Source organism: Drosophila persimilis, unplaced genomic scaffold (assembly GCF_003286085.1).
Source record: "Drosophila persimilis strain 14011-0111.01,24,50 unplaced genomic scaffold, DperRS2 tig00000174-arrow-arrow-pilon, whole genome shotgun sequence".
Taxonomy (NCBI): Eukaryota; Metazoa; Arthropoda; class Insecta; order Diptera; family Drosophilidae; genus Drosophila; species Drosophila persimilis.
This window is the reverse complement of record NW_020825296.1, coordinates 1-59,639: the sequence shown is the minus strand read 5'-3', so window position 1 is coordinate 59,639 and position 59,639 is coordinate 1. Positions and strand designations below refer to the sequence as shown.

At 38.9% G+C, this 59,639-nt stretch overlaps 2 protein-coding genes across 2 annotated transcripts; both read right to left on the bottom strand.

The window, feature by feature from the left end:
• Positions 1-16,600: 16,600 nt before the first annotated feature.
• On the bottom strand, positions 16,601-49,481 carry LOC6603325 (Down syndrome cell adhesion molecule-like protein Dscam2). The gene is made up of 15 exons (XM_026988077.1): positions 49,446-49,481; positions 45,507-45,666; positions 45,335-45,445; positions 45,063-45,221; positions 39,229-39,681; positions 36,115-36,483; positions 25,833-25,952; positions 25,583-25,774; positions 25,045-25,512; positions 19,467-19,687; positions 18,161-19,292; positions 17,820-18,098; positions 17,591-17,769; positions 17,273-17,531; positions 16,601-17,211 (listed from the first exon to the last, which is right to left on the bottom strand). The coding sequence occupies exons 4-15, from the start codon at positions 45,184-45,186 to the stop codon at positions 16,601-16,603; spliced, it is 4,407 nt and encodes a 1,468-aa protein (XP_026843878.1). The 5' UTR covers positions 45,187-45,221; positions 45,335-45,445; positions 45,507-45,666; positions 49,446-49,481.
• Positions 49,447-51,601, bottom strand: LOC113565616 (Down syndrome cell adhesion molecule-like protein Dscam2). The gene is made up of 5 exons (XM_026988076.1): positions 51,574-51,601; positions 51,295-51,412; positions 49,919-50,168; positions 49,649-49,853; positions 49,447-49,583 (listed from the first exon to the last, which is right to left on the bottom strand). The coding sequence occupies exons 1-5, from the start codon at positions 51,599-51,601 to the stop codon at positions 49,447-49,449; spliced, it is 738 nt and encodes a 245-aa protein (XP_026843877.1).
• Between the last annotated feature and the right edge of the window lie 8,038 nt (positions 51,602-59,639).

Here is a 59,639-nt window from a genome sequence, read left to right as displayed (position 1 = left end):
CTCCCTTATGCCTTGCTGGCAACCATAAGCGCTTACGCCGCGCATAAGAAACAGCCCTCTTAAGAACAAGGCACAAAAGGGATGCGAGGCTGGTCGCTTTCTACTTGCGGTTGCTTTCGCTAATGCACTTGAATAACTGACCTGCCATAACGATCGCTGCGCACAGTTTTTACATTCCCTTTTGCATATTATTTATTATTATTATCTATTTGCCTAACATAAAAGCTAGAGATATGTACCTTCCCTTCCTTCAATTTGTAAGTTAAATTTCAATCTAAATGTATTATTAAGAGTTAAGCATTTATTAGTTTACGAGTTGCGATGCATGTGCTATTGCTCAATATGAAATATAGGATTTAACATGAATCGGGGCTAGAGTTCTATATGCGGGGACCATGCTGGGCAAATGAGGGTAATGGGGTTGGATAGGAGGCTGTAAGAGCCTTCTTTATGGGATCACCGGATGAACCGGGAGCGGTGATCATAGGAGGGTGGGCATGAGGGTCACAACAACACCGTGGCACGACTTGTATGTGTGTATGTGTCCGTGTGCGTAGTTAGGTGTATTTTCTCTGGTACATATTTGTGTCGATACTTTTCGCTTGCACGTGAAATTTTTAATGAACGTTACTGTGTCAGTATTATGATTGTTGGAGTAGAGCTGTGTCCCGTCCGTTCTGGGAAATAAAAAAACCCCCCCATTCTTGCCTTGAACCTTGAACCATCACCTGCTCAGCCTTCCGTGAAGGTTTGGTAATATCCAATATGCTACAGTTAGTTTATTATTTGGCGCCCAACGAGGGGCCCGAGTTGTCGCAACTGACAACAACCGGCAAGGCCCAAATGATTGTGAAAATTGTGGAATGTAGATGTGACCTTACATTCCCAACCAGTATCGGGACAGATGTGTCTTTCTAGTTGTCATTCTGTTTTGTTTGTTTTGGCTTTATCACTTTATGCTGGATCAGCGCAGTGGGTTATTAAACTATTGCCACCGTTGTAAGTGACCAAGCGGGCTCCTATTATGCAGGCCGGAATGATGGATACATATAACACCGGTACCACCCCGATGCATCGAGCTTATTACTATTCGTTTCGTTCTTTCTTTCTTTATTCGTTTGTCTTCCTTTCCTTCCTGTTCCTGAATGCTCCTTTTTTTTCCGGTCTGGATTATCCGATCAGGAACGGTGGGTGAAAGGCCGTAATTTGCCAGGAAGGAGTTGTGAATGGACTCATACTCATCGGGCTGGGTATCTGGTATCGTTGGATGGAAAGTGGTATAAAACTATTACCCACCGCGAAAGACCCGGACCGCCTATAGCTACGAGTTGTGGGTTATTAATTTCTTTATGCATGTAGCTGAGTAAATGTAGTACATGGGAAACATCATACACATACACACACATAGATATACCCTATTATTCCCTTTGACTTAAGCATGGTCCTAGCAGATTGTTTTTATACCCGATACTCAAAATGAGTATTGGGGTATATTAGATTTGTGGTAAAAGTGGATGTGTGTAACGTCCAGAAGGAATCGTTTCCGACCCTATAAAGTATATATATTTTTGATCAGCATCAATAGCCGAGTCGATTGAGCCCTGTCTGTCTGTCCGTCCGTCCGTCTGTCCGTCTGTCCGTCTCCTTCAGCGCCTAATGCTCAAAGACTATAAGAGCTAGAGCAACGATGTTTTGGATCCAGACTTCTGTGATATGTCACTGCTCCAAAAATATTTCAAAACTTTGCCCCGCCCACCTTCCGCCCCCACAAAGGGCGAAAATCTGTGGCAATCCACAATTTAAAGATACGAGAAAACCAAAAACGCAGAATCGTAGAGAATGACGATATCTTTTAGACTGCAGAATCTGAACTGGATCGTATTATTATTATAGCCCCGCAAATTATGCAAATCTGGGGATATTCACAAATCTCAGAGACTATTAAAGCTAGAGTAACCAAAATTGGTATCCGCACTTCTGTTAGATCTCACTATAAAACCTTTATCTCAAAATTTCGCCCCACCCCCTTCCGCCCACACAAAGGACGAAAATCTTTGCATCCACAAAATCGAGTAAACTAAAAACGCAGAATCATAGACAATGACCATATCTATCCGGTTGCCGAATCTGGATCAGATCGGATCATTTTTGTAGCCAAAAGCAAAGAAATCAATTTTTAGTGGCTACGCAGCGCCCGACGTCACGTTCAGACTGATTTTCTGTCCTCTCTCGCACGCACTCTTTGTCGTGTCGTTTAATATTAGCGGCGTCTGCCGGAGGAGAGCCATACTGACTTAGTATCGGGTATAACTGTAGAGTTGCGGTGTCCGCAGCAACTCACAAACGTTCCCCCTCGTTTTTTTATTAATTTCTTAAATTTTATTTATCTATTTAATTACGTTATTATTATATTTTATATTATGCCCGTATTTGGCAGTTGCGAGAATTTAGCAGACGAAGAATTACAAGAAAGTGTTTGCTTGATCTGCCAGGCTCAGGTGGAATATTTGGCTCAGCTCCTTACCACGTCTTGTGGTCACACTTTCCATAGGGCCTGTTTTGGCGCACGAGTGGGTTCTTAAGAAGGTTTGTCCTGTCTGCAAAACGTCTTTCAGTCATCGACGATGAATTTATTAGACGAAACTGCTGGGGATACCGTCGGAACCTTATTGGTACCAAAATGCCTGATACAAACGAGTAAAGCCCATGTGGGGGCTCCACAGGGGAGCTTCGACGCCTGCTTCGGCCAATCAGCCGCAAACTAGGGAAGCTGGTCCGCCAGTAGTGGTAGCTCCGCCGCCTAATAACGAGCTTCAGCGAATGATAGTCGAAGCCATGGCTGAAGCCTTGTTGACACAAACCGAGATGCTAAGCAATGCGATCGCTTAATGGTTTTCAAGGTATTCTCAGCTCTCTCATGGGCCAATTGGCAAATACAGCGGATGTTCCTTCGAGGGATAACCAAGCTGGAGAAGGATCGGCACGACGGCCGACACCTTTGCCCGGGTTTCAGGGTTTCGAAACAGCCAGCAGGAATTCCCCCATGAGTGTGGATATTTGACCAGAGCGTGTTAGTCAAATTTTAGTCAATTGGAAGCTTATGTTCTCTGGGCGGACTGGAATTTCCGTCGACGATTTCATTTATCGGGTAGAAGCGCTCACGATCCAAACATTGGACGGGAATTTCGAGTTGCTTTCGAGATACGTGAGCAATCTCTTTGAGGGAAGTGCCAGTGACTGGTATTGGCGCTACCATAAGAGTGTTAGGACGGTCGTTTGGGCCGACCTTAAATCTTCATTGTTAGTACGATTCAAGGATGCGAGGACAGACGTCAACATTCGAGCTGCAATAGACCGAAGGAAGCAGAAGGAGAACGAATCATTTGATGAGTTCTACGAAGCGATTGTCCGACTGGCAGATACCCTGACAACGCCCTTGTCAGAAGGTTCCCTGATGGAGTCACTCCGATCCAATTTATTGCCGGAGATACAGCATGAACTGCTATATGAAAAGATCTTTAGCATTTCACAGTTAGACATTTGGTGAAGACTCGGGAACTGTTCATGCAAACTGTTGGTAAAGATCCGGTGGCTAGACCACGACCAGCACCAAGACGGTTGGTTCACGCGGTAGAAAGCCCAGGGCAAGAGGAGTCAGACGAAAGTGATGGGGAGATAGCAGCGTTTCAGCTTAGTCTGTTGGAACTGCCGTGGTAATGGTCATCGCTACCAGGATTGCGTAGCAGAGCGAGTAGTTTTTTGCTATGGGTGTGGCCAGCCTGACACTTACAAGCCGTCGTGCCAAAAATGCCAAGCAACAAAAAACACCCAAGTGCGTGCACCCTTGAAAAGTGCACGCAGACCATCAGCGTCCAAAGCGACGAACACCGAGTAGCGATAGAAGCTGCTACGCAATTCCCAATCCCAATAGTAAACAATAATTTAACCATAGTTAATAAGAAAATAACACAGGAAGAAAAAGAGGATAGGGAGTCTAAACGGAAGGCACGAGCTAAAGTACGTCGGGAAGAATTTGTCAGAAATCTAAGGTTAGAGAAAAAAGCTCTGGTATCGTCAATAATATCAGAAGATCTCAGGCCATATGCAGAGGTCACATTATTAGACAGAAAGCTTGTTGGATTAATGGATACAGGGGCATCTATTAGTTGCATTGGTGGAGATTTGGCCAGCGAGTTGCTTGAAAGCCAATTTTAATTTAGGCCCATGACATCCACAGTTCGGACAGCGGGTGGGCAGTCTCAGAGAGTGGTTGGAAAGCTTAAAGCGGAAGTGGGCTATAAAGGTGTTACCAGGTCTGTTACCCTATACATCGTTCCAACCCTAACGCAGCCTCTGTATCTGGGCATTAACTTTTGGACCAAATTTGGCTTATTGCCAGCCGATTTGTATCCACAAGGAAGTGCTAATGACACGGTGAACCATTGCGATGAGGTGTGGAAGCCAGAAAAACAACGTCCTTTATCGGAGGTGCAACGAGAACAACTGAATAGAACCATTCAGTGTCTTCCGTCTTTCGCAGATAATGGTTTAGGAAAAACCACGTTGTTGTCCCATGTAATAGATGTAGGTGAGGCAAAGCCCACAAAACAACGACACTATGCAGTGTCCCCAGCTATCGAGAAATTAATGTATGAGGAGTTGGATCGCATGTTAGCGCTAGGGGTCATCGAAGAATCCAACAGTGCGTGGTCTTGTCCGGTAGTACTCGTCCGGAAGCCGGAGAAGGTTCGTCTTTGTATAGACAGCCGCAAGGTGAACGAGGTGACTCGGAAGGACGCGTATCCCATGCCGCTCATAGATGGCGAGTTGCTTGAAAGCCAATTTTAATTTAGGCCCATGACATCCACAGTTCGGACAGCGGGTGGGCAGTCTCAGAGAGTGGTTGGAAAGCTTAAAGCGGAAGTGGGCTATAAAGGTGTTACCAGGTCTGTTACCCTATACATCGTTCCAACCCTAACGCAGCCTCTGTATCTGGGCATTAACTTTTGGACCAAATTTGGCTTATTGCCAGCCGATTTGTATCCACAAGGAAGTGCTAATGACACGGTGAACCATTGCGATGAGGTGTGGAAGCCAGAAAACCAACGTCCTTTATCGGAGGTGCAACGAGAACAACTGAATAGAACCATTCAGTGTCTTCCGTCTTTCGCGGATAATGGTTTAGGAAAAACCACGTTGTTGTCCCATGTAATAGATGTAGGTGAGGCAAAGCCCACAAAACAACTACACTATGCAGTGTCCCCAGCTATCGAGAAATTAATGTATGAGGAGTTGGATCGCATGTTAGCGCTAGGGGTCATCGAAGAATCCAACAGTGCGTGGTCTTGTCCGGTAGTACTCGTCCGGAAGCCGGAGAAGGTTCGTCTTTGTATAGACAGCCGCAAGGTGAACGAGGTGACTCGGAAGGACGCGTATCCCATGCCGCTCATAGATGGGATCTTAAACCGGTTACCAAAGGCAGAATACATAACTAGCCTCGACCTGAAAGATGCCTACTGGAAAATACCGCTAGAAGAAGGTTCTAGGGATAAAACAGCATTCACAGTGCCTGGACGGCCGCTTTACCAGTTTAAAGTTATGCCGTTTGGGCTTACCAATGCGCCGTCTACTATGTCCAAACTTATGGACCGCATTATTCCAGCCAATCTTCGAAACGAAGTGTTTATATACTTGGATGACCTGCTTATAGTGTCAGACACCTTTGAAAGGCATCTGAGTGTGTTAAAAGTATTAGCAGAGAAGCTGTCTGCAGCGGGGCTTACAATTAATATACAGAAGAGCAAGTTCTGTGTGCCTGAGGTCCGCTATCTGGGGCATGTAGTGGGTCACGGTATTATAGGCATGGACTTGGACAAAATAGAGGCCATTAAGGAATATCCTGCTCCGAAGTCGGTGAAACAGTTGCGTCGATTCTTGGGTATGACGGGATGGTACCACAAATTTATAAAGAATTTTGCGGCTATTACGGCGCCTCTGACGGACGACCTGAAGCAGAAACGCCAGTTCATTTGGTCCGAAGAAGCAGAAGCTGCATTCACAGCTCTGAAGAACTCAATGTGTGAAGCGCCCGTCTTACACACAATGATAACCGACCATGCCTCCTTGAAGTGGCTGATGTCCCAATCAGATCTGAGTAGCAGACTGGCCAGATGGGCTTTGAATCTTCAGGGGTATTCCTTTAATATTAGCCACCGAAAAGGGTCTCGAAACATCGTTCCAGACGCCTTGTCTCGGGTCTTTTCCCCAGATTTGTCAGAGATCGAACCAGAAGAAAGGATCGATTTGGAGTCGGAGCACTTTAGTTCGACGGATTACGTTTCCCTTAGGGCTAAAGTAGCGAGTAGTCAGGCTCAGATGCCAGATGTAAAGGTGGTAGGCAGGCATATATATCGTCGCACCGAGCACGGAACAGGCGAAAGGGTAGCGGATGAACTCTGTTGAAAAATTTGGATTCCCAAGGGGCTCATAGATTCGGTCCTGAAAATGGCCCACGAGCACGCCCTATATGCACACGGAGGCATAAATAAAACGCTCGAAAAGGTTCGGCCCTACTATTATTGGCCGACGTTGTTAAGAGATGTCAAAGGGTTCATAAACCGGTGTGAAATTTGTAGGTGTACTAAGCATCCAAATAGACCTTTAAGACCGCCACTAGCAAAAACGGGGGAAACAGAACGGTTCTTTCAGAAGCTCTACGTAGATTTTCTGGGACCGTATCCTAGAAGTCGTAGTGGGAATGTCGGGATATTTGTGGTGTTAGATCATTTTTCCAAATTTCCGTTTATTAAACCCGTAAGAAAATTTACCGCCGACGCCATCGTACCATACATTGAGGAACAATTATTTCACTGCTTTGAAGTGCCGGAAAAGCTAGTCTCGGACAACGGCGGACAATTTAAGTCCCATGCATTCAACTCCTTGCTTCAGAAGTATGGCATAGAGCACGCTTACACCGCCGTTTACGCTCCGCAGGCTAACGCGTCCGAGCGAGTTAACAGATCTATCTTGGCAGCAATCAAAGCCTACATAAATACTGACCAAGGTAACTGGGATGAGCAGCTCAGCAGTGTAGCCTGTGCGTTAAGATCGGCTGTGCACAGTGCCGTAAAGGCGAGTCCATACCAGTTGGCGTTTGGGCAACAGATGATCACGAATGGTACCACGTATCAGTTGTCGAGGCAGCTAGAGATGTTAGAAGATCGTTGGGTGCATTTTTCTAGGGACGACTCATTTGACCTGATGCGTGGCACGGCAAAGGAGGCAATGAGGGCTCAGCACGAACGAAATGAAAAGACGTATAACCTTCGAAGTAAGGAGGTATCATTCAGAGTGGGACAGGAGGTTTACCGTCGAAATTTCCAGCAAAGTAATTTCGTGAAAGGATTTAATGCCAAGTTGGCTACCGTTTTTGTGAAGTCCCGGGTAAGGCGACAGTTGGGTCAAGCCTATTACGAGCTAGAGGATCTGCAAGGACGTCTGATCGGCAAATTCCATGCCAAAGATATCAAACAGTAGCACCATGGTTAAAATCGCTCTTAGTGGGAATCACCCTTTTGGTCCTTCTTCCCCAAAGTGTGATTTTGGTAGGGGGGATTTGAAGTGGTTTGAAAGAGTAACGTATAAAAAAAAAGGTATAAATACTGGGATCCACAAAAAGGGAACATTTGGAAAAGTACCAAGGGATATTGGTCTCCCTATGTTATTCAACTTTGGCGCCTCAATTCAAGTTAAAAGGTAAACGAAATAGAGCGGTTTTTTTCTGTTTTTTGAGTTGAATTGATCTAGCCTCGGTCTCTTGGAAGAAAAACTGTTGGCGAAGACAGACGTGCTATTTTTGTCCAGTCCAAGTATAAAGAAAAAAAAAGAGGAATAAAAACCGGGAAAAGATCTTAATAGCTGAATACAGCAAAAAGAAAGAAATATTGTGCGTTTATAAAGTAAAAGTGTGTTAAGTGCCAATTTCAATTGGTATGTATTTCAGCGTCGCTAATATACACCACATACACTCGTGGCGTAGGGTAGTGCTTTTTTTTATTGTAGGAAATTAATTTTTCAGATTGGCGGTTAGTACCGGCCTAAACTTCGGGCAATCGTTTGGGTACCTGTCTGAACCCCAATACGAAAGCTCGCAACAACAATTTCCCCGATATTAGGGCCTCCGCCCGCGACAAGAGACTTATGCTCCTCGCCCAACTACAGCTCCGTACCAAAAATTCCCAGCGCTAGGCCGAGCAGCACAAAGCGGGAGGCTTAAAAGATCGGCTCATCAGTCGCTTTGCGGGCGCGAGCCCCTTATGTGTCACGGACCCGCGATATATTGGAGGCCGTCCAATTCTGCGGAAATTATTAAAGCTATGTAAACGGTCAACCAATTTCTACCCGAAATATAGATCTGGGTCTAGACCTATTTTCGTTTCCCCGTACGAAGTGCCGAGGAGTGCCCAGATGTGAAGCCGGCGGCAACGACTGTCGTTTTTTTTTTTTTTTATCCATCAGTGTAACCGCTGATTCCTATTTTATGTTATAGAGTCATTAGTGTAATTAGCTTAGTAAATTTCTTTTGGTTGTGTTTTAAATTCTGTTCGGAAGAAATAGCAAGTGGAATGTGTGACAGGGCGAAAGTGAACAACGGTTAACACGCAGAGGAGAGCGTGAGTTTTTTTTTTGTAAAATTATTTCTCCAGCTTTCGTTTTAGGAACGTTGCCGCAGTCCATGGAAGCGCTTTCATCGCTGTTTCAACGCATTTATTAAAACAAATCAAGGAAGGCCGTAAGTGATCCCAAAACATAAAGATAAAATATTGGAGTTTGTTTGTTATTAGCAACTATTTATTTCATAACCGAAAAAGAAAAAAACCTCACGTAGTCAGGGGCATCTTCGCTTAAGAGAGGCTGTGCGCTCTCCCTTATGCCTTGCTGGCAACCATAAGCGCTTACGCCGCGCATAAGAAACAGCCCTCTTAAGAACAAGGCACAAAAGGGAAGATGCGAGGCTGGTCGCTTTCTACTTGCGGTTGCTTTCGCTAATGCACTTGAATAACTGACCTGCCATAACGATCGCTGCGCACAGTTTTTACATTCCCTTTTGCATATTTATTTATTATTATTATCTATTTGCCTAACATAAAAGCTAGAGATATGTACCCTTCCCTTCCTTCAATTTGTAAGTTAAATTTCAATCTAAATTGTATTATTAAGAGTTAAGCATTTATTAGTTTACGAGTTGCGATGCATGTGCTATTGCTCAATATGAAATATAGGATTTAACATGAATCGGGGCTAGAGTTCTATATGCGGGGACCATGCTGGGCAAATGAGGGTAATGGGGTTGGATAGGAGGCTGTAAGAGCCTTCTTTATGGGATCACCGGATGAACCAGGAGCGGTGATCATGGTAGGGTGGGCATGAGGGGCACCGTGGCACGACTTGTATGTGTGTATGTGTCCGTGTGCGTAGTTAGGTGTATTTTCTCTGGTACATATTTGTGTCGATACTTCGCTTGCACGTGAAATTTTTAATGAACGTTACTGTGTCAGTATTATGATTGTTGGAGTAGAGCTGTGTCCCGTCCGTTCTGGGAAATAAAAAAACCCCCCCATTTCTTGCCGATGAGACGGAAGCCGGAACAAGCACGTGCCCGGACGGGAGACGAACCATCACCTGCTCAGCCTTCCGTGAAGGTTTGGTAATATCCAATATGCTACATCACACTGCGAAAGTCTGAGTCCGCCGCAAAATCTCACATTGATCAAAAAATGGGGCTGGGATGAATCTTCTGGGAAAAGTGCATATAAGCAAACAATAGAGACGGACGATAAAACCACTGCAGACGCCAAATTTTTTTATGGTTCCCTTGACCCCCTGTAGCTAAAAGCGGACACTTCAGAATATTGGAATTGTCCGCGACCTTCGTCTGCTCGCTATTGCCGGAAAATATTATTTATATACGTCAAAAATTCTTCAGAGTTAATAAAGTCCACTGTGAATTATATTAACCATCAGATTTCAAATATAAGGCCAGGATTACTAGACATTACTGGATTACTGGTACAAATATTAGTGTGAATTAGGAATTTTCTCTTACTACGATTGTTGGAAAGTTATAAAAGATCTCGCAAACACTAAATAGACCTTGATGCAAAAAAAAAAAACTACAAATAACGTTCAAAATTTGAATGAATCATTAATTCCTAAAAAAAATCCGTGTAAAAAATACATTGATCGTATGCAAAAATAGGTGATTGGTTCCTTATCTCTAAAACATATTAAAATTATGGAAAAATTTAGGAAACTGGGAAAAACAAATTTGAGTACAAAAAATGTTTTTATGAGAGTTTTGAGAGTTCACAAAATACTAACAAATTTATATTGAAATTTCCACAATTGATCTGACCAGTAAATTTGCTTATAACATACATATGTACATATATTTACGGAAAAAAACGAAACAGAAACAAATACGTACATATTCTCTTTATGCTCTTTCTTGTTTCCGTTTGGTTTATGGCTGATTGTGAGCTGTGTGTGTTTTTATCTATTTGTGTTGTGCTATGTTGAACAGTGTTAAATGGAATAAAACCGTGTAAACAAATTTAAAATTTTTTATTTTCAAACTGTTTCAAAACCGTGTACAAAATGAGTTAGGTGTATGCCATTCCTCAAAAGTAAGTATCATTTGATGATAGCACGCCAGCCAAAGGAAAAAAAAAACAGGAACAAAATTATTCAAGACGAATTCTGTGAGGAACCTCGACTGAGCGTCGACTGGTCCAAATATGGCTAAGGGTACACTCATTCCGGAAATTCTTTCAGGAAAACGAAATTACAACAAAAATAACTGAAGTGAATAACGGCATTATCCAAAGATTGGCTGTAATTTCAAATACTTTAAAATGCAACATTATTTCATCAACCTTCCAATTCGAGGATGACAGAGGAAGTCCCGGAAACGAGAAGTGAAGATTACGTACATGAATATGTGTAAGATATCACGAAAAACCAAAAACTAGCACAAACTTACATGTTGGCAGCCTCTTCAGTCCTTCATGCGACATTTAACAAATATTTTGAAAAAAAAAACAATCCTTAGAAATTTTAAGTTTATTAGATATTTCTGTTGATGCGTTACAGAACACAAAAAATTGGACGAACATATGTATGCATGTATAGCATCAATCTTATGCAGACAAAGTACAAATTTTCTTTGAAATGCAGTGTGTTTCATGAAAGTATCTTGTATCGTTCAGAAGTTATTAATGTTGTAAAATAAAATGGGCGAAGGCCCCACGGTGCGTTGACTCACCCAAGGTGAATTTACTAATAAGGTGACGTCGTTCGCGGGTGAGTCTCCATCCACTTAGTCAAATCGTTCTCTTGTCTCTCAGAGAGACAAGCACTAGAAAGAGATCATGCATATTGACAAAAGGATAGACCCTCGAAAGAGAGCAGTAATGGTGAAGACGTCATCTTATTAGTAAAATCAGTTTGGACTTGGTGATTTACGCTGATCAATAGTAAACGCCGGAAACGCTTCCTTCTAGTTGTTCATAGACATGTTCATATGTTCTCACCGGACCTCAGGATTTTTATTCACGCCCAAAAATAAAAATTGAAGTACCGAGCTGAAGTTGTGAAATGTTGATCTTCGTTTATTTCATGGTTTTTTATTAGGGATCAAAACAATATCATTTTGCCACTCTCCGCTTCTAATTTGTTAAACACCAATTTTTACAATTTGCCCGAATAATTAAAGTTTTTACATGACAACTCTGCAAACATATGTGTTTTTTTGCAATCGTCTTGGACTTGTAAACTTCAATTGTTGTCATTTTAAATTGAGAAAAAATGTAATCCGCCAATTTTCGATATGCTTGCCAAAGATTTTTAAAAAAGAATCAACCTGTTTGAAGAAAGAGTAGAGTGCTGCTTTCCTAACGTTGGATTTTTTACTTGTTAAGTTACAGCTTTCCGATCAAGGAATTATTTTGTTGATCATTTTCATATATTTCAACCTGCTGTGAAACCTGGAGACCACCTAAGTTGGATTTCATTTAGTTTGGATATCTTTGGCACCCTCGAATATGAAAAACCGTTGGCCTCGAGCATGAAGTGGTTTGAAAGCGTAACGAATAAAAATAGGTATAAATACTGGGATCCACAAAAGGGAACAATATTTTACTCAAATTGCCGTCTCAATTCAAGAAGAAAACGGGAAAAGTTTTAACATCTGAATGCAGCAACAAAATATTGTGTTTTTTATTGACATTAAATCCTACGGAGGAAAATAAAGTAAAAGTGTTAAGTGCCAATTTCAATTGATTGGCGGTTAGTACCAGCTTAAACTTTGCGCAATCTTTTGGTACCTGTCTAAACCCCCAATACGAAAGCTCGCAACAACGTACTAAAATTCCCAACGCTTAGGCCGAGCAGCACAGAGCGGGAGGGGTAAAAGATCCTCTTATGTGTCGCGGAACCGAAATATATTGGAGGCCGTCCAATTCGGCGGAAGTTATTAATCCGACGTAACCGATCAAGCACTTTCTACCAGAAATATAGATCTGGACCTAGCCCTATTTTGTTGTTTTACAAAGTGCCGAGGAGTTCCCAGAGGTGAAGCCGGCGGCAACGACTGTCGTTTGTATCCGTCAACGTAACCGCGGATTCCTAGTTTATTTTATAGTGTCATTAGTTTAAATTAGCTTAGTACATTTTTTTAGTTTTTTTTTTTAAATTATTTTCGGAAGAAATAGCAAGTGAAACGTGTGACAGGGCAGAGGAACCGCAAAAGAGGGCGTGAGTTTTTTTTTTTGTTGTACAATTTTGTTCTCCAGTTTTCGTTATAGGAACGTCGCCGCAGTCCATGGAAGCGATTTCATCGCTGTTTCAAGGCGTTTATTAAAACCAATCAAAGAAATGGCGTAAGTGATCCGAAAAAAAAAAATTGAAAAATATTGGAGTTTGGTAGTTTTTAGCCACGATTTATTGCATAACCAAAAAAGATACCTCACGTAGGCAAGAGCTTCCGCGCTTAAGAGAGGCTGTACGCTCTCCCTTATGCCCTTCTGGCATATCTTAAGACTCTTTTCTGCTTTCCCATCTACTTGCGAGCGTTTGCTTTAGCTAATGCAATTGAATAACTGACCTGCCATAACGATCGCTGCGCACAGTTTTACATTTACTGGCTAGCCTTTCTCTTGCATATTTATTTATCTATTTACCTAATATAAAACTTATATATATACTGCCCTTCTTTCAATTTGAAATTTCAATCTAAATTTTAGCATTAAGAGCTAATATTTTATTAGTTTACTATTTGCGATGCGTGGTTCTAAGTTGCAATATTAAATATAGTATTTAACATGAATTGGTGCTAGAGTTCTATATGCTGGGCAAAGGAGTTGAATAGTTGGTTGGATAGGAGGCTGCAAAAGCCTTCTTTAAGGGATCACCGGATGAACCGGGAGCGGTGATCAAGGTACATAGGCATAAATGGTCACAACAACACCGTGCCACGAATCGTATGTGTGTATGTGACCGTGTGCGTGGTTAGGTGTATTTGCTCATGTTCGTATTTGTGTCCGATACTTCTCTTGCACGTGAATCCGTACCAAAGGCCAAAGGCCAGAAATAAAAAAATATGACAACGTATTTTTATTTTTGTAAATAATTAAAGACTAATTTGTGTGTTAGACCTTTTAAAATTAATGTTTTATGTAACCTTTGTTTTTATTTCTTTTTGTGCTTGATTTTTATGTTTACTTAAAGTTTTAGTTGTGTTCCCCCTTAATTCCCACATAGATTTTATATTCATTGTATTAATCTATAAGTCTTTACTTAATAAAAGTGTTTAAGTCAGCTGCAGAAACTTGCAGATGTGTGTGAAATATTCAATAGTCTAACACTTCTTATTTTTTCAAGGTTGAACTTGTCCAGCAGAGCCACCGTGTTTGTTTTGTGTACTGTGTGTTTCTATTATGAATATCTACTGAATTGAATGCCCTTATTTAAACTATTGAATACATTTGCAAAAAAAATTTTTGTATTTTGGAAGCGTAACAAATGTAAGAAATCTTCCGTTTTACAATATGAATGTGATTGGCTGAGTACAAAGGAATAAATTTGATTGAAATGTGCCCTAAATGTATTCCAGAAAAAGGCGGAAAGTGCTCCAAGTGGCCGTGAAAAACATAATTTTATGGAGTCTTCAACGAGAACAAAGGGACGGCGTATAGCTCAGCTGGTCCAAATTGATAAGTCCGCTGTTTCTACATTACGCAACAAAAATCAAAGCCAAAATGTGTTGCCAGCGGATCCCATTGAAGTAATTTCTCTTTTAAGGGAGACCGGAATGACCAAACAATAATATTTTGGGTAGGAAATTTTGTGAACAGCAAAATATCATTTGGTTTTCTTCCAAGCTTCCAAAGTTTATTAGATAACACAGCCTCGAGCATATTAGAGCTTCAATCCAATGTTGTTGAAACCATAGCATATGATTCTATTGCACATCTCTTATTAATTGGAAAATGGGGTTTGGATGGAAGTACGGGCCATTGCGAATAAAAGCAAAGTTTCTCTAATAATGATTTAGACGACAAAAGTTTATTCGTTACATCATACGTACCCCTCCAACTTATTTCAAAAACTGATCAAAAAATCATTTGGCCTTCGTCAACGCGTTATTGCATACCAGTTCGATTCCAGTTTAAACGAGGGGGAACGTTGTGAGTTGCTGCTGCGACTGCGACTCTACATTTATACCCGATACTTAGTCAGTATAGCTCTCCTCCGGCAGGCGTTGCTAATATTAAACGACACGACAACGAGTGCGTGCGAGAGAGACAGAAAATCAGTCTGAGCGTGACGTCGGGCGCTGCGTAGCCACTGCAAATTGATTTGTTCCTTTTGGCTATAAAAATTATCTGATCTGATCCAGATTCAGCAATCTAATAGATATGGTCATTATCTATGATTCTGCGTTTTTAGTTTTCTCAAATCTGCAATATTGTGGATGCAACAGATTTTCGTCCTTTGTGGGGGCGGAAGGGGGTGGGGCGAAATTTTGAGATATACGTTTTATAGTGACATCTTAAAGGAGTTTGTGTACCAAATTTGGTTACTCTAGCCTTAATAGTCTCTGAGATTTGTGGATGCCTCAGATTTTCGTCCTTTGCGGGGGCGGAAGGGGTTGTGGCGAAAGCTTGACATAAAACGGTCAAGGTCCGATATCACAGGAGTGTGGATACCAAATTTGGTTGCTAGCTAGCTCTTATGGGTTCTGAGATCCTTGAACTCATATTTTGCAATTGGCCATGAAACCGACCATGAAACCTGTGTGTTAGAGTGAGACAGAGCGAGAAAGAGTGAAATTGTTTTCGTGATTCTGGCTGTAATAATTATACGATCTGGTTCAGATTTTGCACTCTAGAAGATATAGTCATCTTCTACGATTCTGCGTTTTCTGTTTTCTCGAATCTTTGAAATTGTGGGTGCCACAGATTTTCGCCCTTTGTGGGGGGGGAAGTAGGCGGGGAGAAGTTTTGAAATATACTTGTAACAATGACATATCACAGAAGTCTGGATATAAAATGTCGTTGCTCTAGCTCTTATAGTCCTTGAGCACTAGGCGCTTATAAGGACGGACAGACAGACATGGCTGAATCGACTCGACTAAAGTGTCTTGTCTAAAGTGGCTATGTATTCCTACGTTGTTTCTAGATTTATCTATTTAAAGCCGATGAAGAAATAAGTTTATAGCATTATAGATTTTTTTGAAATAACCATATTACTGCCATAAATTGCCTTCCATAATTTTATAGACCTGAAGATAAGAGAATAATTCATTTTCCCTTGGTACTTTTCATGGTCAGAATCGTCTAGATGATGATTAGTTTTCATACAAATAGACGGAACGTCGATAGAACCAAAGACTATACAATACCAAGATGTTTTCAATTTTCGTTTGACGCTTCATGGTACGGGCGCGCGGGGCTATTACTTCAATTCTCTTTTACGCTACCTTCGCCTCCGAAATGCTACTCGGCTTCGTCAATGCCTCGGTCAGCGTCGAGTCGGTGTGTCTCGAGAGAAAGAATACAAAAACAAAATATGAATCGTCTGCGTGCCGAAACCATAGGGCAGCGTGGTCGCTGATGTCTTTGGCGCGGCACAGTGGGGACTCAGCCGAAATAGTAAAAAAATTGTATGAGTGCTTTAGATAAATTTAATGTACGCATCTAATAGAGAATTTTCCAATCGAATTTTCCCACTGTGCCGCTCCAAAGCATCGGCGATCCGCGACCACCGCTTCGACGGTGCTGAGGCTCGAGAGTCCAGAATTGCTGAACGAAACCGATGGGCAGCGGGGTCGCGGTAGAGACAAAGTACAGGCGAAAAGGGAATTGAAACCCCGCCCGCTCCCTCGTGCCTTTTGGGTTCTAATGTTAGGACCCGCCATAGAACAGCTTTTTGGTCGCTCATGCAACATCTTGGTATTGTATAGTCTTTGATAGAACGTATTAGTTTTCGGTTCTAATTAAGATAGTACAAATAATTTTACCTTGTGAAAGGGTAAAAAATATCAGTTGTAAATTTGAATGTATTGTTTATTAGTATTAGTAATTAGTAAAAATATATTACCTGTAAATCCACTATCCTCACCGCCTGATGCTTCGCGAGAACATCGACTATCTTCTTTGACGCGCTCGCCACTTAGCTCACTGTCGCTATTCAAACTGTCATACTCTTCTGACTCAGACTTTATTACATTTGAACGACGCTTTTGTCTCTTTTCAGTATTCAAGTGCTTATATTCATCACAACCTTCGATGTTTGCGTTAGTGTTGGTGCCGCTTACACTGGTTGAAGCTGATCTTTTAACTTTTGTCCCAGAGCTGCATAAGGTACTATCAACTGCTAATCGAGAGTCATAATTCACTGATTTTCCTGTATGACTTATTGGGATGTTCCCCGATTGGTTTTCATGCTCTGGTAAATGAAATGTTGCGTAAGGGTATATATCTTCTGAGTATTCTGGTATGCGCTCGAGTCCGATAACAGATTCAGGGGGAGATTGTTGGCAAGATTTTCGTACCGTACCATAAAAGTGTTCTCGGGGTTGAACAACCTTGCCTCCTGTGCCTCTAGGGGACCTCAGTGAAATCTCGTTACTAGCAAATCCATTGCGAGGATCTAAAAAAATGTATTAAGTAAGTATTTATCTGGTGAATTGATTAAACATAACACTACGAACAATTTTTAAAGCATATTAAAGCTCCAATCAATGCGAGAATAGTTCCAAAAATGGATGACACAATTACAGCTAAAAGATGAGCATCGGTGAATACTGTCTGGACGCTGGGCAGCTCTACACGACCCAATTCATTTTTAATCTCTACAAAGTCTAATGTTTTAAAATAAAACTCCTTGTGAGTGGACCCGGCATTGTTGTGGGCAGTCATTCGTAAGTTATATGCAGTTCCGGGGTCTAAGTCACCTATATTGTATCTTGCCTAATGGTAGAAAATTCAATTTAATTTTATCATCATAAAAATTTGTGTTTTATACATACATTTGTTTCAATTTTGTTAGAAACTATTATCCATTCAGTAGAAGACTCATGCAGCTTGAATTCTATACTGAAATACAGTATGGGGCACCCCCCATCTTGCCACGAAGATAAATCCAATGTAATCGATGTTGTATTCAAACGAATAAAACTCTGAGTCGGCGGCGCAGACGGTTTATCACCTGTTAAAGAAAGCATTAAAATAAACTAACTAATTTTATCCGAATCGTACCTTTAGTTTTTACTGATTCCACTTCGCTAGAAGGACTCGTGCCAATTGTATTATATGTGTTGATTGTGAATTGATATCTAGTTCCGCATTGAAGGTTCTCTAATACATAGGAGTTAATACGGCGATCCAATTGTAGTTCCTCCCACTCGGCCGGCTCGCGTCTGAAAGTTAATGTGAAACCTTTTAACGGCGCACCACCAATGTCTTCTACTCTCCATTGTAAAGATACTGAGTTTTTGTGAACCGAATTTACGGAGACTATTGGAGCTGAAGGCGGCACTATTAAAGATTTAAAAATAGTTTTTAATATTATGTTAATAGTGATTATTGGACACATTTACCTTGTACAAATAGCTGATATGTAATATGGTCAGAACCAATCGGGTTTCTCACAACACAGGAGTAATTTCCTTCGTTGGGCCGTTGAATGTTCCGGAGACTCAATGTATTGTCATTGTTTACTTCCATGCGGATATGTTTTTTTAAACGAGTGTTTAAAACCTTCCACTCTGCCGTCGCTTTTGGGTTACCAACAAAAACGCATGTCAATTTAATATCGGCTCTCCAACTAACACTCAGTGTCTGACTAAATGAAATTATAGCTGCTGGTACTAGTGTATTGGGTACGAGTTTAATAACTGGTGTGCTGGGACCTTGGCCCACTCTCGTGGATGCTGTCACCCAAGCCTCATATACTTCTCTCATATTTAAGTCTTTAGCTTCGAAATGGCGATTATGAGCTGGAAGAACTTCCTTTAGAATTTTTAATTCCTGTCCCTTTTCAAGTACTCTTATGAATACATTATATTTAGTTATCAACCCATTAGGACGTCGTGGTGGAAGCCAGCTAATAATTACTGACGATTCAGTACTCACAATCGATTTTACACGTTCTGGTGCATCAGGAACTGCCTCCTCAGTAGTACACGATACAGCAGGACTTAAATTACCTTCACCAGCACGAGTAAAAGCCAAAACCTGAACGCTGTAATTTGTAAAAGGATGGAGGCCATGAAGTACAGTGCTCTGAGCTGATGTAATCTTAGTTTCTCGTCCGTTGTACTCGTTTTCGAAATATACTGGTTCATAGAATATCTTGTATCCTTGAATAATTCCATGGCATAATTCCTTGGGTGGCGACTGCCAAGATATTTGAATATTTTGTGCAGTTAGAGCAATACATGATACGGATTGCGGGCTTGCCGAAGGGGCGTCTTCTAAGGTATGACCTAATGCCACTTCGCTTGGGGGCCCATCACCCTTCACATTATAGGCTGATATAGTGATTGCATATTGCGTATACTTTTCCAATTCGATTAAGCGGAAGTCATTTATACCTTCTGTTCTTAAGCTACTAACTTTCGTATTATTTTTTACCCTATTTGGGGAGTTATGTTTTTGATATGTAATGGTGTAACCTAACAACTCTCCATTCCAGGTATCCCGCACAGGTGCCCGCCAAGTTATCAATAGCTGAAATTAATTAAGAAGAAAAAAAGGCCATTTTAATATTCAATGATAACCATTCCGAACACAAAAGAGCTTCTGACAATCAGAAAATAAATGACCTTTTCCTGATAAGAGAATTTTGAATATTAGCTTGACTTGCTTTAGGGTGTGCACTTGAACCTTGCTTGAGTAAATTACCTGTTGCGCTCCCAAAGGTTCTGCAGTTACATCTTGGGGAGGTGCAGATGGTACTTCCGAGTCCGTTTGAAAGAATAAAACATCACTTGGAGCACTGGTACCTAAATGATTTTCTGCATATAGGCGAATGTGATATGACTGTGCTGGCTTAAGTGATCCTAATTGTGCAGTAGTTCTATCCCCAGGTATAAGTTTTTGGTTATTTTGTTCATGCCAAACATCTAAATAATGGGAATAGAAGAATATGCAGTTTAAGAAAGAAGTAAATGCGCTGTAATTAACGTGCCCACCATAAAATACCCGCTATTTGATTTTATTCTTCTGCTGTAAATAAGACCTAATCTAATTGCTGTATTACAAAAAAAGTTTCTTAAAAAGTTTTGTTTTTATTGCACTTTTTATAAGTGTGCGTTTAGTCCTAGAAACCAAAGTGCATATACAAATATATCCTTTATCTGTTAATATGCAAAAAAATTTTGTATAGCCTAATAGGCTCTGCACACTGAGCCCATCCCGGGGAAATGGTGGGATTTTTTGACAGATGTGAAAGTCGAATTCACTCTGGCACCATCCGCCATCCACCATCCGTCAAAAACAGCTGACTGATCTGAGTACTATGCTTAAATATTGAATAAATGTATTTAATGGTGAACAAATAAATTCACAGAAAGTTGGTGAACCATGACTGCTACCATCGCGATGGTCCAGAAGTCGTTTTTTTTGGCATAAAGTCTAGTTTTAAAGCTAGAGCCTTGAAACTTTGCACAATTATTTTGAGTATTTTTATAAAATTTCGTTTTTTTTTTGTTTTAGATTCGACCACGCCATCGACCCCCTTCCCCAGAGCACCTCAGATTTGTTTAACACAGAGCTCGAAATTAAAGCTAGAGCTTTTAAATTTTGTACATATACTTGTATACTTGTACTTGTTCTTGTTTTTTTTTTGCATAAAGTCGGAAGTTTAAATTACATACTTCAAATTTATTACATTTTGTTGTTAAATCATTATACATAAAATCTTATTTCAAATTATCTATATTTATATATAAACTTTGGAAATTTATTACACACTAATTTTTTTCTTAAATGACCTCATCTTCTTCTTCTAGTTCTATGTCGTATATATTATAATCAGAATCAGAATCAGATTGCGAGTCATTTTCGTATTCACATGAATCTTTGCTTTCGGTAGATGGCAACTCCAGAAGGCTTAATACTTCTTTGGAAAGAGGCTTTTTCTTGTTTTTCCTTTCCCTCTCCTTTAAACAGACACTCGATAGTAATGGATCCGAGGAATCTATCGCTCTATAAAAAATGTCAGTCATAGTATTTACCCGACTATTTTTTCTTGCATGTGATAATCTGTCTTTTTTGTACATTTTATTCCGTGCCTCTGAAGCATTTTCTCCTAAACATCCAAGTGGAACCAACGTCGAATTGTTTATTTGAAAACCGTGGACTAATACTTTATGAATCGTAGGAGACATTGGGTACCACGGATATGTTTGCATATATAAGCAAAAAGTACTCTCACAAAAAGAACGAAATTTTTCCGAATTTATATAATAGTTACACGAAATTGCGATTAAGATTTTCTTTGGTGTCTTTCAATTTTCATCAACAATAATTGTTATTTTAGAAGCCATTTAGCATGGGTGGTCATAAACCGTTCCATCATTTTGTTGCACTTCAGAAGGTTTCTTTTAATGAAGGATTCAAAATTACTGATTTTTTTATCTATTTCTCTTTTTTTTCATTTTCCAAATGGTTGTTATTGATTTTACTGTAAATCCAATGTGAGACAGATTTTTTTTGTCGATTGTTGTTGCGCCAAATATCGATGAGATCGCTATGCAAAAACTCGAACTTTCCTGAATATTAACAAATTTAAAGAAAAGGGGCCAAAACGGGCCAAAGTTGTTACTTTCCAGTCAATTGCAACATTTGTAGGTACAAACTCACATAGTTAGTTTTTCTCAGCAGAACTCAGTTCATTTGTTATATTCTACGAAACACAGGGGACGCAGTTAAATTTTCTACAAAAATACACATAAATTGGCCATTGCACAACACTTAAATCTTGAGACTACACATAAAATAACTAAATACATTAGATACTACATACCTTTATCTTCATTTTCCATTTTTAGCCGAATTTATTTGAGCAAATTTACTCGATCGCCACGTAAAAATGTAAACAAGTAATTTGGCGCCAATTTTTTTCCCACAATCAGTTGATCGATTGTTCACTTTCAAAAGCTCGCCAAAATCTTCAGGGAAGCTAAATAATTTTTTTTTTTTCATTTTTAATATGTATGATGAATTAACTTTGAGAATTTGCAAGAAAAAACGTAATCCATTCACATAAAAATTTCGACTTTATGCCAAAAAAAACGAATTCTGGACCATAGTGCATCGGCAGGCACGGGGAAGAGCAGTACTCTCTCTGGTCCCCAGTTCTCACACCTCTAATGTGGCGGAATCTGACCATGTCATCGATCGGAGTAATGAAAACTAGTCCACGCGGATTCACACGGATGGATAAAGACACCGATCCTCCAGATCATTAAGGAGGCAGAGGGACATGGGTGGCGTCTACCTGTGACTCAAAAGGGGTGCCCATGGGATAAAGACTAATGACAAAATGACTAATGACCAAAATGTTTGAGGATGTTTTAACTCCGCACTTGCAACATATCTACAAGTCACTTATATCTCCAACTCAACATGGATTTATAAGGCGGCGATCAACAACCGCGAGCTTTCTAGAGTTTACCTCTTTCATTATTAAAGGCTTTCGAGTTAACTTACAGACGGATGTTATTTACACCGACTTTAGTAAAGCATTCGACTCTGAAAACCATTCCGTTTTAGTGCATAAACATGACCTTTTAGGGTTTCCGCGCAACCTCCTGAGATGGATTTCTAGCTAAATTTGTTCGAGGTCTCAAAGAGTCCTCTTCAAAACTCCCTCTCTTCACCAGTCAAGGTTGCAGCCATCTAGGCCCATTACTCTTCACACTCTTTATTAATGACTTTCCTTCGGTATTAACATACTCTCGAATACTTCTGTATGCGGATGATGGTAAACTCTGTGTCCAGTATAAGGATAATTCATTTCATTCTCTCTTGAGAATCATGTGCAAACTTGTTACACCTTAATGCATCAAAAAGCAAAGTAAAGACATTTCATCGTTCTTGCTCCTCGTGGCTACCTATACCCTATTTGGTGGTTCTCTTGAGAGAATTACACTGATGGATGAACTTGGCTATGGGCGTGGTTGGGTTTATAAAGAGGTGGCCAAAGGAATTTGTGTATGGTGACCTCAGTACACAGCACACCAGGACCGTATAGAATCAGTCCAGAAAAACTTTTTAATCTTTGCTCTGCGGGGCCTTGACTGGAATGAGGGTGTGAGACTCCCATCTTACTCTAGTAGACTGCTATTAGTAAACCTCCCATCCTTAGTTAACCGTAGAAAAATTCTTGGTGTGATTGTTATGCACAACTTGATCAGGAGTGATCAATTTGGTATTTGTATTTTGAATGCATGCAGTTCGAATATTAGTCTTAAAGCTATCTTTCCTGCATGCTCGCGTATAAGCCTTCTGCTGGTTGCAGACGGGCCACTTGATGCTGCAGTAATTGCATCGCCTCTTGAAAGATGCAGCCATGGCATGTAAAAATAAATTTCGCAAGTTTTAGAACAAAAATGTTGCTATTAAACTATGACAATTTTTTCTGTCTGATGTATTCCAATTAATTAATATTTAAGAAATGCTTCTGTTTTAAAACTTCGAATATTTTGTTTGTTAAAGTGTCCTGTTCAAGTGTGACAAAATTATGAACAGGGTCTGATAGATAGTGGAATACCCGATTAAAGTGGTAAAATTAGTGTTCAGTTATGGTTAAATCCTCCTTTAATTGCAATACTTTGAAGGCAGAAGGAAATATTGCGGACAGGGTTGATCATAGATCATAGACATCTCGTGTCTTAATCTCGCGCCTTTCTTTTTTTCGCTTTCGCTCTCGCGATCTGTCTATCTTTTAAATGTCTATACAAACACTTACATAACTCGAGCTCTCGTTATCTCGCTACATAATTTCGCTATACTTTCGTCGGTGCATCGCATAATACATACTTATACATAAAAGTACTTATATTTATCAGAAACAACTTGAGTTTTTAATAAATATATTGCAAAGTACCATATTAAACGAGGGGGAACGTTGTGAGTTGCTGCGGACACCGCAACTCTACAGTTATACCCGATACTAAGTCAGTATGGCTCTCCTCCGGCACACGCCGCTAATATTAAACGACACGACAAAGAATGCGTGCGAGAGAGACAGAAAATCAGTCTGAGCGTGACGTCGGGCGCTGCGTAGCCAGTGCAAATTGATTTGTTCCTTTTGGCTATAAAAATGATCTGATCTGATCCAGATTCAGCAATCTGATAGATATGGTCATTATCTATGATTCTGCGTTTTTAGTTTTCTCGAATCTGCAATATTGTGGATGCAACAGATTTTCGTCTTTGTGGGGGCGGAAGGGGGTGGGGCGAAATTTTGAGATATACGTTTTATAGTGACATCTTAAAGGAGTGTGTGTACCAAATTTGGTTACTCTAGCCTTAATAGTCTCTGAGATTTGTGGATGCCTCAGATTTTCGTCCTTTGCGGGGGCGGAAGGGGTTGTGGCGAAAGCTTGACATAAAACGGTCAAGGTCCGATATCACAGGAGTGTGGATACCAAATTTGGTTGCTAGCTAGCTCTTATGGGATCTGAGATCCTTGAACTCATATTTTGCAATTGGCAAAACCGACCATGAAACCTGTGTGTTAGAGAGAGACAGAGCGAGAAAGAATGAAATTGTTTTCGTGATTCTGGCTATAATAATTATACGATCTGCTTCAGATTTTGCACTCTAGAAGATACAGTCATCGACGATTTTTAGTTTTTAGTTTTTAGTTTTCTCGTATCGTCGAAATTGTGGATGCCACAGATTTTCGCTCTTTGTGGGGGCGGAAGTGGGCGGGGCAAAGTTTTGAAATATTCTTGTAGCAGTGACATATCACAGAAGTCTGGATCCAAAACATCGTTGCTCTAGCTCTTATAGTCTTTGAGCACTAGGCGCTGAAGGGGACGGACAGACGGACAGACAGACATGGCTCAATCGACTCGGCTATTGATTCTGATCAAGAATATATATACTTTATAGGGTCGGAAACGATTCCTTCTGGACGTTACACACATCCACTTTTACCACAAATCTAATATACCCCAATACTCATTTTGAGTATCGGGTATAAAAAGCTCGGTAGTTCAACAATCTCCTTTTTTATCTTCTTCATGCATATTGCACATGATACTAGGATATACGATTTTGCATCCATCCGTTCCAGATTCAGACAGACAGCTTTCTTTTGGACCTTATGTACATTTTCCCGAGTAAAGTATTCCTCTTGGAATTAATGTAATATTCGGTAATAAAAAGAAAACAGTATTCCTTTCCTTCTTTTATGTGCTAAGCCTATTGTAATAGATAAGTAAAATTGGTAAACTACGATACATACCTCCTGATTTCTTATATTGTAATATGTAATTTGATATTGGTTGAGAGTCTCGATTGTTTCCTCCACCGCCACCTAAAATTACTGAATCCTGATCATTTGGCGACCACGCCAATGTCACAGAACGGCTTCCCAAATCCATAACGTGTAAGTTGACCGGAAAAGTTGGAGGTTCTTGGACCTGCAAATGTACGACAGATCTATCATGACCGTATGCGTTGTTGGCAATGCATGAATATTCTCCTCTATCAGTAAGAGCTGTGTGTAATATTGTCAGTTCAGATAAAACTCCATAAGCTAAAGGCGAGTTTTTGATGTGATATCGTATTTCATAAGCAGGATCAATTTTATTAGCTTTGGCTCTCCAAGACATTTCCAACGGCCGATCTCCAGTTGCTTCACATGCTATCGTTACACGTTCACCGCGTCGTATGGTAAACATTTTTTTAGAAACTGTTACCGAAGGACCCACTGTATAGAAAATCAGTTTTACAATTAAAGTAATATTAGCATATTAAATAAAAAATGTTTCATATCTTACCATGAATGGTCAATTTTATTAAAGTACTTAGTCCAACCCCAATTCCATTGTTTGCCTGACATAAATAGTGGCCCTCGTGCTCTCGTCCGACCTTTGATATAATAAGCGAACCATTGGCGTGAGTCTCTATAACAGAGTGTGAGTTTCCATTGCTAACTCCATAATTCAGTTCGCGATACTCCCCAGAGTCTCCTATATTTAATAATACTCATGTGCTCATAATGTTCTAGACAAACCGCAACTTTCTTACCGATAGATTGCTTCCATTGAACTGTAGGCTCGGGAAACCCATCAGCAGTACATGACATTATTACTAAATTACCAAGTATTGCATCTTGGTCAGTAGGTTTTAAGACCCATCTAGGAGGTACTAAATAAAAATATCTTTATTAGCAAACGTATATAATGGTCCTATTAAATGTATTTTCTTGCACATTTGTCATTTTTACCTATGGTAAGTACATTTATGAATACATACAAATGTTCGAAATTCATGCACAAACAATAAATATACAAAACTATTCAACTTACCATACAATTTGAAACTCAAGTAATAAAGATAGATCAATATACTCGAATAATCAGACTACAAGTGGCTATTGCTTAAATATGTGTAAATTATTATATACATAGCTCGATGTAAGTTACTTTAAAATTGATATTATACTGATATTATATACTTTTTTCAGTTTTTATATAGAACTCAAGAATTATTTTATATGTACAAAAAAATGCTTAATACAATCGAATCAGAACGTTTTAGTCTAGGAAAACATGTTTTATTAGGTCGGAAACGAAATTATGGTTGTTATTTAATTAATTCAGTTATAATTATAGTTTATTATAGTATGTACTCTAAATTTCATTTTATTTTATGCATTTATATACTCGATGAAGACCAGTTATTATCTCAAAATGTAAGAGGACCGATGGAAGTGAGTTAGCCTAATTGCTTGGAGTTCCCAAAGGAAGGATAATTTTTCGACCAATGGTCGTTAACAATATACAAAAATGTATTATCAAACCTATAGTATACAGCCTGTATATTTATTATTCGTCATGCATATTCATGTCAGCGCTTTAAATTATTTTATGTTCTGCACAATAATGCAGGCACGCTGGAAAATTAAGAAATTAAAACTGACCGACCCAGTGAGCTGAGCGTATGGAGTAGAATTACGGCCTATGCCGGGTCTTGGAAATGTTCTCTGAGCTGAAGAATTACAAATACGGAAGTGCCATGTAAATAACCTCCTAGACGATTGGCTCGGTTGCCTGGCAGGATCCGTGAGACCAATTACTATGACAGAGCCTCTATCACGGCCAGAATACCAAGAATACCCAAGATTTCAAATTTACAAGATTTAATATAATAATATTAATAACGATATTAATTCAATAAACAATAATCATTTAAATAAATGTTCTCTCTTATTTTTAGATCGATTTGTATATGTACAATGTGCATATGCTCGTTTAAAGTCTGTAAAAAGTTTCATCGATTTTCAACTAGTGGGTTGAAATCTGTTGACAACTTGTGCATCGGAGTATGCCATTATTATTTCCATGATTATGTCTCCTTGTCCAATTCCTTTCCACCGCGTTATAAACTGCGTCCAGACAGAAAACATTATACCGTATCGGATATTAAAGAATATAAGGACACCAAGACGAAAGATCGAAAGATACTTTACTGTAAAACCTTTAAATTGGTTTAGTTACAAACCAAATTGACAGATGGTAAGACAGCATATATTTATTTACTTTTAAACTATTTGCAGTTTTAATTTGACAATAATAAAAAACCAAGTGGAAAAAATGCGCAATATACGTTTATATGTACTAGAATTGTATTCTTAAAACCTTAGTGCTATAACATTTTACCTTTCGAGTCCGTTTGAGTGTTGGGATGCATGTGCATAGTGCGAAGTGCGAAGTGCTTTTTACCTAATTCAAATAAATATAACCTATGCCTTATTTAAAACTGCCATATTTTACTAAACATAATGTTGTTAAATATTATGTTTTTAACAGAAAAAATCATACTCAAAAAGACCCGTACAGCTTACATAAAAATGCCAATAGACTCTAAAGATAATCTATGCATATTGACCCAATGTCCATAATAATTATGTCTGACCAATAAATAATAATAATAATAGTCAATAATAATGACACATAATGTTTTATTTTTTCATCAAATATACATTAAACTCGAAGTGGAATACAAAAAACCAATTTGGAGCTAATAAGAGATTGATACATATCCTTACTAATTGCGACAGGACATACCTATTTAATGACATACCCATTAAATTAAACAAGTGCTTAAGCTAAAATTTAAGTTTAGTTTATTAGTTGCCCCTAACGACCATTCGTGTAAATGATATTTATGATATAAATAATATCTATGACTTAATGACATACAAGTTGAACCGATCTCAAAACTCAAAGGTTCTACAGAACACAAATACATGTTCTCTCCTTAACGAGTTGTTCAATTCGATTTATGTTGGTGTTACTGACAAAATGAACAGTGACAATGCTAGGGAGAAACTTCAAATAGCGCATTGGAAAATAAATACCTACTGATCAGAATGTAATCAAAATGCGACGTAGTCCTCTGGTTACAGCTTGGTTTTATTGATATGCGATACTCAGTTCGCCCAATACGTTTGATTCACTAAAGTTTTATAAAGTGCAGAAAAAGAACGCAGGTTTTTTGGTTCAAGACGTGAAGTCTGGCTGGAGTCTGGTTAGTCACTGATTTTATTGTACAAATGTATCCCCTCATATAGCTACAAGAGGCTTATGGGAAGGGGCACACAGTATCTCCCTTTTCGGGGATCATTAAATAAAGTGGAGGACCATACATTTGACATTTCATACTTGACCTTCATCCCTTTTATTGGTCGGAGTCTTGTTTTTTAAGTGGTTTATATTTTTATTTAAATGTGTGTTCCTTTTCTGCCCTGACATTAGTGTTAATTGAATCATTTTAAAAATGGCTTAATTAAACCCTTAGCAATTGTATGTATCAATCTTTTCTGAGCGCCCTATAATATTTTCATTATACCTGTATTGAGTTTTATTTTTGAGTGAAAAAATTAAATTTTGATATGTACATACTATGCAGATCTCCGTGGCTTCACTCACAACCAAGTCCACTATAATTCATTCAAATTAAATTTTATTAAGTGAGTGCCAGCTTCATAGAATTCAGAATTCAGTGGTATGAGTTAGAATGAAACAGTGCACAAAAAGAAATGAATGAAATGGCATAGCCGTTTATTGACACATTGATTTCGTTTCTTTCTTTATTTTTTTCCTTACGAACAGCAAAAGAACAACAATTAAAAGACATTTTGTTCTTTGAGTATTCCAAAATTCAAGCTCACACACTCAAACTCTAAAATTTGCATTTTATTTCCTTAATTTTCTTAAGTGGCATTATTAATATAGCTTAAAAATAGTTATTACCACCAATAAATATCCCAAGAACTTTATAATAATAACACTGTGCGATAGTGATTTTGTACTTTGCTCTAGACAAAAAGCTTGTTAAGCCCAGGCTGAAAAGATCTTATGACCATACTTACAATTTGCAACATACCCGAAAAAAGAAACATTTAACATGGTAGAAAACGTCAAATTTAGCTTGATATTATTTCAGTATAGCCATTGTATGGTAACGATTAAAAAATTAAATGACAGGCAATACATTTCTGTTATAAACCCATCAATTTGGATATAGGCGAGGAGAATGCCAATTTATGGAAGTGCGCAAATTCACCGAAACGCGGATTTTGGAGTTATTAATTTGTAATTTATATAAGTATGTATTCATGTATGAGACCTACTCTTCCTACAATAAGGAAATGTAGATGATATTTCAATATATTTCAAAAAAATGTGCTAGATAATTCCTATGGTCTTTTTTATTATTTATATGCATATACATATTAGGTGAATTTCTACTGTGGACTTTGTGTACTTTTGTGCAGAGTAAACATTACTGTTCGGGCGAAGCCCGAGTGTAAATTTTATACCATTGTTTTATTGCCTATCAATTCACTTTCTTTTCTATTTTGGTCATTATACTAAACTAACGTAACGTAAGCGTAGCTTTATCTATGCTCGCTCAGCAACATGCTCTCATTTAATCATCTATTCTTATCTATGCTCGCTCTTGTTATCTTTTCTTTCCTATGCCGTCGCTAAGCCGTCAGCAGCTGCGCCTGCTCTAGCAGTTACCGCTTGATATAGTTGGAGAACAGACCCCTTTTGTCCCCAATCTATTACTTTGGCTCGAGATCGGCTCGCTTGCCTCATCCAAGTGTTTCACTCTAATACTATTGTAAAAGGCTCTGGCATCTTTGGCCACCCTCAACACACAAATACCTATAATAAAATTTATAACGTTTTCGGAAATTAATAATTTGTGAAATTATTGAACAATCATAGTCAGCGAAAAAGCTCGTTGTCTCAACATTTGGTGACCCCGACGTGATCGTCAGTAACAATTTGGAAATAAACAATTATAAACAGTGAAAATTATCCGCTAAACATAACTGTTCGAACGCGAATCGGTTAGTTCCCATTTCGTCGCGCGCTTGCTTACAAGCACTAATACAGCTACGTGCATTAGCGGCTTCGGGTTCGCTGCACTTGCGCTTGCATACCAAAAAAAATCAAACGGTTGGTTCTTCGATTCTTCTTTGTGCTTTGCTCGCTGCTGCCTGTCGAAAATGGATGAGTCTAATGACGTGCCGGAAAACAGGGTGTCTTTTTACAAACTAAAGGCACTCTCAATATACAAAAAAGCCGTTTCACTTCGAGAGACGATATTGAATGATGAAAACAACCCAATCAGTGAAGATGCGCTAATTGTTCATTTAAAATTCTTGGAAAAAATGTCCGACTCATTTAATGTTACTCATTCTAATTTAGAAGAGCTTGATGTAAGCGAAATTGGCAGCGACTTAAGCAACAACTTTGACGATTTGGCGATGGAAATCGAAGTTCGTATTCGCTCAGCACTCCGCAGGACTACCCAGAACATGCCGCATCACTCAACGATACGACCCGAGCTCAACGTTACTGCCTCCGGAAATGTACGGTCACGATATCATATTCCTGACATTAAACTTCCCACTTTCCGTGGAGGTTATACTGAGTGGGCAGACTTTTACTCGATGTTTAGCACAGTAATAGATCAGGAGCCCTTTCTATCAAAGATTGAGAAGTTCCAGCACCTGCGCTCATGTTTGGATGGACCTGCCCTGGAGGCTGTTCGCTCTTTGGAAGTATCGGAGAGCAATTATGATATTGCATTGGACATTTTAAACAATCGTTTCAATAATAAACGTTTAATCTTTCAGGCACACGTCGCTGAGATTCTGAGGCATGAGAAGGTTGAAGATGGGTCAACTACAAAGCTACGTACTTTATCGGACAAGCTTCATTCTCACATGAGAGCGCTTAGATCGATGGGTACCATGGAGGAAATAGCTGGATGCATCATCGTTAACTCCACATACAAGTATCTCGACTCTGATACCAGGACCAAATGGGAGGAGCTGTCGCCCCCTAACGTCATACCAACATGGGACCATTTTTCGGCTTTTTTGGAGAGGAGATGTCAAGCCATGGAGACCATGGATCAAGCTATGTCGATTCAAATCCATAGCAGTCAGGTTGGAAAACATAAACGAATCACTCATTCAAAACACAGTCTTGTTGCTACAAATACAATCGTATTGGAATGCGTGTTCTGTGATAATAAAGGGCATAACATTTACAGCTGCACTCGCTTTGGAAACCTTTCGCCATCTTTGCGTCTTAGAGAGGCAAGGAAGCTTAGAGTTTGCTTCAACTGTTTGAAGAAGGGACATCGGAATACCTCCTGCAGTTCAGGCTCTTGTCGCACATGCGGTGAAAAGCATCATACCCTTTTACATATCAACAATCCGCTGCCTACGTCAGTTAACACGGAACCTGCAAACGCTACTACGTCTCCTATTCAGACAGACTTATGCCCAGGCCCCAATCTTTCAAGTTCTCTTGTTGCCGCTTCATCACCATGCTCGCCTCCTGCTCAGAATCTTAGCTCAGACGTAGTGCTTCTAGCCACGACAGTCATTATGATAAAGAGTCGAGTTGGTGATCTTCTTCCTTGCCGGGCTCTTCTGGATTCAGGCTCTCAGATTAATTTAATAACCTCTCGCTTTGCTCAGAGGCTTCAGCTGAAACGAGCCAAAGGGTCGGTATCAGTATCGGGTATCGGCGCTGATTCTGCATTTCACACGGAAGGTTCAGTTAATTTGGTCATTCAATCCAGGACTTCCGATTACTTCACGAGTCTCACAGCTCTCGTTGCTCCACGTATTACAGGAAACCAGCCTGCTTCTTCATTTGATGTATCCAAATGGGAAATGCCATCCAATATCAGCCTTGCTGACCCACACTTTAACAAATCTCAGCGCATCGATGTACTTATTGGAGCCAGCTTATTTTACGACATTTTATGCGTTGGACAGATCAAATTGGAGAGGGGACTTCCTATAATACAAAAAACCCGTCTCGGCTGGGTTGTCACAGGTGGAGGTCAGTACTCCCGCAGCTCAGTGCTCCTAGCTGCCTCTAGTTCGACGGAATTGAGTCAAACGCCTACCGTTGGTTTGGATGAGCTAGTGCGAAGGTTCTGGGAAGTGGAAAACTGCCACGGTCCCGCTACAGAAGCAACAAAGGAGGAAATTGCTTGCGAGGAACATTTCAAAAAACATTGCAGTCGGCTTCCAAGTGGCGAATATTGCGTTCAATTGCCTTTAAAGCTGAGTGACAGTCTTCTTGGAGATTCTTATCAACAAGCCTATCGCAGATTTCTCAATCTAGAGCGCAAGTTGGTTCGCAAACCGCTTCTCAAGGCCCAATACGCCGCATTTATAAAGGAATACGTCGATTTGAATCACATGTCCCCTGTCAAAAGTGACGCACTTAAACAATGCAAATTTTTTCTTCCTCATCACTGCGTCTTAAGAGAAGACAAAACCACCACAAAACTCCGAGTAGTTTTCGACGGATCCGCTTGTACATCTACAGGATATTCCCTCAACGATATATTGATGTCAGGCCCAACAATTCAGCCAAAGTTAGTTACGACTCTTCTTCGATTTCGTACCTTTCGTATAGCATTGACTGGTGACATTTGTAAAATGTATAGATGCGTCCGTGTCTCGCCCCAAGATAGTTTTCTGCAGTGCATACTGTGGCGTGACTCACCCCTCGAGGAGCTAAGGACATTCAAGCTGGATACCGTGACCTATGGAACGAAACCAGCAGCATTTCTGGCCGTCCGTTCTATGCACCAACTAGCGGCAGACGAGAGTTCGTCATATCCAATTGGCTCTGAAGTTGTGCTGCGGGACTTTTACGTGGATGATTTGCTAACGGGGGGAGATACTACAAATGAGGTGCTGGAAATAATTCGCCAGGTGTCAGGACTATTAGCCAAAGGAAATTTCAAGATCAGAAAATGGTGTTCCAACGATACATATGTACTCGATCAAACACCCCATGAAGATAGGGAAACATTTGTTAAATTTACTGATGGCAGCGATGTAACCAAGACGCTAGGTTTAGCATGGAATCCCACTTCGGATGAGCTATTATTTTCATTCTGTCCCAATCAAGTCCCTTCGAAACCAACTAAGCGAGTTGTATTGTCAACTATTGCACGATTTTATGATCCACTCGGACTTATAGGGCCAGTTATTACTAAAGCAAAAATATTTCTACAGCAGCTGTGGAAAGAAAAGCTTCATTGGGATGAAAGTCTGCCAGTCTCCTTACGCACAACTTGGATCAACTTTATTCAGCAGTTTGACTCTATGCAACAAATTTCTTTCCCGCGCCTATCTTTCCTTCGAAGCAGCAACCTTGAAATGCATGGATTTTGTGATGCCAGCATGAGTGCTTATGGAGCTTGCATCTACGCTGTTTCGCAAGGCGACAATGGAGTCAAGGCAAATCTTCTATCTTCCAGATCTCGTGTAGCGCCACTGAAGACTATCACAATACCCAAGTTGGAATTATGTGGTGCAGCGCTACTCGCTCAGCTTATGCATGAAGTGTCTTTGATGAACTTCAAGTGCTCTTATTATTGCTGGTGTGACTCCACAGTCGTTTTGGCTTGGATCAAGAATCAACCATCCAACTTCAATGTATTTGTCGCTAATAGACTTTCTGTTATTCAGGAACTCACATCTGGAATGTCTTGGCTGCACGTGCCAACTGATCTAAACCCTGCCGATATGCTTTCTCGAGGATCATTACCAGCTGAGCTCATCAATTCTCATCTTTGGAAGTATGGACCTACATACTTGACAGCCAGTAAGGATCAATGGCCAAGTACACCTGCTCTTCCAGAGCCGGTTTTGGAGGCACGAAAAACCATACTAATTACAAACTGCGCGTCAAGATATTTGGTGGAAGAATCAAAGTTTGTAAATTCCTTCCCCAAAATGCAACGAATTTTTGCGTATGTATGCAAATTCATTCATCGACGAAAGTCTGGAATAACTGTGGAGGACTTGCGTTTGGGAACCGAACTGCTTATTCGTCTTACTCAACAATCTCGTCTATCCACTGAAATAAGAGCCCTGGAAACGCGAAAGGACATCAAGGCTTCAAGCTCGATCGCCTCTCTTTCGCCATTTTTAGATGATTGCGGTTTGCTTCGAGTTGGAGGGCGTCTTAAAAACTCTACCTTGGACTTTGAAGCACGGCATCCCATAATATTGCCCAAGAATCATTCCATCACTTCTGCTCTGATACGGCACTTACACGAAAAGCACCTTCACGCTGGACCCCAGTCGCTATTAGCCATCATTCGTCAAACGTACTGGCCAATCGGTGGCCGAAAGACCGTAGCACACGTAATCCAAAAGTGTGTCAGATGCTTTAGAGTGAAGCCTCGAACTCTCGAGCAAATAATGGCAGATCTTCCGGTGGACAGAGTCAGCGAATCTCGTGCATTTTTAGTTACCGGCGTGGACTATTGCGGTCCGTTCCTGTATAAATCAGAAGTTCGAAACCGGCCCCCACTAAAGTGCTACATGAGCATTTTTATATGCTTCTCCACCAAGGCGGTTCACATCGAGCTTGTGAAGGATCTTACAACATCTGCGTTCCTCTCTGCTCTTCGCCGTTTCATTTGCACCCGTGGAAGACCGATTCGTATTTGGTCAGATAATGCCACAAATTTTGTTGGAGCGCGGAACGAACTGGCGGAACTTAAGTCGCTATTCCTAAGCGACAGTCATCAAGAAGCCGTGCATCAAGCTTGTCTCAACGATTGCATCGATTGGCGTTTCATTCCTCCTAGATCGCCACATTTTGGAGGATTGTGGGAGGCGTCAGTCAAGCTTGCTAAGCATCATCTTCGACGTGCCCTCGGATCCTCGCTTCTTGGATTTGATGAGCTGCGCACGCTCGCGTGCAATATCTGTGCAATCATTAATTCAAGGCCATTGTTTCCTCTTTCAGAGAACCCTGCAGATCTCGATGTACTCACGCCCAGCCATTTTCTAGTTGGCGCCCCTATCACAACCTTCTTGGAGCCTGACTTGGTTCATTTAAACGTCGATCGCTTGGACCGTTGGCAGAAGGTCACACAGCTTCAGCAAATCTTTTGGTCTCGCTGGCGCCAATCGTATTTAACCAGTCTTCAAGAAAGAACGAAGTGGCGCACCCGGAATCCTGAGCTTCACGTCAATGATGTCGTTCTTGTTAAGGACGAGAACTTCCCTCCTCTGAAGTGGCCTCTAGCGAGAATCCTCGAGCTCATCCCAGGAGCTGATGGCGTATCTCGAGTCGCCTTGATCAGGATGGCTACAGGTGTTAGCCGAAGAGCACTTGCAAAACTATGTCTATTGCCTCTACGAGATGAGGTGAAAGGCATGGATCCTTCCACGGGGGGAGTATGTTCGGGCGAAGCCCGAGTGTAAATTTTATACCATTGTTTTATTGCCTATCAATTCACTTTCTTTTCTATTTTGGTCATTATACTAAACTAACGTAACGTAAGCGTAGCTTTATCTATGCTCGCTCAGCAACATGCTCTCATTTAATCATCTATTCTTATCTATGCTCGCTCTTGTTATCTTTTCTTTCCTATGCCGTCGCTAAGCCGTCAGCAGCTGCGCCTGCTCTAGCAGTTACCGCTTGATATAGTTGGAGAACAGACCCCTTTTGTCCCCAATCTATTACTTTGGCTCGAGATCGGCTCGCTTGCCTCATCCAAGTGTTTCACTCTAATACTATTGTAAAAGGCTCTGGCATCTTTGGCCACCCTCAACACACAAATACCTATAATAAAATTTATAACGTTTTCGGAAATTAATAATTTGTGAAATTATTGAACAATCATAGTCAGCGAAAAAGCTCGTTGTCTCAACAATTACTTTAATTTAATTTATTTTTATTGTGCTTCTAAGCATCTTAATAGAACGAAATAGTTACGCTTGATTTACCGGATACCGAGAGAACAGCAGTAAATTGTACAGCACCAGCATGGTTGGCTACATTACAAGTGTAGTTACCGTTGTGTCGTGAAGAAACGTTATGTATCGATAATATGCTGGAAAATTGTGCATATTGATTTATGGTTAGTGACGGATCCGAAGAAATAAATGTATTCCTTTTATCTGTGGTATGATCTTTAGGCTCAATTACGTTCTCATCTTTCTTGACAGCTACTGTATTACTAATGATGGGCACATCATTTCTTAGCCATGTGATGTTAAACGGTTGGTCCCCTTGACTACTGGAGCACATAATCTGTGTCCGCATACCTTCAGTTATTTCTTCCTCAAAAGCAAAAGGTGATATACGAGGAGGAACTACGTAAATAATAATATGAACATAGTTTTTGTAAGATAAATATGAATATGATAAGTATTAAGATTATGTTTCGAACAAATACCCCGATTAGAATTGTAAGTCGAGTATTCCGACTATAAGCTACATAATAATCATTTTATTTTAAGATTTCAATATTAGGATTCACAATTATCATGCCAAATTTTGTTCGGCATTTACTCGAAATTTAAAGATAGGAACGCGAATCTTAGCAAGAAAATTAGTAAACATAAAGTTAAATTTTTTATTTTAATTTATGTCTATATTTTTTAATTTTTATTTTGTTGCCGTTGTGTCAGAATAGTATTAAAATTATGATTGATTGTAAATTCAAAGTAAGGGGGTACGCCACTAATCATAGAGTATATAGATGTGCCAGTTAATACAACGAAAACGCCACAACAGAATTTATGCCTATTCTACTGTACGTTCGACATCGGCTGCAGTTAGGCCTTACACAGTGGCTTGTTTTTTCCGAAAGCTCGTGTCAAACATGGGAACATTTTTTTGTTACACTTCAATTAGGAATTAATCAAGCTATTCAAGACAAAAACTTTATATATTATAACGAATGGAAGATTAAGTAGGCCGTCGCTCAAGTTGTCATGCCTTTTACTGGAAATAATCAGTCGGAGCTCAACGTTTGCACAGGACGGAACCTCAATTCTTTCGAAAATTAATGCTTTCCTAAGTAATAGAAAACACTTTTCAGTCTCTGTTTCTTAATAGCCAATTCCAATTGTTTTTTAATAAGGTTGTGGTAATCTAAAGCTTAATTAGTTGAACTTGGCAGATAATAAAAATAGTAAGAATATATCTTAAATCTGTTAATAATACTATAAAGGCTCTCTGAAGTATTTTAAATTCAAAGAGTAAGAAACTTACCATACTCTTCAAAAAATAAAATTGTGCTCATGCTAAAAAAAAACTAAAACAACTTTTCTAATTTATATTTTAATTAAAATAAATCAAGCCAACATATTTTTCCTAGCGTAATAACGATTTTGTATTCCAAATTATACTTCGCGCAAAAAGTTAATAGTTCATTAATTCATACGTTTGTTATTTTACAAGAAATTAATTACATAATGTAAAATTAAAAGAGTACTTTGCATTTTTATCATGTGTATTTCTTGAAAAAACAGTATAAAACATAGAGTTTAACTTCAATTATTCTTTTCTGGTGTTCATCTTCATTTGTGCAAATTTGTCCAGTAGTCAGAATTTTCAAGACTGTTTTCGGCTTTCAATCAGTATAAAACACAACCATTATATGGTTTTGTATTGCTATATTTTTTTGTAATATTAATACTTTAAATATATTTGAAATTAATACACATAAATAAAAAAAATTAAAACCATAGAAACAAATTTTATGACTTACATATTATTCAAAGGACACAAATTACAGACGATATCTTTTTACCTTTTAATTTTATAAGCTAAATTGACTATTTTACCCGCTGTAAATTAATTTTACTGAAAAGACAAAGCTTTCCAACACTACGAAGTTTTATTAAAAGTTTATTCAAACTTTGCTTTAAGTTTCTCATTAATATTAGATAAGTATGAGAAGTAACATAATAGTATTATTGACATATACAAATAAAAAAGTAAATGTATATTTTCTTTATCGTCTAAATAAGAAAACAGCATAAAATCTTGTACCTTTAAAGTAAAATTACCAGTGAATTCATTTTCAACGAGTAGTATTCACTTATCAGTTTCAGGACGACCTGTATGCAAAATATTGTAAAATATACATCCAACATTCACTAAAAGGAAAAACGTTCTTCATCTATTTTTTTGACGGCTTTCATTCGGAAGACTTGCTATTAATGCAATTATAACTATGAATACCTCTTGCTGCTATATAAAATTAGATGCCGAGGATATTTTATTTTGAGGGAGGTTTTCCTGGGAGGCTATTTTTAAATTTCAAACAGAAATTCTCCCACACACTATTGCACACTGAACACTGGCAAATTGTAGCAAATTGGAATGATATGGAAATTCTATCAGAACAAAGTTGGAATGATTTCCGTGGCAGCCTCAAATATTATCGTTGTCTTTATAACTCCCCAGAAAGGAATGTTTGAAGATATTTAAGGAAAGTGTTCTGCTTTTGTACCGCTACAGTACAAAAGAAGCAGCCAGCAACGAAGAAAACGTATAGCTTCGCATACAAAATGTCTTTCTACCAACTTAATTTACAAAATAAATACAATAAAATTCTATAACATTCAATCTGAACATAGTACATGATTTTAATAAATGCTACAATATGATATATAACAAAACAAAATTTTCCAGTTAAGAGCAATATGCATATAGGCTTTTCGTGAGACAAAATTTCTAAGACTACAAAAGTTACACATGCTATAAAAGGAGTTAACGGCAGTATTACAAATAAAAAAAATACATATAACGTTTCAACTTAATACAGTTTCTAAGCAATTCACACAAAATGAAGTTTATATGTGCGTAACATATGTAGTACATATGTATTTATAAATGAGCAAAGTAATGGTCTTTAAAAAAAATTTTCTTGTATTAATTTTAATCACATCCACGATGGTAGACTATAACTCAAATTTCAGAAAACTTTTGTGGCAAATTACGTTGCATAATCTCAATGAATCGGAGTAAAAGTGGATGTGACTACAATTAAATAACAAAATAGGCAAGCTAGATATATATTTTTGTAAGTTATTCAATGCAAATACCATTAACTTTGAGCTGTGCAGAGTGCGTTACAGTTGCGGCGTCATTTTGAACGCGACATGTGTACGTGCCGCTTTGGGCCCACGTCACACTTGTGATGCTAAGGGCACTGGTGAAATCATCATTCTGGCGAATTGTCACTAGGCCACTACCTTCACCACCGCTACGACCATTTTCATTCGAAACGACGTGTTCATATTGTTGATGAAAAGTCGGTGAGGAGGAGGAGATGGATGAGGTTGATACAAAGCCAGAACTCATAACAGCAGCGCCACCGGTACCACTAAGCCCACCGCTAACACCATCGGATGAGGCGGTTGCTTGCAGAAGATGCCCGTCCTTTAGCCACGTGAATGAAAGCGGCAGGTCCCCGGTGCCAATAACGCACTGAATGCTTGTACGGTCGCCGACATTCAGATCGCGTGCGAATGAGAATGGTGTAATCTTGGGCGGAACTGCGTGTTTAATATCAAAACCATTTTTAAATACAGCAGATTTAACATATTTATATAGACTCAAAAGTATCGCACGACTATACATATGTATTTTCATCTCTGGATATATGTACATATTGATACATGTACACATGTGTCTTAAGATGAACGAACGTGTACATATATGTACATATACATAGTATGTACATGTGTGCATACATACATAAAAATGTAAGATATGTGGATTACAAAATTTTAAACATACTTAGAGTCAAAAATTACACCTGTGGTGAGGCTAACGGCAGCATTATTAGTGAAATGGTCAGTTTCTCCTCCCAAATTTCGTGTTTCGTGCTATTAAAAAACGCATATTTAAGAAGTTAAAACCAAAGAGCAAACAAAATAAATAAGAATTCCCTAACCTATCCTATGGACACGATAACCAGGATGATGAACTGACCGAAACTCAAAGCCCAATAATGAAAATAGTCCCAGTTGATATGTCCTTTCCAGCTCAAAAGCGTTTTCTGTCCGCACAACTGTCAATAGGGCTTAAATGTCGCGTGTTTCCATGCGTGCTTTGTGCATTTATTGGTGCAGTGCAGACGAAAAGTGCAGGCAATTGCCAAATATAAATTAATTTGCAAAAATAGCAAATAATTGGACACAAAAAAGATTATCAATGACAAACGCATGTCAAAGTTTGCCCGAATGGAGTTATTTAACATCCAATATTAGTGAATAGAATTTCTTCGACTGCGAATTATATAAAATAAATACAGAAAACGTGCTTCATGCGTAAAGTTTTTATAAATGTTCCTAGTGCCCAAATTAAGGGACATGTACATACATAAATACATATATACGCGTTCACACATATAGGTATGTTCAAAATTTAAATATATCGGAATGTTCATACAAATTGGACCCTTGCATGAGTCCACAGGTTAATCGGCTCCTTTTTTTTGCTGCTGCAATGCTATACACTTATTAAAATAAAGTATTATTCCGTAAATTGGAAGGATAAAATCATTGAATTAATCTGAAATATACTCTATTTATTCCTGAAATCAATTTGTATTTCGTGGATTAGCCGATAATTAAGAGATCTGAGACTCTTGCAGATCCTCTCCGAAACATAGTCTACCCTCTCCTTGCCGGTAACCTCAAAACCTAAGTAGTGGATCGGATGAGAATCTCGAAAAGTAGCAAATCATATGTGGTTTGTATAACTATACCTTAATCGTATTTTTTACTTGTATCACACTTTAATTTAATTTTTTTTTTTTTTCGAAAACTCTACTGTATCCCATATAACAGTAAGATTGAAATGATGGATAAGACTGCCCATACAAACATTTAAATGTAGCTTCTTTTAATTTCGAGAATAATGTTACTTATTGAGGTTCGAATGAATTAAACATCCTTCTAATGGACTTCAAGTCCAATCTACACTGCAAGACAGAGCTAATTTGAGGATTAACTAGTGTAGGTGGCCGTCTCAACACGGCGATCAGTCGAAAAGGTGTGCCAAAATGATTTTTTACAACAAGCACAGCTGATTTTGACCAGACAAATCATACTTTCATGGTATAATTTTACGTTTCTCAGCCGCTGTGCTGCTACCAGATCGACAAAAAATCGTACCAAGAGCATATAGTTCTCTAGCTTCCCATAATCGTACAGAGTATGACCATATCTACCACTGTATCTACTGTATCAGATCGGATCATTAGTATGGGCAAAATGAACCAATAAATTTTTGGTGGCTACGCCACCACCTTCCACGCGCTTACTGTTCCTCTTACACTCTTTCCTCTTCCATATACTCTTCCTCGTCCAGTGTGATAATCCTAACAACTAATGATGGTGTGAGAATAAAGACAGATGTAGCGGAATAAGTGTAGCATGGCCTACGGAATATTTTTAAAGAATTTGCACTCTTTGTAAGCGCAAATTAAATCCTTAAGCATTTGTTTTCTATAACATCTATGTTCAATGTTCTATATCATGTTCAATGCCGGGAAAATTATAGAATTCACTGGCTACAAAATCGTAGGGTTATCATCAATCAAACCTAAATTTTCAATTCGGATGGATAAATACTTAAATACAAAGTAAGCAAATAGCTTACTTTGGAATAATTCTTAGCCTAGTAATTTCAATCGAAATGCTTTTTGCAACGTCAGTGTATATAATACATTATATACATTAAATTTCATGAAATACTACATCAACTGTAGATATGCAGACGGCTTCCTTATATATTCGTTGCCTTGTCTATATTAAATATGATTTGGTCAAAATAGACACTTCCATTCAAAAGTTCAGCTCAACAGCTTATAAACTCAAAAAGTAAGCTTCCCCTTCGCAGCAGACTTTTTTAGTACAAGGTCATGATATTTCTCATATGAAAATTAGCCATTTAATTCTGGGGATGTGCAGCTAATACGCATTTTATAAAGATAGGAGGTATGCAACCGAAACCCCTAAGGGCGATTACAGAAGCTCTTTGCTCGAAAGAGATCTCCGTATCTCCAAAGTTAGGGTGTACAATGAGTATACCATAGTACAATGTTTGAACATCCAACCGAAGCAGCTCGAGGACTACTGCACCCTCAAACCCCACGAAGTCTTAGACCCTCAAATATCACAAGTAGAAAAATGTCCTAAATTATGAAAATTAAAATCATCTCATTAAAGTGTATATATACGCCTATGTATGAAACTCTTGAAATAATAAGCAAGCCATTGAAAATATAAATTATACGCGATCGAAGTTTAAGTAAAACTGATTTCTGTTAGTAAATAAAATACACTCATTAAATACAAATTAAAAATTAAATTAAATCAAATTTTGTATGAACTTTTAAGCCAAGTATGCGGACTGCGTCAGCTGTTTTTTCATCTATCTTGATTTTTTTGTAATTAAGACTCGTTTTGTTGCATAAAAAGCCGTTTACTTTTCATTTCGTCGAGGAAAATGTTTTCGTTTTAAAAACGGATAAATCTTGCGGATTGTGAAAACGGGAGCACCAATTTATGTGATTTCAAAAGAAAGTCGGAAAATTTTTGTGAAAGTGAAAACCGGAGCTTTCCTGAATAATATTGTTGCATGTCACATGTTCCAACAGCAGAAAAAAAGGAAGAGTTGGTCAACAAAATGGCTATTAAAACGAGAATTAGAATGCAAGTACATACAAAAATTTAGATTTTTCTAAAAATTACTGAAAATAATTGTATTGGAAGAGAGAGGGAAGAATTCAAACGTACGGGGAATTCCTTACAAGTTCACACGATAGGCAGAAAAGGCTTTAAATATTTGTAGAATATTTCAAAACGCAACAAAAACGCAAACATAGCTCAACTTTGTGTCATCTATGTAAAAAAAACTGAGTTTTAATCAAAACTCAATAACTCAAGTCTAGTGTACATAGGGCATAAAACTGCTTTTGATTTTACCCAAATTTATTGCAATTTTATTTAAATTTTTTTCTAATGGATTTTGCGGAAGAGATATTAGTTTGGGCAATAAAAGTTAAAAATATACTATTAGCTGAAACTGGGACTATTCTAAAATTTTTTTAAAACAGTTTAATACGTACGAAAGACTTTGTGGAAGAAATTTTATTGCAAATCATATTATAGAAAATAAAAATGAAACAATTATGAAAAAATTAACTTTCCTTGATTGGTTGCCATTCATATTAGTTGGGTTTCATAAAATCGGGATACAATTATTTTGACCTATCCATGGTAATGCCCATATTCTTGAATATCAGTCAAACTGGTAGCACAGAGAATACGCAGAGATGGATGCGCGGAGAAGTGGCTGAACTATACTTTGAAAGCACAATTTGGGTAGACTTTGTGTTGGTGAACATAGTTTTGGTACAAATAATGATACAACTCTTTGACTGATAACACTGGGCTACCAACACTGATTTATCTTTTGTCTCCTGCTATCTCTGTCAAGAAGTCTAGATTGGACTTCAAGTCTGGTATAGGCGGTGCGTAAAAGGTTTCGTTACCTCGTACCTCTTAATGCAAAAACCTATCTTATACCAAAGACTATAAATTACCAAGATATTGTGTCAGGAGCAAATTCCATTTCAATTTTCGTTCGACGCTTCATGGTGCTTTAATTTTCCGTTAGGCTATCTTTCGTTCAGCCCGGCCGGGCAGATTCCTACAACAAGTACACAGTCTTTGGCGAAGCGTAGTCGTCTCCTGTCTCGATGACAAGGCCTCGCATGCCCAAGACATACAATGTGTGATAGTATTCTAGAGCATTCCGTTTGAAACCTGGCGAGCTGAACAGGCGAAGCCAATCTGGCAGCGTAACGAAGTCAGAGACGAAGCATGGGTGAAAAGAGAATTGAAAGCCCCGCGCGCGCTCTTTGTATGTTTTGCCGTATGCATGAGTGGAGCTCTCCACACCACCCCAAATGATGCGCTAAATGCCGTTCTATGCGTCAGATCTTTGACGTAGCAGGAAAGGAACAGCCAGAAATGGCAGCAACCGCAAAATGGTGGCTACAAAAGCGCACTTCGGCGTTCCACGGAGTACACAGAAACCACTTTCAAAATAGTCATCTCTCATGGAAACGTATGGCTGGTTGGACCACCACGCCCAGATAGCATTTTCACAGATGGATCGCAGCTGGAAAACAAGGTCGGAGTAGGAATCTACTCCAATTAGCTGAATATAAGCCCCTCCTTAGACTCCCAGATCACTACAGCGTCTTCCAGTATGAAGTAATATGAATCAGGGATGATTTGCATCATCTATAGCAATAGTTACATCTTTTGTAACTTAAATGGAATATCCTCTTCTACACAGTGACAATTTGTTATATAAATATTTTAATTTAAAATGTGTATGAAAAACATTTATAATTTAAATATTTTTATTTAAATTTGGTATTTCCAATTTTTTTTTCTTTTTCTTTTTTGCTGGATTGGTTATTTCACCCACTATGAGACGGTAAACTTAACCCTAAAAAGTTTTAAGGTCCGCTTGATAGCTGTAGAGGTTTGTTAAAACTAGTTAAAGGATTCTCAAGATCAAACAATTTTAAAAATGTTGGAGCTCGAACTCTGTAAAAAAGTAGATTTGATGTAAAAAAAAGATGGATTTTTGTGACTAGTGTTGCCTTTCAACTGTTCCGGACGGACATCTTAATTTGTCTATTTTCCTGAAATTTGAGGTATTGAGGTATTGAGCAATACTTCTATGTATTTTCTATTAATAAGTCCTCTGACCAAGAATTCCTTCAAATGTTCCAATAATGATGAACATGATGCAACAAAGATAAGGAAAACTCTTACTTCTCTCTATAAACAAAATCTTAACAATATAATAATACTCTTTGCAGGGATGTTAACTCAAGGCAACGTACCTAAAACTTGAACTTCAACTGACCGCTGAGAAGTGTAATTGTGCTTATTCCGAGCAATGCAAGTGTAGGTGCCCTGATCTGCACCGCGTTGCACGTTTTCAATAGTTAAGGTTCCGTTTTGCATACGCTGTCATATGTTTATGGGTAACCTAACGCCGTCTGTAAATAAATAAAAAATAGGAGTATGTGAAAGTTTGTGTATTCACATATTTTACACATACATGTATGTAATGGATGTTTAAACAAAATTGTATGGATTTATAAAATTTTACCTTTTTCAATGTTAACTGTGTCGATGGGATATCCAGCTATAGGACACTTGAGTGTAAAAACCTTACCAGCCACCGCCGACAGCTTTGACATATGACGTATGTACGGCATTCCTTTATAAATAAGTTTAAAATTTATATATTATTTATTTTTAAATAGTAAAAGAAATCTTACCATAGATGTTAAGGCGAGCAGAGTGCGATGCCACTCCAGCTTTTGAGAGAGCTCTACATTCATAATCTCCTCCGTCTTCTGACTTTACTGCCGTAATATTTACGTGAGATATGACATCCCCAAACATGGTCACATATTGACCGATCATGAGTCTATCATTCTATAAAAAAGAGATGATACAAAACCTTTTTATTATGTATGGTTGCCTCTCACAATTCGACAGTCAAAGCAATGACGCACAGTGAGGCGTCAGCCGAAAAGAGGTGGCAAAAGTCATTTTTTAAGTGAGCAAAATGGATAATTTGAACGCATCTAATAGAGAATTTTCTAAGACTTCCGAAGATGGAAACTTTGAGAAAATTGGAGCTTAGCTTAGGAGATATAAGCATTCAAGATGGAAAATTTTTACTGAATTACTGAATTTGTATGCACATACATACTGCATTATTCAGGTCGAATAAAAAGTAAAATATGCAAATATGTTTAAATTGTACAATGAAAAACAATTGGCTTGTTGGAAAGACTCCTAAAGAAAATTTGACTTGAAAAACTATATATTTTGGACTCACAAAAATACTATTCCACGCTACCCTAAAAATTTGTATACCCGATACTCAAAATTAGTATAGGGGTATATTACATTTGTGGTAAAAGTGAATTTAAAAACATTGAAATACACTTGTAACTGTGTGATATCACAGGAGACAAAATACAACATTTCATTGCTCTAGCTCTTATAGTCTCTGAGAACTAGGTGTCAAAAAGGACGGACGGACCGACGGACAGAAAGCCGTGGCTCTATCGACTTGGCTATTGACGCTGATCAAGAATAAATTTACACTATGGGGTCTGAAACGCTTCCTTCTGGGCGTTACATTTCATTAAATTTCCATTTTCCCCGCAAATCTAATATACCCTATTCTATTTTTGACTATCGAGTATAGTCTATCTATCTATATATACATATAAAATAAATTCGTGTTAGTTACACCATTTATAACTCAAGAACCTATAACTGAACCGATAACGATAACTGAACCGATTTGGCTGAAAATTAGTGGGGATGTAGATTAGATTAGGGAGACTGCTATAGGATACTTCATCCCGACAGCGTTCCCGTGTGGGGACATGATATTAACGTCAGCATAGTAGGCTGTTTGTCACAGGCAGCGGCTTGGCTGCGTTTTTAAAACAAGAAATCATTATTTTAATTTCGAATGTTTGAATGTTTTGATTTTTTAATTTTGTAAGTAATTTGTATTCTTTTCAATTCATCTTTAAAAATTCCGCGACCAAGTCAATCCAATCTTTAACGACAAAGCCGTTATTCAAGAACGATACGAAATATAGCGAATGAAACCTCTGAAGCAGAACAACAAATTGCCCCTGAATTGCAGCAAGGATTACTGCTTGCATCCAACCGTTTGTATTGGTCCAATGGGCGGATTGTGCAGCTTAGTGGTATCACGTCATTTTCTTGCAAACACTCAAACAATGATACAAATGACATGTTTTGGAAAAATGATGAATTCATTGAATGATGAAAACTACAAAGAAAGTTAGCTCGATAAATTATTACGCATATCGTTTGATGATTCGGCAAAGTGCTGACAACTATTTGCTGCGGTTTCGTCGATTATTTTAGCAGTATTCCGTCCACATGTACGTCAAAATATAAACGGAATGTTTAACTTACATTAGGTTGGACCAAGCCAAATTGCGTTCTGAATAGTATATATGTACATTTACGTGATGCAATTTGTACTGAAGGAAATGGTTAATGTGCGTAGGCCAACGACATTTGAGTCACTACGCACTGTGAATGGAACAATATTCCTAACATATCGTGCTGCATGTGAAGAACTCAATTTATTAGAAAACGATACACATTCGGTTTCGACAATCGAGGAAGCTATTATCTCTACAATTGTAAGTCAGATACGCACATTATTTGCTATCATCATTTCGACATGCTCTCCATCGAACCCATCTAATGTGTGGCACTCATACAAGGATAATATATCAGAAGATATTTTACATCAAAATCGTGTGAGTTTCAGAAATGAATGATGAGATACATAATCAAGCTTTACTATTGATCGAAGACATGTGTTATGAATGACGCATTTAATCGAGAATTGGAACGGGAACGTGAATATTTAATTTAATTTAAATTAGCTGTTCAAGTAATGTACCCCTTTTGAATCCCCAACAAAAGGAAGTTTATGATACATGCATTAATAAAAGCAACTGATTATGGAAATGGTGGTTTATATTTCCTAGATGCCCCTGGTAGAACTGGTAAGACATTCCTCATGTCAATGGTTTTAGCCACTGTTCGTGCGAGATCCAAAATTGCGGTTGCAGTTGCTTCTTCTGGAATAGCAGCCACATTGTTAGAAAGATGCCGTACAGCTCATTCAGCATTAAAATTGCAGTTAAATATTCAAAATATTGAAGAAACTATATGTAAACTTTCAAAAAAAAACTACGCAATAGCCAACGTTTTTTTAACATCGAAAATCATCATCTGGGATGAATGCACAATGGCGCATAAACGTGCATTAGAAGCACTTAACCGAGCATTAGCGATTTCCGCCAAACACTGGCAGTAATTCCAAGATCAAGATACCGACGAAATAAACGCTTACCTAAAATCATGGAATCTACGGCGCTATTTGAAGAAACTTCAGCTGACAACAAACATGAGAGTTGCATTGCAAAATGATACATCTGCTGACGATTTCTCAGACGACGCTGACTATCGGTAATGGTTGAGTACCTGTCGACGAATCGAGCGGATTTGATGTAATTTCCTCAGAACTTCTGTAACTTTTTCACAAAAGACGAGCTCATCAACAAAGTATTCCCAAATATAATTTTCAACTACAAAAATAATGAATGGCTGAGTGAGCGAGCAATTTTATGGGGTAAGAATAAATATTTAGATGACCTTAACTACGTAATTTAGAGCGGGATCACTGGAACAATGCATTCATTCAGAGTTTCGAGTTTGAAAGATTTCAATTTCCGATACGTCTTGTATTCGCCAAGACTATTAACAAATCACAAGGCCAAGGGCTTGAAAACATGTGGTCTGAAAATGGAAAATCAATGTTTTTCCCATTGCCAATTATATGTGGCATGTTCACGGATCGGAAAGACCATCTTCGTTGTTTGTTTTTGTGCATGATAATAAAACAAAAAACGTTGTAAGTCACAGGGTGCTTAGCTGAAAAAATAAAGCATAAAAAAGTATAAAAAATCTTTTAAAGAATCGTTAAAATACAAAAATGAACTTGATAAAATAAAAAATATGCCTAAAAATTATTTCCTCTAAGGCGGAAAAAAGTTATCCGGGTCATATAAAAATTGTTCGCTATAAATTAGCCAAAATTGATTAAAAATTGTTTTTTTATTGCGTGGCAGAACAACGTCTGCCGCGTTAGCTTGATAGTTATAGATAGTTATTGATACAATTTTTTCCTTAAAGTCTCTCTAAAAAGACTACTTAGTTGTTGCTAAAATATAAAGCATGGAAAAACCCGGTACTTAATTGAATTAAAAAAAAAAAAACTATTACTGTACTGAACTTTGAATTCAGATCATAGGCCAATTATAAAAAAATATGAAACAAAAAATTGTATATGGGATAAAATAAATATGGGAAAATTGTGGCAGATGGATAGTATTTTACATTGATGTTCTCGTAGTATTTTTACCTTTCAGTACGTATTTATTATATGGGATTTTATTATTTTATTATTTAGACTTGTAACGGTTTAATTTGTTTATGTTAATTTTGTATTGTTCGAAGTTGTAGCATAAAATATTTAATTTGACTTAAATGCTAAGAGGCTTTGCCCATACGGACTAAGATGGCTTATTTAATAAGCCTTCTTTTATACTTTATCATCTGAATACACCAATAATACTTACGTTAGGCAAAGGAAACCCATCCACATACCACACAATTTTTTGGTGTCGGATTTCCACTAGCGCTGCACTTTAATGATACGGATGGACCTGGCTGCATAGTTTGTTCAATGAACTTGTAGAGCAACTGAGGGGCAACTTCTGCAATCGATTTATGTAAATATTTAGAAAATTTATTTAATAATTATATATTAAGGATACAATACCTCCTAATCTTAATTCAGCGGAGCTCTGAGTAGATTCAAAATCGTTTTTAAGAATACATTGATACATTCCCTTATCTTCTTTTACGATGGACGAGATATGAATATGCTCATTGGATAAGAGTCGTACACGAGAACCTGTGCGCAAGGTACCGCCATCTTTCATCCAAATAATATTTTGTGTGGGAAATCCAGATACACTGCAAACCTGAAAGCCAATGTGGTTAAATTCACAGTAACAATATATTATTATAAGTATGTCACTTTACTCACTAAATCAGCAGTATGACCCAGACTAACTGTCTGTACGGCGGGCTGTATGCTAGCGCTTAATGCAGATGTTACAGATAAATCTACTTTGAATGTTTCGGTTCCCTCTGAGTTTGTCACAGTGCAAAAAAAAGCACCATTATCGGCTTTTATGACAGCCGATATAATAAGAGTACCATCTTTTGTCTTAGCCCTTCCAGTAGCCAGCATATGCTGCATTGATTCCTCATTACTTGAACGTTTAGTATGCCATCTGTATAAGATAATATGAAGATTGAAATCAAGACAGGAAGACACGAATAAACTTTTTTAAAGAACTACAAAAATGTTGCGATTCTCAAAAGCTAATAAGGCTAACCTAAAAGGGCTTGGGAAATATGCAGCTTCCCATCGAACTGATTCTTTGAGTTGTATGAAATTAAATTATAGCTAATCAAGGTTTTATTTGAAAGCATGTTTCCAAAATCGCATTTTTACCGTTACATACCGTTCGATATTTATCTGGTCCAAGTCTGTATTGATATTTAATTTCTTAGTAATATGAATATAATTATTTTAATATCCAGCCTGTTCAACAGCAAAAGGATAAATTTTCCCAAGACGGTTTTTTTGGGTACTCAAATCGCTGTACATACGTTCTTTGCGTACTCACACAAGACGATTGTTGTGGTTAAAAATAACGTCAGTATATATGTATGTATGTTTATACATTTAAATACATATAATTACATATTTGTGCTGTGCTTGCGTGGCGACGTTAAGTCCTCGGCAGTCGGTTTAGAGGCCTGAGAGAAGTAGAATAGACAGCCAGAGTCGTTGGATTACCATTTCCACCGACATAGAGAAGTTAGAAGACCTCTCGTCACCCCACCTCAATGGTGGACGTCACGAGGAACTTGTACGGAACCAACAGGCTTAGACGGAGGGCAGTGTAACGAATGGTCAAATTCAGTATACCAACTATTGGGTAGTCATGCTATTCACTGGAAATACTTAGTCTTGATTCAGAGTTGTTAAGATCAACACGTAGATTCTCAGAAAATAAAGTCGTCCAGATATATATATATATATATATCAGATATATATGTGCATACAAAATGAGTAAATTGCTGCTCACTAAAAACAGGGTAATTCTTAAAGGCTCATATCTCCTAAGATAAAAATCCGTTATTTTTGAGGTTAAAATTTGTATAAGAATCTTTTTATAATATCTCATGAAATCAAGCGTATCTCAAAATTTTTCCTGGCTCCATACCGAATTCGTATAGTCACTATATATTGGGTAAAAACGACGGCAACCTCTGTTCGTTGCAAATGTCTGGTAAAAACAAAAAAACCCCTCTGAAAGGATTTAAAAAAATCTTGGGAATATATCTTACCTGTACGTAGGTTTTGGATTTGCATATGCTACACATGCAACAACTAATGGATCTCCTGCTCTTATCATCAGCTTGGTAGTTTTCTCATTCATAATTGGAGGAACAAGTTCACGCATTTCTAAAATAGTAAGAAAAATAAAATTACACAGTGGAAAACTAAGGTCATTGATGATAAAAAGCTAGAAAAATCGTACAACTATTGTACAGCACCCAACAGAAGTGATAAAGGACATTTAAGTTCAATAGGCAATATATAGCTTTGCAGGTATAAGATACTACCAGCCATGATACAGGTGTTCTCGGCCATAGTGTCCAGTGATTGTCAAAAATAATCATCGCGTTTCTAGGCACATTCGGGTTGTCCATTCAAAGGTTGGAAAATGAAGCAAATAAGCCTAAGTCGGTAAAAACAATCGGACTAAGCATCACCACTAATAGCAACTGCAGAAACTATGAAGGAAAACGGCACTATTGAAGCTATCATCTCAACTCTAACTCTTGGCTTTTTCGGTTTTTAAACCTACCACTTCGGTTTAAAGCTTTGCCTCGGACAAATTACAGGAGCTAGTTAAGAATAGCTAAATAGCTAAAAAAAATCGGAAAGAGACAGCGCGATATAACTCAATTTGCAGATAAGGAGGCTAAACATGAGAATATCATAGCAGGTTTGTACATACAGTGCACTTAATGATATGTATACGCGACTTATATTAAGAAAATCGTTAAATTATCAGGATTTTTTTCTTTAAATGGGAAAAAACATTTCTAACAAGGGGTAACGTTGAGAGCCGCAGCTACGGCCGCGACTCTACATTTATACCCTCAATTGACTCGACTATTGATGCTATTGATTATGATCAAGAATATATACACTTTATGGGTTCGGAAACGCTTCCACTTTACCCACAAATCTAATGCATCTCTATACTCATTTCGACTATCGAGTACAACAACAAGCGGGAACGTTGTGAGCCGTGGCAGGCCGTTGCACCAGTAGCGAACTTTTATAGCCAATACAATAGCTACTTCTGCACAGCGAGCTCAATCGATGGAGGAATTCCACTCGACGAGGCATGCCTCATGCTTATCTGTGAGGCCAATACGACTCTTCAGGTTAATCTGGCTTGTGAACCTTAACGTGGCTTGTGAACCCCATAAAGTATATATATTCTTGATCAGCATCAATAGCCGAGTCGATTGAGCCATGTCTGTCTGTCCGTCTGTCCGTCCGTCTGTCCGTCCCCTTCAGCGCCTAATGCTCAAAGACTATAAGAGCTAGAGAAACGATGTTTTGGATCCAGACTTCAGTGATATGTCACTGCTACAAAAATATTTCAAAACTTTGCCCCGCCCACTTCCGCCCCCACAAAGGGCGAAAATCTGTGGCATCCACAATTTCGACGATACGAGAAAACTAACGAGGGGGAACGTTGTGAGTTGCTGCGGACACCGCAACTCTACGGTTATACCCGATACTAAGTCAGTATGGCTCTCCTCCGGCAGACGCCGCTAATATTTAACGACACGACAAAGAGTGCGTGCGAGAGAGACAGAAAATCAGTCTGAGCGTGACGTCGGGCGCTGCGTAGCCACTGCAAATTGATTTGTTCCTTTTGGCTATAAAAATGATCTGATCTGATCCAGATTCATCAATCTAATAGATATGGTCATTATCTATGATTCTGCGTTTTTAGTTTTCTCAAATCTGCAATATTGTGGATGCAACAGATTTTCGTCCTTTGTGGGGGCGGATGGGGGTGGGGCGAAAATTCTGAGATACACGTTTTATAGTGACATCTTAAAGGAGTGTGTGTACCAAATTTGGTTACTCTAGCCTTAATAGTCTCTGAGATTTGTGGTTGCCTCAGATTTTCGTCCTTTGCGGGGGCGGAAGGGGGTGTGGCGAAATTTGGACAGGAAACGGTCAAGGTCCGATATCACAGGAGTGTGGATACCAAATTTGGTTGCTCTGGCTTTTATAGGTTCTGAGATCCTTGAACTCATATTTTACAATTGGCAAAACCGACCATGAAACCTGTGTGTTAGAGTGAGACAGAGCGAGAAGAGTGAAATTGTTTTCGTGATTCTGGCTGTAATAATTATACGATCTGGTTCAGATTTTGCACTCTAGAAGATATAGTCATCTTCTACGATTCTGCGTTTTTAGTTTTCTCGTATCGTCGAAATTGTGGATGCCACAGATTTTCGATTTTGTGGGGGCGGAAGTGGGCGGGGCAAAGTTTTTGAAATATTTTTGGAGCAGGTGACATATCACAGAAGTCTGGATCCAAAACATCGTTGCTCTAGCTCTTATAGTCTTTGCGCATTAGGCGCTGAAGGGGACGGACAGACGGACAGACGGACAGACGGACGGACGGACAGACGGACAGACGGACAGACAGACATGGCTCAATCGACTCGGCTATTGATGCTGATCAAGAATATATATACTTTATAGGGTCGGAAACGATTCCTTCTGGACGTTACACACATCCACTTTTACCACAAATCTAATATACCCCAATACTCATTTTGAGTATCGGGTATAAAAACGCAGAATCGTAGAAGATGACTATATCTTCTAGAGTGTAAAATCTGAACCAGGTGGCTATGATAATTAGCCAGAATCAATAAAACAATTTCATTTTTTCTCGCTCTGTCTCTCTCTAACACACAGGTTTTTGGTCGGTTTTGCCAATTGCAAAATATGAGTTCAAGGATCTCAGAAACTATAAGAGCCAGAGCAACCAAATTTGGTATCCACACTCCTGTGATATCGGACCTTGACCGTTTTTGTGTCACAATTTCGCCACACCCCCTTCCGCCCCTGCAAAGGACTAAAATCTGTTGCATCCACAATATTACAGATTTGAGAAAACTAAAAACGCCAGAATCATAGATAATGACCATATCTATCAGATTGCTGAATCTGGATCAGATCAGATCATTTTTATAGCCAAAAGGAACAAATCAATTTGGAATGGCTACGCAGCGCCCGACGTCACGCTCAGACTGATTTTCTGTCTCTCTCGCACGCACTCTTTGTCGTGTCGTTTAATATTAGCGCCGTCTGACGGAGGAGAGCCATACTGACTTAGTATCGGGTATAACTGTAGAGTTGCGGTTCTGTCCGCAGCAACTCACAACGTTCCCCCTCGTTTAGACTAATTTAATGTAATTAAATTTTTTTCATGCTTTATTTAGTGCTACAAGTTTAAGTTATTATTATTTATTATTTATTAATTATAAATTACTTAATATAAACTTATTTAACTTATTACTGAGCTAGCCACGTTAAATTTCGAGTTTTTGTAGAATGTTATTTACTGAAATATATTAAATATCATTACAATTTTTCGAAAAGCTAATACTTCTATTTATTTGATAGTTTATTCGTTAGCGATTTCCAAAGAAATTTTTAATTAAATAATTTAATTTTAATTTTATTAACTGCGTCAATCCAAGTATTAGTCTATTGAGAGGAGTGGAGCAGCAATGAAGACGGAAGCTGAGTTGAGGAAGCTTTTAACCCACATATTGGCCTTAACTAATTTTCAATTATAGTGAACCCAGCAGACAAAGCTCTAACCGAACAGATCACAGGTAATGCGTCGCTTCCTTTATCTTCTGGTCGCGACGGAAGGAAGACATTATGTCATCGCTGCTCATGCGCCCACAGCGCAAGAGTGCTCTGGTCAAGTCGAAAATCGATCATTAGCGGATATGAAAGGTGAAATTGGGATAGATTCTACTTTGTGAAAATTTATCGTTACTCCAGTATTTCTACTTATTACCAACATCGATTGTGAGCTCACGGATTTTCCTGCGCCAGCATCGAGGCTTATGGTGCCGGTAGCCCAGTTATGTTAAACGATCAGGGCTCAGCCCCTGGACTTGAAACTGGACCTTCGCTGGAATTTGCTACAATCATCTCTCATCATCAATCATCTCAAATCATCCTTAACCACCCAAATGTTGGTATATTGAGGGCAGAGGAGCTTCAGTGAAGATTTCCAACTGCATCTTCTATCGCGTTATGGACCACCCATGAACACTGGAATTGACAATGACAGTCACTATTAACAAGGTTAAGAATCATTTCTTGTAACAAGCTGCATCTGCTCAACCCTCCTGAGTCTTTTGAACATCAGGCTTTCCATGGAGGTATTTTTGTCAGGTTTCCCAGGCCGATATTAGTTAACAAGTTCCTTAAATAATATCAAAGACTATACAATACAAAGATGTTGCATGAGCGACCAAAAAGCTGTTCTATGGCGGGTCCTAACATTAGGACCCAAAAAGCACGAGGGAGCGGCGCGGGTTTCAATTCCCTTTTCGCCTGTACTTCGTCTCTACCGCGACCCCGCTGCCATCGGTTTCGTCTGTTCGGCAATGCCTTCACCAGCAACGAAATAATTCTCGACTCTCGAGCCTCAGGCACCTTCGAAGCGGTGGGTCGCGGATCGCCGATGTCTTTGGAGCGGCACTGTGGGACCTTTGGCGTCTCAGCTTGCTAAATTAGTTTCTACCATGGTAAATAAGGCCATGAGCGTGCTTTGGTTTATAAAGAGGTGGTCTAAGGAATTTGACGACCCCTATATAACAAAGACTCTCTATACCTCGCTTGTTCGTCCGATCTTAGAATACGTCTCATGTCTCTCAGTACAAAGTACACCAGGACCGTATAGAATCAGTACAGAAAACTTTTTACTCTTGGCTCTGCGGGGCCTTAGCTGAGATGTGGGTGTGAGACTTCATCTAACTATAGTAGACTGCTATTAGTAAACCCCATCCTTAGTTAGCCGTTTGCAACTTGATCAGGGGTGACATAAACAGCCCTGATCTGTTGGGCCGCATAAAGTTCACAATTCCCATTAGACTCACTACAAATTTTAAACCGTTGTTCCTTATCCTCTTATTAAATTACTATTCCTCACATACCTCACATTCGTATTTGTATTTTGAATGCATCTTAGTTCTAGTAAGTTTAGTGCTAATTTTCCTCGTATTCAGGGGAATGGGCTGGAACGAAGGAAACGGAAAATTGGTATGAAGCAGGCTGCCATACAAAATTACCGAGCATCGCAGAACTTTACAGGTACAGCGATGGGCGGAGACTCACTGTTACTAGACAAATCTGACGTGGATCATTTCATAGGCCACTGAAAACGGCGCAGGACAGTCGATCGAAGAGTAACATATGAACAACCATATCCTGGCCTAATCAGCAAAAAAAAAAAAAAAAAAGAAGCGATCACGTGAGGTTTTCCGGAGGACACGACTTGTGGAAGAGTAAACGTCTGTGTGACCAAGGGAGTCACCTGGGAGGACCTGTTGAGTCAAGGTGGATCGATTTTGGAGTGGATTCGTCTATCAAAGCTTGGCCAGGCGAGAGACCAGGCGAGCAGGTGCTCTCAAGTGCGGAAAACGAGTTAGTACGGCGACTGAGCGGTTTGCAGAAATGCGATTTGTACCCCTGCTAGAACTCTAAGTAGTTTTAAGCTAGTAAAAACAAACTAGGGACTGAACAAAATTTTAGGCTATTCCAATTAATCACAACTCTCTTTCAAATAAATATGTTTGAGTGGATACCAAATACCCCCTGAGTAAAGCCAATATTCAAGCTCGGGTCCACAGAAGCTTCGTCACAAGGTTATTAATAAATACAAATATATAACTAATTAAGGCAAAACAATTTACGACTACGATAAACTATCCTTGTTGCATCCACAATATTGCAGATTTGAGAAAACTAAAAACGCAGATCATAGATAATGACCATATCTATCAGATTGCTGAATCTGGATCAGATCAGATCATATTTTTATAGCCAACAGGAACAAATCAATTTGGGAATGGCTACGCCAGCGCCCGACGTCACGCTCAGACTGATTTTCTGTCTCTCTCGCACGCACTCTTTGTCGTGTCGTTTAATATTAGCGCCGTCTGACGGAGGAGAGCCATACTGACTTAGTATCGGGTAATAACTGTAGAGTTGCGGTGTCCGCAGCAACTCACAACGTTCCCCCTCGTTTAGACTAATTTAATGTAATTAAATTTTTTTCATGCTTTATTTTAGTGCTACAAGTTTAAGTTATTATTATTTATTATTTATTAATTATAAATTTACTTAATATAAACTTATTTAACTTATTACTGAGCTAGCCACGTTAAATTTCGAGTTTTTGTAGAATGTTATTTACTGAAATATATTAAATATCAATTACAATTTTTCGAAAAGCTAATACTTCTATTTTTTGATAGTTTATTCGTAGCGATTTCCAAAGAAATTTTTTAATTAAAATAATTTAATTTTAATTTTATTAACTGAGTCAATCCAAGTATTAGTCTATTGAGAGGAGTGGAGCAGCAATGAAGACGGAAGCTGAGTTGAGGAAGCTTTTAACCCACATATTGGCCTTAACTAATTTTCAATTATAGTGAACCCAGCAGACAAAGCTCTAACCGAACAGATCACAGGTAATGCGTCGCTTCCTTTATCTTCTGGTCGCGACGGAAGGAAGACATTATGTCATCGCTGCTCATGCGCCCACAGCGCAAGAGTGCTCTGGTCAAGTCGAAAATCGATCATTAGCGGATATGAAAGGTGAAATTGGGATAGATTCTACTTTGTGAAAATTTATCGTTACTCCAGTATTTCTACTTATTACCAACATCGATTGTGAAGCTCACGGATTTTCCTGCGCCAGCATCGAGGCTTATGGTGCCGGTAGCCCAGTTATGTTAAACGATCAGGGCTCAGCCCCTGGACTTGAAACTGGACCTTCGCTGGAATTTGCTACAATCATCTCTCATCATCAATCATCTCAAATCATCCTTAACCACCCAAATGTTGGTATATTGAGGGCAGAGGAGCTTCAGTGAAGATTTCCAACTGCATCTTCTATCGCGTTGGACCACCCATGAACACTTGGAATTGACAATTGACAGTCACTATTAACAAGGTTAAGAATCATTTCTGTAACAAGCTGCATCTGCTCAACCCTCCTGAGTCTTTTGAACATCAGGCTTTCCATGGAGGTATTTTTGTCAGGTTTCCCAGGCCGATATTAGTTAACAAGTTCCTTAAATAATATCAAAGACTATACAATACAAAGATGTTGTGCATGAGCGACCAAAGCTGTTCTATGGCGGGTCCTAACATTAGGACCCAAAAGCACGAGGGAGCGCGCGGGGTTTCAATTCCCTTTTCGCCTGTACTTCGTCTCTACCGCGACCCCGCTGCCCATCGGTTTCGTCTGTTCGGCAATGCCTTCACCAGCAACGAAATAATTCTCGACTCGAGCCTCAGCACCTTCGAAGCGGTGGTCGCGGATCGCCGATGTCTTTGGAGCGGCACTGTGGGACCTTTGGCCGTCTCAGCTTGCTAAATTAGTTTCTACCATGGTAAATAAGGCCATGAGCGTGCTTTGGTTATAAAGAGGTGGTCTAAGGAATTTGACGACCCCTATATAACAAAGACTCTCTATACCTCGCTTGTTCGTCGATCTTAGAATACGTCTCATGTCTCTCAGTACAAAGTACACCAGGACCGTATAGAATCAGTACAGAAAAACTTTTTACTCTTTGCTCTGCGGGGCCTTAGCTGAGATGTGGGTGTGAGACTTCCATCTAACTATAGTAGACTGCTATTAGTAAACCCCATCCTTAGTTAGCCGTTGCAACTTGATCAGGGGTGACATAAACAGCCCTGATCTGTTGGGCCGCATAAAGTTCACAATTCCCATTAGACTCACTACAAATTTTAAACCGTTTTTCCTTATCCTCTTATTAAACTATTCCTCACATACCTCACATTCGTATTTGTATTTTGAATGCATTCTTAGTTCTAGTAAGTTTAGTGCTAATTTTCCTCGTATTCAGGGGAATGGGCTGGAACGAAGGAAACGGAAAATTGGTATGAAGCAGGCTGCCATACAAAATTACCCGAGCATCGCAGAAACTTACAGGTACAGCGATGGCGGAGACTCACTGTTACTAGACAAATCTGACGTGGATCATTTCATAGGCCACTGAAAACGGCGCGGGACAGTCAGATCGAAGAGTAACATATGAACAAACCATATCCTGGCCTAATCAGCAAAAAAAAAAAAAAAAAGAGCGATCACGTGAGGTTTTCCGGAGACACGACTTGTGGGAAGAGTAAACGTCTGTGTGACCAAGGAGTCACCTGGGAGGACCTGTTAGTCAAAGTGTGGATCGATTTTGGAGTGGATTCGTCTATCAAAGCTTGGCCAGGCGAGACCAGGCGAGCAGGTGCTCAAGTGCGGAAAACGAGTTAGTACGGCGACTGAGCGGTTTGCCAGAAATGCGATTTGTACCCC

Excerpts from the sequence above, each read along its gene's own strand:
- LOC6603325 (XM_026988077.1), bottom strand. The coding sequence starts at position 45,186 with ATGCAAAACGGAACCTTAACTATTGAAAACGTGCAACGCGGTGCAGAT. Across the intron at positions 25,953-36,114 it reads TGCTGTTCTCTCGGTATCCG|TACCTCCTAGATGGGTCTTA; the intron begins GTAAATCAAGCG and ends ATTTTTATTTAG. Across the intron at positions 17,770-17,819 it reads GGAATCAGTAAAAACTAAAG|GTGATAAACCGTCTGCGCCG; the intron begins GTACGATTCGGA and ends TTTCTTTAACAG.
- LOC113565616 (XM_026988076.1), bottom strand. The coding sequence starts at position 51,601 with ATGGCCGAGAACACCTGTATCATGGCTG. Across the intron at positions 49,854-49,918 it reads TGGGTCATACTGCTGATTTA|GTTTGCAGTGTATCTGGATT; the intron begins GTGAGTAAAGTG and ends ATTGGCTTTCAG. Across the intron at positions 49,584-49,648 it reads CGCTGAATTAAGATTAGGAG|AAGTTGCCCCTCAGTTGCTC; the intron begins GTATTGTATCCT and ends AATCGATTGCAG.